General features: G+C 39.3%; 1 protein-coding gene and 1 long non-coding RNA gene across 6 annotated transcripts; one reads left to right on the top strand and one right to left on the bottom strand.

Moving 5' to 3' along the window:
• On the top strand, positions 16,543-36,695 carry LOC109228562. 3 transcript variants are annotated; one of them, XR_002068400.1, is made up of 6 exons: positions 16,543-16,747; positions 21,326-21,387; positions 21,536-22,228; positions 22,650-22,753; positions 22,898-23,001; positions 25,702-26,174. It is a non-coding gene; the product is annotated as an uncharacterized LOC109228562 (long non-coding RNA). The 3 variants fall into 3 exon arrangements; XR_002068399.1 differs by lacking the exon at positions 21,536-22,228 and adding an exon at positions 35,470-36,695 and having other exon boundaries at positions 16,549-16,747; positions 25,702-26,003; XR_002068398.1 differs by lacking the exon at positions 21,536-22,228 and having other exon boundaries at positions 16,549-16,747.
• LOC109228541 (pectinesterase-like) lies at positions 27,697-35,463 on the bottom strand. 3 transcript variants are annotated; one of them, XM_019393683.1, is made up of 4 exons: positions 33,925-35,463; positions 33,424-33,487; positions 28,592-28,976; positions 27,697-28,479 (listed from the first exon to the last, which is right to left on the bottom strand). In XM_019393683.1, exons 3-4 carry the CDS (start codon positions 28,917-28,919, stop codon positions 27,800-27,802), a joined length of 1,008 nt encoding a protein of 335 aa, XP_019249228.1. In that variant the 5' UTR covers positions 28,920-28,976; positions 33,424-33,487; positions 33,925-35,463; the 3' UTR covers positions 27,697-27,799. The 3 variants fall into 3 exon arrangements, with proteins under 3 accessions (XP_019249228.1, XP_019249220.1, XP_019249212.1); XM_019393675.1 differs by having other exon boundaries at positions 33,424-35,463; XM_019393667.1 differs by lacking the exons at positions 33,424-33,487; positions 33,925-35,463 and having other exon boundaries at positions 28,592-32,975.

Genomic DNA, 72,089 nt, shown 5'->3' with positions numbered 1-72,089 from the left:
GCTCCAAAGCAAATATGGTCCTTAAAATAGACCTTGAAAAGGCTTTTGACCGGTTAGAATGGTTATTTACATACAGAACTCTTCATCACTTCAAATTTCTCCCTAAGATCTCAAAACTCATCATGAGTTGCATTACCAAAAGTAGAATATCTGTCTTAGTGAATGGAAGTAGAAGTAATTTCTTTAGTCCTAGTAGAGGAATTAGGCAAGACGGTCCTTTATCCCCATATTTATTTATCCTCTGTATGGAAATGCTATCCATCCAAACCCATCACAATGTAGATATATGTATCCGGTCTCCTATTAGTATGGGAAAGAACCAATGCCTATTATCTCACCTTTTTTATGCGGACGGCCTTACTTTAATGTGTAGAATCGATAAAAAAAATCACCAACAACTATTCTAAACTGCCTCAATTTTTTTTTTTTTGCACTATATCGGGCCAAAAAATAAACTATACAAAAGCTAAAATAATTGTATCCAAAAATTGCCGCATTCAAACCTCCAAGGCCCTGGCAAAACTTTTTAACATCAATATTAGTAAAAGCTTTGGAAAATAATTTGGATTCCCAATTACAAATAACAAACCAAAGTCTTCAGATTACCAATTCACCATTGACAACATGACTAATAGATTAGCCTCTTGGAAACCAAACTTCCGCAACATGGCAGGAAAGGCTACTCTTGCCTCTTACACCTGAACAGTATGCCTAATCACATTATGCAATACAATTACCTCCCTATTAAAATCCTCAAGCATATTGATAAAATGCAAAGAAATTTCATCTGGGGCTCTACGAACATGATAATAGGCTATATAGATGATATTTACACCCTAAATGTACCATGCTTTATTGTTGTTTGAAAGGCTAAATGATAACAAAATGCTCTAATTGGTGTTCTTTTGCTTCGCAGGGATCAACCCAAGTCAGGAAGAACTATGGAGTATTTTGGAGTCAATAATGTGGGGAAAAAAGGCCAATCAAGAAGCACCCGAGCAAAAAGAAGCAAAAAAAAAAGGACTGGGCTTGAGCCACCGCGACCGCGATCGACCGTGGATGGACCGCGGTAAGCTAATAAAGCGAGGCAGAATGATAGGCTCTCACCGCGGTCGCGCCGCATTTTGCCGCGGCCGCGGTGAACTGTGCAGCTGCCCAAAACTTTTGGGACCAAAGTGTAAATCGAGAAAAACTTATTCCAAACCCTTATAAACTCAAGAAGCTCACCCAAAAAAAAGGGGAAGCTTGTTTTTAGACTATTGTGGAGGCAAGAACAAGTGAGAGAAGAGCAACCAACCATTAGAGTTTTTCTATCTTCTCTTATTATTTCAATTGCACATTATGAACAATTTAGTAGTTTTATCTTGTTTGGTATGAGTAGCTAATTCTTTAATTAGGGTTTTGATGGAACCTATTGAAGGATGAACTTCTTGTTATGTTAATATAGTTTGCCCAGTTTATTCTCTATTTGTTCAATTGCGTTCTTGTTGTAGTTAATTGATAGGATCCTCAATTAGTTGTGCCTATTTAGTGTGCATTACTTGGGAGAGAGTGCATATTTAGGTAATTGTTGAACAACACCACTCCCAAAGTATATGAGAGATCAATAACCGAGGGTTTAAAGGCGGGATTAGGGATAACGAAGCCTTGGGTGCAATCTAAAGTGAGCTGTAATAAACAAATCCAGCTAGCGTAAGCTCGGGAGAGTGCGTCTAGTAAATTGTCGTGATTACTCGGGAGAGATTTACGGTAATAAGAGTGCTCATGATTGATAGAGACGATTAGGCGAATCTATGTGAAACATAACCGGAAGGAATTCCATCAATAGGGGAAATCATAACCTTAGATCCTTCTCTTAATTGTTTACAACTTCATCATTGTTAGTCTTTATTTGCTTAATTACAGTCAGTCTTAGTTAGTAGAAACATCCTCAATTATATTCAAAACATTTGGAAAGTTGATTATGTAGAATTTTGTAAGTCTAACGAGAGTAATTGATATGTTAATTCCTTGTGGGTTCGACTCTAGGCTAAATACTCAAATTATATTTGCAACGTCAACATGTCCTTTTTATAAGGCATAGTTGAGCGTGACCAAATTTTGGCGTTGTTGCCGGGGAATTTACAGTGTTATCAATTACAATTGAATGAAATACAAAAATTCTTAGTGTAGTCAGTCTTCTTCATTTCAAATCCTTACATTGAAATTTTAACGTTTGTTGACTTGGTTGTTCAGGTGCATGCCTAGAAACTCATCGAGAACTAGTGAAGTATTTGAAGCATTATCAGATCCCGAGAAAGTTATCAAGGCCTTGAACCGGGCCAACCGGAAAAGCAAACAGCAACAAACAATTGAACAATTCGAACCGGACATGGGGGACAACGTGGTAGACCCAGCTACACCATTAGCGCTAGTGGCACCTCTTGTGCCAGAGGCTGCTCTCTATGACTGGGCTCAACCCACAGCTGAAAATTTGGCCACATCGATTTTAGTCCCACAAATACAGGCTGAATCGTTCCAAATCACGAACAACATGTTGCACTTGTTGTAGAATAAGGGACTATTTTCGGGGTCACAAATCGAAGATCCTCAACAGCACTTGAGGAATTTCCTGTCAATCTGCAAAACTCAAAGGCAGCCCAATGTAACTCAGGAAGCAATCAAGTTGTTGTTGTTTCCATTCTCAGTGACAGGAGCTGCCCAGACTTGGCTAAACTCACTCCCCATTAATTCCATAACAACTTGGGAGGAGTTAGTCATGCAATTTGTGAACAAGTTTCATCCACCCAACAAGACTGCTCAACAAATTGATGAAATTTTGAGTTTCAAACAGTGACCAATGGAGACACTGCAAGAAACATGGGAAAGATTCAAAGGGGTGCTGGTTATATGTCCACACCACGGTATTCCAGATCAGATGTTGGGGCAGCGATTCTACATGGATTTGGCAGATGGCGTGAAGGGCAATGTTGATGCTTCAGCTAGTGGAGCATTTTTTAGCAAAACATGGAGAGAAAGCAAGAGTCTGCTTGATAAGATGGCACAGAATTCGGGGTGGACAATCAGGAACGCACCTATCACTCCAGTGGTTCACTCAGTGCCCTTAGATCCATCCAACACTCTTGCTGAAAACATGGCCACGTTAATGACACAGATGAGTATACTCACCAAAAAGGTGGAAGAGTCAGGGCAGAAGCAGCACGTACACATTGTAGATACTACTAATGGGGGCTTATGCACATCTTGCATTAGTCAGCCAATTGGTAACCAGTGGAATGCAGAAAGTGATCATCATCACTACCCTGAGGACATGAATTATGTGTCTAATTATGGAGGCCAGAGATAGGGTGGTCAAAATTGGGGCCAACAAAATCAGCCGTACAGGCCAGTCCAGCCACAGTTCAACAATGGAAACATGGGAGGTATGAGACCTCCCAATAATATGGCGCCTTATCAAAGGCGACGGGGACATAATAATCAACATCAGCAGCAGGGGTATCATCCTCCACAGCAGCAACATGGTGAACGGCGGAAGATGGGTTTGCTAGACTCAAGGCAATGATGCAGCAGGTTATTGGGTCAAATGCAAAAATCAGTAAAAGAGTAGATGCACATGATTCAGCTATCAAGAATATTGAAGTGTAGATGGGATAAATTTCGATGTCTTTGAATAATCGTCCTCATGGGACATTACCTGCAGACACTTAAATAAATCCAAAAGATCACGGCCCGAAGCAGCTGATGGCAGTGAGTCTACGTAATGGCAGAGACTTAGACTTGGAGCAAGAGAGGGCTCGAGAAAGCAGACAGGCTGAGGCACTTATACCGGTGCCCATTGAGCTAGATGAGTCAACGAAACTGACAGAGGTGACAATACAGCCTGCCCAGGAAGAACATAACATACAGATTGAGGCTGAGAAAGAAGCTGAGACAGCCCGAGAATCGGTAGTTGAGGTGGCAGCTGACAAAGAGCAGTCCTAAATCATTGGGAAGAAGAGACCTCCCGCACCATTCCCACAGAGGCTGGCCAAGTACCAAAAAGAGGAACAATACAAGAAATTCTTGGAGATGCTGAAACAAATCCAGGTAAATATTCCATTGATTGATGCTTTGAAAGAGATGCCTGGTTATGCAAAAATGATGAAGGACTTGATGTCCCTAAAATTCGATTTCCAAGACTTGGCCACGGTGACTCTTACTGAGACCTGCAGTGCGGTGGTAACTAGACCAATTGTTGAGAAGCTATCTGACCTAGGGAGTTTCACAATTCCCTGCACTATTGGTAACTTTGCTTTCGCCAAAGCACTTTGTGATTTGGGGGCTCTAGCATAAATCTTATGCCCCTGGCGATCTATAAGAGGTTAGGGATTGGAAGAGCTAGACCCACTTCGATGTTGTTGCAGTTGGCAGACAGGACCGTGAAAAGACCCTCTGGTATCTTGGATGATGTGTTGATTCAGGTAGGGAAATTTGTGTTCCCTGCAGATTTTGTAATTCTAGATTGCAAGGTAGATGAAGAGATTCCCATAATTTTGGGAAGGCCGTTCTTGGCCACTGGGAGAGCTCTCATTGATTGTGAGATTGGGGAGCTCAAGATGAAGTTGAACGATGAAGAGATAACATTCAATGTGCAGAAATCTATGAGGCGACCAAGTGAATTCGCCAATTGTTAGCTTATTGATGTTGTGGATGTAATCGTAGAAGCTGATGATGAGATGCTGACTATTGAGGACCCTCTTGCTGCATGTCTGGTAAATTTAGATGAGGTGAATGGGGAAGAACTAGCAGAATGGGTGTTGGCTTTAGAGGGCAGAGGGTTCTGGGATAGAACTCTTGAATTTGAGCCCCTGCACTTAGAAAATAGAGAAACTCCTCCAGCCAAGCCTTCCATAGAAGAACCACCAAAGCTGGAACTGAAGCCACTGCCCGCCCATCTCAGGTATGAGTTCCTAGGACCTAACTCCACATTACCTGTTATTATCTCATCTAGTTTGTTAGATGTGCAGGCACAACAACTTTTGCAGGTACTCAAGGAGTGTAAGACTGACATTGGATGGACCATGGCAGACATTAAGGGGATCAGCCCGACCTATTGTATGCATAAAATTCTGCTGGAAGAGGGACACAAACCTTCCAGGGAACACCAAAGAAGGTCGAACCCCAACATGAAAGAAATGGTGAAGAAAGAAGTGATAAAGTGGTTGGATGCGGGAATCATTTTCCCAATCTCTGACAACAGCTGGGTTAGCCCGGTGCAGTGTGTGCCTAAGAAGGGTGGCATGACGGTGGTCAAAAATGATAACAATGAACTGATCTCTACGAGAACCGTCAAGGGCTGGAGAATTTGCATGGACTACAGAAAGTTAAATCTGGCCACCCGGAAAGACCACTTCCCACTTCCCTTCATTGATTAGATGCTAAACAGATTGGCAGGGAGGTCTCACTTCTGTTTTCTGGATGGGTACTCAGGGTACAATCAAATCTCCATTGCACTAGAGGACAGAGAAAAGACCTCCTTCACTTGCCCATATGGCATTTATGCTTTTCGGAGGATACCGTTTGGGCTATGCAATGCACCCGCCACATTCCAAAGGTGCATGATGGCCATATTCACTGACATGGTAGAGGACATAATGGAGGTATTCATGGATGATTTCTCAGTGGTGGGGAACTCATTCGATGAGTGCCTTATAAATCTGACCCGTGTGCTGAAACGGTGTATTGAGACTAACCTGGTTCTTAATTGGGAGAAGTGCCATTTCATGGTACAAGAGGGCATAGTCTTGGGACACCGGGTATCAAGTAAAGGAATCGAGGTGGATCACGCTAAAGTTGACGTGATAGCAAAGCTGCCACCTCCAACTTCAGTCAAGGCAATCACGAGCTTCCTCGGGCATGCCGGTTCTACCGGAGATTCATAAGAGACTTTTCAAAAATTGCCAACCCTCTCTGTAAGTTGTTAGAAAAAGATCACCCCTTCTTGTTTTCTGATGATTGCAGGGTAGCATTCGAGGAGTTGAAAAAGAAGCTGGTCACAGCACCCATCATTGTTGCCCCCGACTGGGAGCAACCATTCAAACTCATGTGTGACGCCAGTGACTACGCAGTGGGGGAAGTACCGGGACAGCGGAAAGACAAGCTAATGCATCCAATCTACTATGCCAGTAGAACGGTGAGTGGAGCCCAGCTGAACTACACTGTGACTGAGAAGGAGATGTTGGCTGTGGTGTTTGCTTTCGACAAGTTTAGATCATACTCGATTGGCTCTAAGGTAATTCTATACACTGATCATGTAGCTCTCAGGTACTTGATTGAGAAGAAGGAGTCTAAACCGCGCATGATTCGTTGGGTGATGTTACTGCAAGAGTTCAACCTCGAAATTCGTGACCGTAAGGACACAGAGAACCAAGTCGCTGACCATCTATCACGACTTGAGGGAGTTGAAAACTCAGTAAAGGTTGAGGACATTCTGGAAACCTTTCCAGACGAGCAACTGCTCTCTACAAGTCTTGAGGAAGTGCCATGGTATGCAGACTTTGAAAATTACCTGGCAAGCGGTATAGTTCCCTATGACTTTTCCTCTATACAAAAGAAAAAGTTTTATCGTGACTGTCGCATGTATTATTGGGATGAACCGTATCTGTTTCAAATATGTGTTGACAATATGATCTGGAGGTGTGTCCCCGAGATAGAACAATCTTCTGTTTTGCAGGCATGTCACGCATCGGCGTATGGAGGGCATTTTGGAGGAGTCAGGACAGCCGCGAAAGTGCTAGAGGCCGGTTTATTTTGGCCAAAAGTGTTTAAGGATGCACATCAATGGGTGAAGGGTTGTAATGAATGTCAGCGAACCGGGAACATTTCCCTTCGCCATGAGATGCCCATAAACCCAATTCAAGAGGTGGAAGTGTTCGATGTTTGGGGGATTGACTTCATGGGCCCCTTCATCAGCTCCTTTGGCAATAAATACATACTTGTTGCTGTAGATTACATGTCCAAATGGGTAGAAGCTGCAGCATTTCCCACTAATGATGCAAGAGTGGTGGTGGAGTTTTTGAAGAAGAGCATATTCACCCGTTTTGGGACCCCGAGAGCTATTATCAGTGACGGAGGCTTCCACTTCTGTAATCGAGCCTTCGAGAAGTTGCTTGCGAATTATGATGTGCACCACAAGGTGGCAACACCATATCACCCGCAGACCAGTGGACAGGTGGAAGTGTCTAATAGAGAGATAAAGGGTGTATTGACCAAGACTGTAAACGCCACAAGAACTGATTGGGCGAAAAAGCTAGATGATGCACTCTGGGCCTAAAGAACTGCTTTTAAAACACCAATTGGTATGTCACCATATAAGTTGGTGTTTGGGAAGGCCTGCCACTTACCAGTGGAACTTGAACATACAGCTTGGTGGGCACTGAAACAGCTGAACCTAGACATTGAGGTTACGGGCATAACGAGAATCACTGAATTGCATGAGCTTGACGAGTTCCGATATCTAGATTTTGAGAGCACAAGGTTGTACAAGGAAAGAATGAAGAGGTTGCACGACCAGAACATTGTTGAGCGACATTTCAACCCCGGGGACAAGGTATTGCTCTATAACTCAAGATTAAGGCTATTCCCGGGTAAGCTCAAGTCACGATGGTCTAGTCCATTTCAAGTGGTCGAAGTATTCCCTTCAGGGGCTGTAGAGATTGCCTCAGAGAAAGACTCTCACACGTTTAGAGTCAATGGGCAGAGATTGAAGCTATATGTAGGCATGAATAAACCAAAAGAAGTGACAGAGATCCACCTGACGGAACCTCAGAGGTCGAGTGAACCGTAAATGCGCTCATCTGCGTCGTGTCGCGATGTTAAATCAGGCGCTGCTTGGGAGGTAACCCATGAATGTGTTGTTTTTGTTTTCTTATGTAACCTTCTAAAAAAAATTATATATATATCCTCGCACCGCGACCGCGGCTCGACCGCGGTCAATGACGAGTAGTCTGCCTCGATTTTGCTCGACCCACCGTGACCGCGGTGAAACCGTGGTAGGACCGCGGTGGAACGAGAACATTCTGCCTCGAATTCTTTAAATCACCGCGACCGCGGTGGGACCGCGGTGATTCGCGACCTTCCGTCGCCCGGGTAAGTTTAATTTCAATTTTTTTTATTTTCTATTTTATTTTCTTTTCAAAATCCCCCCCTAATAATAGTAACACCCGTTCCATCCCTATTTTCCCCACCCCTCTCTCTCTCTCTAAGAACCCTAACTCCCAATTCCTTTCTTCTTCTTCTTCTTCTTCTTCACTTCTCTCACAACCCTACCCATCTCCCCCAACCTCCATTCCTCTCACTCTCTGCCTCTAGGTATGGCAACCTTCTTCCTCTCTTATCTTGTATTTTGGTGGTATTTTTTATGTTAGTTCATTGTTTTGATTGTGTAGTATTTTTAGTAGATTTTTTTTTTGTCTTTTGATTTTCCTGTTTGCTTTTTAATGGGGTATGTGCAAAATGTTGTAGAGTGGTGTGTGCACAATGTTGTAGAGAAGTGTATGCTTGTGAGTGTTAGACTAATTGTTGTGGGGTGAAATGGTGAAGTACAAATCGTTAATTTGGGGGATGAATTGATGTATCAATGAGGGCTAAATGTGTTAGGATAGTGCCTTGCTCACAAGGTGTTTGTGGAATTGTCCCAATGGTGTTCTAAGGGCTAATGTGGCCTTGGTAGTGGTGAAGTCTGAGTAACCACCCAAGGTTCGCACAACTCAACCCCTCACTGATAGGAGCCTCTGTCATTTTTGGCAGGTACAGTGCATCCATCTAGGAAGAGACGCGCCACAGGGTCCTCCGCTGGTGGACCGGGCAGCTCTTCTAGAGCTAGGGGTCAAGCTAGTGCGACCCAGTTTGACCGTGCTAGGTTTGTCTCCAAGCCAGCTGAGGACCGGTATAATGCCAAGGCGGCCAAGAAATTGTTATCGGAAGTGCATATTGATGGACCAGCCTTGCAGGCAGAATGCACAAATATATTCAATGAGTTGAGGAGGTGCCAGCTAGACATCTTCTTTGATGAGCCAGAGGAGGTGAACGTACAGATGGTTAGGGAATTCTATGCTAACTGCCCGGAGCATGTCAAGAGGGTAGTTACAGTGCGCAACACCCGTGTAGATGCATCACTTGAGGCCATCCGCCGAGTGTACCGGCTGCCAGTTTTCACGGGGGATATAGATCATTACTTTGTTTATCGCCAACCAAATGTCTGGTGGGCACGGATTCTTGAAACAATATGTATGCCAGACAGAGAGTATATATGGATTAAGCACCGGATCACACTGAACTCCCAGTCTCTCAATTGGGAGGCTAAGTGTTGGCTCACAATTATCAACAGCCGGTTGCTGCCCTCCAGCAACACTACTGATGTCAATGGGCCACGAACAACAGCTATCTACTGTTTTATGACCCACCAGGATTTTGATGTCGCCAAGCTCCTTCATGATGAGATGTTCATCCGCTCTCCAGAAGTACTAAAGGGGTTTTATTTCCCCTCTCTGGTTACAAAGCTTTGCCGCACTGCACGAGTCCCTGAAAATCCCAGAGTAGATGGGAAACCGCCTGTGAAAGCCCCATTCCGGGCTAGCAAGATAACAGTGGGGAGAGAGTCGGTAGTGGTAGTTGATGATGATGATGAAGCTGATGAGGTTGCCGAGGACACTGCTGTCCCACCACCACCGAGAGTTGATGAGGCGGGCCCATCATAGCCCTGCCACAGTACCCGCCTGACAGCCCTGGAGCAAGAAATGGCTGGTCTCGGCACTTCTGTCACTGACCTGGGCACCAGAGTTGACACTCTGACCACTCAACAGGCCAAGTCAGAGAAAAAGATTATGGGATGGCTTCGAGCGCTAGGACGAGCATGTCACCTCGATCCTGGCACCGTCTCCGATCAGGATTGAGCTTCAGGGAAGTCCCCTTACCTTACTCTACTTTATATTTGTTGACATGGGGACATGCCAAAATTTTAAGTGCGGGGTGGGGATGGCTGTTTTTGTAAAAAGATTGTATAACTTTGTATGATGTTGCTTTCTTTTTGATTGTTTGGTATTTTAGGGTCATGTTAGTTAACTTCGACTTGGCCCGAAGACGTACACCTTTCGACAGGTCTCTTGAGGGACATTACTCGGAAAAAAAAGGGGAATATAAGGACTCTTCCTGATGACGGATCCTTTAGACAATTTCTTGAGGGAAGTAAGTTTAGAGAAAAGACTAAAAAGATTTTTTTTTATTATAGGTAGTGTAGTAACTCCCCCTTGGTTTTTATTTGGGCCACGGTTCTTTTCCAAGGGTTTAGCTTGAACCGGGTGTAGGTAGTTTTTTATTTTATTTTTAGTTTTTAGTTAGTATTAATGGGCTACGAGCTGAAATAGAAAGAGAAACCCTTGGCGTTAATACACCTGAACAAGTAGCCACTAGAGTGTAACGCTTAGTCTCAGTGGTTGACTCTTGCTAGAGTGCCTTAAATTTGTATGTTTGTAACTGACTTGAACACTCAGAAGAGAGTGTCTTGATAAGCCAATCTGGAGTGAGTCATGTGCCATGTGTGTGTGAGTTGTACTGTATTCTATGCTTTACATTTGATGCCTAGAACTTGCCCTGTGTGCTTGCAAAGCGAAATAGTAGCTTCATTCAGTCTTAGAAGTGATATAGGCATTTCTTTGTTAAGCCAGATATATAAAGTAGACCCACCTAAATGTAATACATCGTAGTTAACCCCGTTGAGCCTATAAGCCTGTTTCTTAGGCAACCACATTGCGAACCTTACTCAATTGTTTGAATAGCCATCTGTTTGAACCCCTTTTACCTCCCATGAGCACTTGAATGGGCTTGAAATATGCAAAAGTTAAAGTGTGGGGTGGTGGTTTGGTTTTTGAGTGGAACCAATGAAATAGAGGAAAGGTGCATTTTTTGGAAAAGTAAAAGAAGAAGCACCACTTAAAAAAAATGAATAAATGTAGTAGTTTATAAGTGGTGGCTTGATACAAATGCAGCTAAAGGAATAGGATGTTATAAATAAAAATGTGGTGGAACGTCTGGTTGACATAAGTATAGTTTTGGAGGTTAATGTGAGTGTATTAAAAGTGCTTAGGGAGGTTAGTCACCATATCCAAATATATCCTACCCATCCCTTAGCCTACATTACAACCCAGTGAAGTCCTAATTGATACTGAATAGGCTCGATTAGTAGAGTAGTACACTACAGGCAAGCCTATGGTGTATCTTTGTGGCATGTGAATGTTCTTTTTGAGAGTGAGTGAATTTTGTCTATCTGAGTTCCTAATTGTTCTTAATAATATTGTTTGTGGAACTACTCTCTTGTGTGACGTGAGGGCATGTGATTCATGAAGGAAAGGTAAGTCTTGACCTCTGCATAGAGTAGTTTGAGTAAGTATGAATATTGCACGGCACGTGAGATTCGACTTTTTAGGCAAAGGTTGTTCACTACTAGGTGCAACTTTGGTGAATTGTTCTTGGTGTGATACGTTAAGGGAAAAGCTTGGGGAAGAAACTTTGATAGAGTGTGGTGGATTGCTCGAGGACTAGCAATGATTTAAGTGTGGGGTGTTGATAATAGGCTATATAGACGATATTTACACCCTAAATGTACCATGCTTTATTGTTGTTTGAAAGGCTAAATGATAACAAAATGCTCTAATTGGTGTTCTTTTGCTTCGCAGGGATAAATCCAAGTTAGGAAGAACTATGGAGTGTTTTGGAGTCAACAATGTGGGAAAAAAAGGCTAATCAAGAAGCACCCGAGCGGAAAGAAGCGAAAAAAAAGAGGACTGGGCTTGAGCCACCGCGACCGCGGCTGGACCGCGGTAAGCTAATGAAGCGAGGCAGAATGATAGGCTCTCACCGCGGTTTGCCGCGGCCGAGGTGAACTGTGCAGCTGCCCAGAACTTTTGGGACCAAAGTGTAAATCGATAAAAACTTATTCCAAACTCTTATAAACTCAAGAAGCTCACCCAACAAAAATGGGAAGCTAGTTTTTAGACTATTGTGGAGGCAAGAACAAGTGAGAGAAGAGCAACCAACCATTAGAGTTTTTCTATCTTCTCTTTATTATTTCAATTGCACATTATGAACAATTTAGTAGTTTTATCTTGTTTGGTTATGAGTAGCTAATTCCTTAATCTAGGGTTTTGATGGAACCTATTGAAGGATGAACTTCTTGTTATGTTAATATAGTTTGCCCAGTTTATTGTCTATTTGTTCAACTGCGTTCTTGTTGTAGTTAATTGATAGGATCCTCAATTAGCTGTGCATATTTAGTGTGCATAACTCGGGAGAGAGTGCATATTTAGGTAATTGATGAACAACACCACTCCCAAAGTATATGAGGGATCAATAACCGAGGGTTTAAAAGCAAGATTAGGGATAACGAAGCCTTGGGTGCAATCTAAAGTGAGCTGTAATAAACAAAGTCAGCTAGCGTAACTCGGGAGAGTGCGTCTAGTAAATTGTCGTGATTACTCGGGAGAGATTTACGGTAATAAGAGTGCTCATGATTGATAGAGACGATTAGGCGAATCGATGTGAAACACAACCGGAAGGAATTCCATCAATAGGGGAAATCATAACCTTAGATCCTTCTCTTAATTGTTTACAACTTAATCATAGTTAGTCTTTATTTGCTTAATTACAGTCAGTCTTAGTTAGTAAAAACATCCTCAATTGTATTCAAAACGTTTGGGAAGTTGATTACGTAGAATTTTGTAAGTCTAACGAGAGTAATTGATAGGTTAATTCCTTGTGGGTTCGACTCTAGGCTAGATACTCAGATTATATTTGCAACGTCCTCTTAGTCCGTTTTATAAGGCATAGTTGGGCGTGACCAGAACACCACTAAAAAATGCATCTTATAGCCTGGGACACTGTAACCAAATATAAGAGTAAGGGAGGGCTTGGTATTAACTTAGCAAATCATAAAAACTTGGTAAACTTGGCAAGCCTCGCTTGGAGACTTATTCATAACACAATCCTTGGTCAAAATTCCTTTCATCAATTTATGGTTCCACCAAAAACCTTAAAAATACCTCCTTTATATGGAAAAGCGCGGTGAAAGGCTGGGAGATTTGTATTAAAGGTATAAAATGGATTCCCCACTCAAATTCAAACTTAAACATTTGGCAATCAAACTGGATCCCTAAGTCACCAAACCTTAGACATCTTGTGGAGGGTCCTCTCACAAAGTCTTGCAATAATCTTACCATCAAAGATATTTGGGTAAATAATAAGTAGGAGCTAGGGAAAATAACAGTCAATCTTCCCAATCAAACTAGGAACTGTATCCTAGCATTACACCCTAGGATTTGCTTAAGCGACACTATGACTTGGGATCTAAGTGGGGATCTATTTTTTTTCTTTCTAAAAGCTGTTATAAATTAATCAAACTCAGCAATCAAATGTCAACAAACTTTAGTTGGATTTGGGAAATGAGGTTCCCAAACAAGATCAAATATTTTTTGTGGAAATACCTTCACAATAAACTCCCTACTAGATCCTACCTCCACCATATTGGCATAAATATAGAGCCTACATGTCCAGAATGCAAAAATTATATGAAACAATTGAGCATATATTTTTCAACTGCAAAGCATTCCTTAATTACTGGAACATAAGGGGTTTCAATGCCTCCCCAAATGATAACATGTCTCATTGACTGCAAAACATTAGAAATTTGAAAAATACCACTCCCTCCGCTTACCTCACGTGGAATGATGTATACCCATTTGTCCTAGGGAGCATCTGGCTTAACCGAAACAACAACAATCACTCAAATACGAGCTACAACTTTAACCCAAATCACGCCATAGCCCTAGCAACTGAGTATAAGCTACTCACTGAAAAGGAACAAATTACTGTTCCTTCCCATGCAATTAAAATTGCATGGCATAAGCCTTGCCCAAACTTCTATAAACTCAATATTGGCGGTGTATTCAAAGAAAAAGATAAATTAGGGGGTTTAGGAGTTATATTCAGAAGTCATAATGGTAACTGGATCATGGGCTTCCAACATCAATGCCCGGCAACCTCACCTATTCATACTGAGCTAGAAGCACTCAAGGAGGGTCTCGATATAGCCCTAACAAAGGGTTACACTCCATTGATCATTGAAACAGACGCAACAGAGGTAATCAAACTAGTAAATTCTGGATGTGATTATCATGATATGATTATATGTACTTGCAGGTGGTTAATGCTCTAGTTGAAGCAGCCGTCAATAATCTATAACTTCAGGGAAGGGAACAAAATAGCCCATAAGCTGGCCAAAGAAGCTCTCAATGATGGAAAGGAACACCAACTCCTAGACAAACCGCCCCCTCATGTTATAAATAATCTGACTACAAATAGGGCGGAATATGTTTGTTTTGTTAAAACTATTAGTATTAAAGTATGCTGTAAGCTAGCCAACTTGGGTAGTACAAAGTCTTTAAGACGTGTAGTATATATGTATATATATATGTGTGTGTATGTGTTATCCCCCTTTTGTAAAATGTGTCTGAGAGTTCGTGGAGAAATAGGGGTAAGGCACGTGCATAAGTTGGTATTATTTCATTTACTTTTTTTCTTTTGCCTTTTTGGTCTATTTCTTTGTCTTTTTGTTTTTCTTATTTAAAGATAAGAGTTAAAATAAAATGCAAAGATAAAATAGGGTAATAATTTTTGTTGTTAATAAATGTGTTTGCTTTTCAAACCAATTTCAAATAATTATCTTTTTTCTCTAAGATTTCTAATTTTTAACTAATTTATAATGTATTGAAATATGTGATAAAATGGAAAAAGAAGTTCTATTTCTTACTAAAAATTTGATTTTTTTTATATTAATAAAATGTATTCATCACTAAATCGTAGATTTTATTTTATGAATATTTAAATTCAAAAATAATAATCAATAATTAATTATTAATTAAATATGGCTATTTTTAAGATTCCACTTGACTTAATGTGGTGCTTTTTCTTTAGCTTATAATGGAATTTTTACCTCCTATAGCAAAGGTTAAGACCTTATTTATTTTAAATAAATATCATTTAAAAAAATTATATTCTATAGATACCTTTTAGTGTTTATAGCAAAATATCTAATTTTGGGTACCTCCTACTTCTAAGCCACTATATACGATTATCTTTCTCTCTCCTTTTTCAGATTTTTCTCTCACATAATTAATGTATTTGATGTAAACTTCTCACTCCACGTTCTATCTCTCTCTAATTTGATACACGACATTCTCTGAAAGATCAAAATTCTCACCTATATTCGTAAGTTTCTTCTCTGAAAGATCAAAATTCTCCACAATTCCTCCCACAGTTTCTTCTTCAACTTCCCAACAAATTCCTCTAACCCCCCATTTTTATTTTTGGCTGTAACTTTAATAGGATAGGAAAAGAAAAAAGACAATCTTAGAAGACTTCTACNAAAAAGACAATCTTAGAGACTCTACATAGCGAGACCCAGAAAAACCCACAAGTTCAAACAAATCAATCTGACCGTATACAAAAGGGGGGACTAGTCAAAGATAATGCAAAGCACAGAAGTTGAAGAACTAGTCCATCGCTGGTAGAGAGACGAATCCTCGAAAACGATACATAACGTCTTGCCATGATTTTTGCTCGGCTACTGTACATGATGCGTGGGAAGAGTGAGATTCAGGATTTTTGCTCGACGGTGGATTCGCAGGAAATTAGGGTTAACAAAGACGACGGAGTTTGGGGCTGAGCAACTTGAATTTCTATTAATATATTTCAATGTATTTTCAATGTATCACGCTGTATTTTCATGTATTTCATTGTATTTATTGTCTTTTTTTTCATTGTAATTCAATGCATCTCGCTGTATTTCATATATTTCATTGTATTCACTATTTTTTTAATTGTATTTCAATGTATCCCGCTGTATTCTATGTATTTTATTGTATTCACTGTCTCGCTATATGCCATGAATGTATTCATATATTTTTTTTAATTAATATAATTTATGTATTCAGATGTATTATATAATTTCTCTGAAGATTGCTATATTTTTGGGGTATTTTTCGGTTGAGAATTTTTTTTATAACTGGAAATACAAATTTTGTGTGTTATAATTGAGTTTGTTGAGTTATATTAGGAGTCTATGATGTTAATTGATTCACTTTCCGTTTAAAAACAGTGTAATTCCCTGTTTCATGCCGTGAATACAGTCGAATACAATAATCTGTGTAGCTTTAATCCCATGTTTCACGCCATGAATACAGTCGAATAAACTCGAATACAACAACTAATTAGCTGGACTTCCCTGATTCACGCCTATTTTTACTACTGTACAGTAACTTAAATATATCTAATACATCTTATAATAACAGAAAAATATATACAATCTGTATTATAGCAAATGGTATGTATAATAATACAGATGTGGCCAAAACCCACTCTAGCAGACCAAAATGGCAATGAACTCAGAAAGTGGACTTAGTGGGAGCACCGGGTCGGGTTTTGGGGTGGGGTGGCAGATCTGCCGCAAAAGAGGTTCTACTGGGGTTGGGGTGAATGGGAGTGGGGGAGGGGGGCTTCAGCCAGATCATCCTAAAAATAGATTCTACTGCTAAAAATGCGATGAAGGGTCAAGAGGAAGTTTTACTAATTTTACCTTTCAGGAGCCTTCAATATCCAATCAATACAATGCATCTACGGAAAAAATCCAACAGACCTCCAATCTCATTGCTACATTTTGGTAATTTCTCTTTTGGGTCGTTCTTTTTTCTTTATATACATATGTGATTTCTGAAATTTTCTATTATTGTACATAGAATTTTTTTAGGAACCTGAGTTTACCTGTAGCTGGTCTCTTTCTTGCTAGATTGATATTACTTTATGCTAAAGGAAGAAGTTAGATCTGTTTTTTTTTTAAGTTTAATGTCTTTCTTACCCAATTAGGAAATTACTTTGATAAATTCTGTGGAGATTATGACCCAAAAAATCTAGTACTGCATATTACTGGTTTCCAGACGAAACTAGGAGGATATGGAGATTTTAATTAGTAGGAATGTAAAAGCCTTAGGAGTTCAATGTTGGAATATCATCTTTATAAAGCGCTTGTTTTACTTTTATTTTATTCTTCTTTAATCATCAAGTGGAGGAAATTGATACCCTATGGCACGTACTACTATGTAAAATAGTAACGCTTGCATGGGATTTAAACAGTGCTTGTGTTTATTGGGTATAAATTTCTTTGTGTGCGTGTAACAAGCCCTAGGGCGCATGTATGCGCAACATATTTTGACATATTTGTTATTCTTGTAACATTTGTGGCAATTGCTAATCTAATTCTAGAGTTAGACAAGTTGAAACACATAGTAGTATGATACTGATGAAGCACATATTAGTTTGGCTGGTTCAAATTTCCTCTAGCCAAATTATATTTCTATCGTTCCTCTTATTAACGATGGAAAACTATGAAGGCATTGTGCTTGTGGGTATTTATTTAATGTCTACGAAGCGATGCCATTTTGGCCAACAATGCGCTCCCTTTCCCCTTTGTGATCACAATTGTATCTTTGCGGTAATTCCAATTTCATTTGGAATTCTGAAAAATGTAATGGTCAATTTTTCGATATTTAGAAATTGTATTGGATCTAATTGATTTCTTGTTTGTATTAATCAGGATTTTTCTAACCTAGTTAAGGTTTTATCTTTTCTTTCCATCTTAGAGATGTCTAATCAATGCCGAAGATTTTACACACCAAATTACTAGATGCAATATTACTGCATCACGCATCAGTTGTGGGCCTTTTTCTTTTGGTTCCACAAGCAACACAGATCATCTTCAATTCACCCCCTCTAACTGAAACTTGAAAAGAATTTAGGGCAAACTAGGATCAAGCTTGATATAAAACTCTTGATTTTTTGCTTAAGAGCGTAGGCTAAATAAGTGAATTGCGTTTGCTCCCCATCAATCTGTACCTAGGTCATTTCCTAAAGTTCCAGAACATTATGTTTTTTGGGTTTGAAAGAGGATAATAGCAGGAGGAAAAAGTAAAAAAGTGGTACGACATGGATTTGTTATGGGTACGTGTCCATTATGGGTGTCTGGAAGTATTCGATATGGTGCATTGTGTTTTTGTTTACTATTTAGTCTACCGGACGTGGGAAAACTGGCTTCTAGTGAGGGTTGGCGCCCTAGTCTAAACCTATTAGTTTGCCTTAGTTTTAATGTATTTTAAGAATCTACAAGATGTACCCATACTCCTATATCCATTTGGCATGGCTACGGCAAGGTAAATGAATGAATTATGTCACATAGATAAAAGGAGATGTATGAATTATCTTTATTGCATAGTTAAAATATGGGCAGTGGAGAGATGGTAAAGGAAAGTTGAGGGGATACGCCACTCTGCAAAAGTCTTCTCGAACCCTCTCCAAAGACTTTTTCAATCCCTCTTAAGTTTGACAAGTAGGAGGAAGTAAATTTTTTTCACTTCCATACCAGCTCTACCGAAGAACACGAACAATAAAGTGTAAAGGCTATACTTCTCGGAGGAAATGAGTTAAAACGTCTTCCTCTCGCAAACATCCCCCGCCTTTTGTTGAAGTAACTCTAGCACACTAGATAGGTTGTTAGCTAATAAAAGGATTTCAGCTTCAAAATGCTTGTCCAGATGGGGCCATGCTCCTGCTTTTTTATGGTCCTACAGCTACTTTGCACTGAGAAGTTTTTGAGTCTTGATGGTATAGCTTTTACTACTTATTGGAATACATGAAGAGATGTATTGAGAGCAGAGCTTGTTTGCTTGAGTTTGCTAATCATATGGTGGATTTCACAATATGAAGTCGAGCCTAGAGAAGCTTATGCTTCCTTCTTTTGGAAATCCAAAGATATGACCTTTTTTATTTTCTTAAATGAATGTCATTGTACATATAGGAATAGGAGGCTACCAGTTTCTTTTTCCAATCAGTTGGACTCTACTTGAGAAAAGGGCTGAGTAACTCTTTAAACCTATAAATTTTTTACTGCGATGACTTAGAAAGTGGCTTGTTCCTCATCTTCTACAACCATCTTGTTGGCTATTATAACAATACAAGTGCCCGGTTAGTTAATTTAACCATCTTATCTCAAAGAATAACATGTGTAATAAACAAAATTCAATGACGATGCTTCTGAGCTCCTGGGTTTCTGTTTCTCTTTTCTTTTTATTATGTTCGAGATTGCTTGGCTTTATCTGATGAAGCTTATGTTTTTAGGGCTTCTCTGTACTTCAATGGGGTTTTAAGTAGCGGGAACATGCAATGTTATATGAACTCGTGAAATTTGCTGGGATGTCGCATTACTTGGACAAGAAACTGTATTTATGTGTACATAACGTCTTATATATGTTATATTTGCTTACAAGTAACAATATATCAGTTGCATTTTCTGTGGGTACTTATCGACCCGAAAGGATATGAAAAAAAGAGAAGAAGAGCAAATCAATTTCATGAAGTCCAACTTCAGTAATAAATAATTCATGCTATTTTGATGTCAAGATTGAGATATCATTTTAATGAAGGAGTATTAAGTACACAACAAAAAGAACAAAAAAAACACCGCTGCACTTCTAGTTGGAAACTAGTATTTTCTCTTGACTTTGGGATTTATGGAGTAAAGGTTGTGTGATAGAGACATTATTTCCATAACTCTTTGGAGCATTATTGTGTTGGTAGAAACGTTAGAATACATTAATGAAAGTAGAAATTTAGGAAATACTAAATTTTGAACAAGGAGGAGAGCCTTGGAGCAACGGTAAAGTTGTCTTCATGTGACCTATGGGTTCGAATCGTGGAAGCAACCACTATTGCTTGCATTAGGGTAGGCTGTCTACATCACACACCCCTAGGGGTGCGGCCCTTCCCCGGACCCTGCGTAAATGCGTGATGCTTTGTCCACCGGGTTGCGAACCGTTAAATTTTGAACAAAGCAATGTTTCATTGTCTAACAAACTGACACGATTTTCCCTAAATGGGTTACACGATCTCCAGTTTTGATATTCTTTTAGAAAATAGAGGGCTTAATAGGTCATGCTTAAGATCGCCTCTTATATGTAGCATAAAAGTTCGGCTGTATGTGCTTCTTAGATGATATGATGAACGAGCAGTCTATTAGCTAAAGACTGAGTGAGCCAGTGATGTATGCGGTTGCAAAGTTGGCCAGCACATATGTTGTAAGTAGCAAGTCATCAAGTTGTTAACTTGATAAATTGCCACATGATGGTCGGGAAATTTATTGTAGCAATCAAGTTGTACTTGATACTTGTAACAGCACAGGCAACAAGGTTCCAATTTCTTAACTTGACAAGTAGTTGTTGCACGGTAAAAAAGGTCGGTTTGGAACTTTCTTAACTTGGCAAGCCATGAATAGTATAAGTATCTTATGTGCTTCCCATGTTTTTGGAATAACTGTTAGAAGTATAATTTGATTGTTTTGTGGCCTTTTAATGGCTTTTGCCCAATTTTGTGGATTATGTAAGAAATTACTGCCATTTAGGTGAAGCTTCTAGAGAATGTATCCTGTATTCATATAAATATTATTGCGGTGTTTTGCTTGAGTAGCTTGGAAACAGGATTCAAGGCAAAACAACTGCGCTCTTGGTTACCTTTCGCTTACCCACACGTTGGGTTGCGATCACACACACTGCAGAATGTGTTAGAGCCATGGGAAATTGAGAAATAAGAATTTATTGCATTGAAAACTAGTTCTACATTGATTGAGTAAAATGGTGCAATGTAAAGGTTGATGTGGCATAGGGGACCACAAATATGAAAGGCTATTGTTTGCTTGTTGACGTTGACTACTCAACCTTTCTCATATGTCTTAAAAAAGAAAAATAACTTAAGAGTAGCAAACAAAAAAGTTTTTTTTTGTTTTTTTGTTGATAAGGTAAGATTTTATTAAAAAGCTACCAAGATGGTACAAGTTACATCAGTCCAACATCTATTACACCAAAAATACAAGTTCAAAAGACAGCTATTTATAATTTTAAAACATGTCTTCTCCTTTCAAAACAAACACTACTATTTCTTTCCCACCATATTGTCCACGAAAAAAAAGGAATTGTCCTCCATACTGTTTGTTTCCTTTTTGCCATTTTCTGATGATGCCATTGTTCCAACAAGCTCTTTATACTGTTAGGCATTACCCACTTAACGCTGTACATGTTTAATAAGAGCTCCCAACACTGTTTTGTCACCCTGCAATGAATAAAGAAATGACTGACTGTCTCTATTTCTTCTCTCACATATAAGATCTGTTGCTTAGAGAAAAACCTCTTTTTTGCAGATTCTCCCGAGTAAGACATGCTCCCTTTGCTGCAATCTATCCAAAACAAGCAACTTTAACAGGTGCCTTTGTCCTCCGTATAGCTTTCCATGGCCATTCTGTCTCATATAATCCTTGTTGTTTCAGTAATAAATTGTAGCATCCTCTGACTGTGAACTTTCCATCTTTACATGCTGCCCAAATCATTGAATCTCTCCTATTTTCTTCCAGTCTGACAGTGCTAAGGAGTTGCATCAACTGAGTAAACTCCTCTATCTCCCAATCATTGAGACCTCTTCTGAAAATCAACTGCCAACCATTACTTGAATATAAGTCTGCTATCTTCCCCTTTCTATTTGTTGAACAGCTATATAGAACTGGGAACTTTTCTCTCTGACAATCATTCCTTAGCCATACATCAGACCAGAAATGAATTTTCTTACCATCCCTCAGTTTCAGCTTTACAAATTATCTATGTTCATCCCACAGACTGCTAATAGTACTCCAAATTCCGCCTCTAGAAGAGGATTGGACTAAACAAGGAGCCCAGCTGTCTCTTTGTCCATATTTTGCATCTATAAGCTGCTTCCATAGCCTAGCACTGCCATCATTGTACCTCCAAAAAGTTGTTACCTTAACACAATGGCAAAAACGAGCTACTTACAGACAAAAATGGACCTTAGACCTTCATCATAAACTCCAAGTAACTTAAACAGCATCATGGCAAGTCAGAGTCTCAAACGGGGCAAGTTGGTCCCTAGCAGCACTTGGAGGGACCATGGCCTTGCTGCAGGGCTCATGTCATGCGTGCTCCTACAAGGTGGCTTGTGGGCCAATACTTGGCGTGCGTGCAAGGAGCAGGTGACTCCGTTTGCTGGCTGGCAGTATGGGCACCGCCTGTGTGGATGTCAATGTTCGCAAGTGGTGGGTGATATAGACACATACATGTTTGTCAGTTGGCACGACCAAGGCCAGGGGGCTGCTCATGGCACTTGGCGTTGAGAGGATTGCAGTGCCATGAGGCACTATCAACAGGTCATAGGCATGAGACTGAAATGCTGCCCATGACCTTCGTTCTCTCTATTTTTTTTCCTTCTCTGGTAGTGAACAAGACCAGTTTTTGGTTCTCTTTTCTTTTTCCTTCTATTTTACTTCCTCAATTTCAGCCAAACTGTTTTCTCTTTTCTGAATATATCTACCAAACCCATCATGTTTCAACTTTCTAATTGATTCAGTGACCAAATAAACACACAGTCAACTGATGAAACATCTTCCCTGTATCAACTACTCTAAACTTTTCTCTGTTTTTGCATCAATTCATGTTGATGATTGCATTTGTTTACAGCTTACCTGTGGTACCTACAATGATTTTGCCACACTGCTAGCCGACGTTTGACGAGACATATGAAATGGTCTCTGCTACAGAATTGCAACAATGTAAGCTGACAGGTGGGTTGTCCTTTCTCCCTGAAGCTTTTAGATCTGAACTTGGATGACTGTATATTCTTTATTCAAGCACTGTTGTTGACGAGATAACTAGTAAACTTCTCTATTTTTGCATGAATTCGTGTTGATGATTGCATTGGTTTACAGCTTACCTGTGGTACCTACAGTGTTTTGGCCATACTGCTCGCCGACATTTGACGAGACATATGAAATGGTCTCTGCTACAGGAAGGCAACAACCTAAGCTAACAGGTGGGTTGTCCTTTCTCCCTGAAGTTTTTTATGTGAACGTGGATGATTGCTGTGTTTGAACTTTGAACATATGAGCTACGTGCTGTCTATAAGGTGTACAAATTTACTGTTTTCTAGGTTAGGGTTATTCTATCTGCCAGAGCATGAGTGATAACCTTGTTATATTAAGATATCATATTCTGAAAACTTGTTTATTTGGAGCATTCCAGTTTTTATTCCTATAAATAAATTTCAAATTTTTACCTTTGTTCCCAAAAGCAGCAGCAGCAGCAACAACAACAACAATAATAATAGTAAAAGGGAACCAAGAAGGTGCTATATAGTATGTAAAAACGTAGATTTCCTTTATATTGCTGGGAATCGAGATATTCTAACGAGGTATCTAGATCATCTACATGTAGAATATTGCACCAAAAAGTCAAGCTACAAAGTTTTGTGTTTAAGTTAACGAGGTATCTAGATCATCTACATGTATAATATTGCACCAAAAAGTCGAGCTACAAAGTTGTGTCTGAGTTTATGGATTGGATAGGTTCAGTTTTGCCCTCAGAACATCATGGAATGCTGTCAAGCCAAGGAACCTAAAAATACAAGCATGAGTCGTCATCAGTAGCTTCCTGTGTACTTAGTTCAATACCCTGACAACCCAATACCACAGTAGCTCCTTCACTGATTTGGCATAGCCCAGTATAAAAAATCCGAAACATACTACAAAGCTGTCTAGCCACTTGACAATTTAAGCATTAAGGGGTCGTTTGGTAGCCTGTATAAGGATAATAATCCTTGTGTGAAACTATGTATTAAGTTATACAGCGTTTGGTTGTGGTTTTCAAATTCAGCATATTTAATCCATGTATTATTTTATACATCAATCTCAGTATAATATCTGATGCAAGATGGAATAACTAATACAGGTTTTAGCTGTACCTAGATTAAATATTTACAAAGACTAAACTACCCCTGATTTAACACATTGCCTGCCCCATTGCTGTCTTCTACCTATTATCTGAAACCTTCAAACCAGAGGCGTCTAGGAAGAATGGTTAAACTTATTGTTGCTAATTGGAAGTGAAAGAAAAACAGGAAAAATTCGTCGTGTAATCTCCTAATTTAAATGCAGTTAGATTTTACATCATCTCGTATCGGGTGTTAGAACAGAAGAAAATGGTATTCGTCTTGAGATTTACTTCGATGTAAATTGAACCAGGTTTAAACTCTTCTAGGATGATTATTTGGCGACAAAAATTTTATGAACCTAACACCTCAATTTGTGGACACTTCTCGTGCACGTTTTAAGTCTTGAGTTGTCCTAAGCTAGCACCTTACTTGTTTTTGTACCATCTTGGTACCAGTTCTAATAAAATCTTGGTTTATCAAACAACAAAAAAAAACATCCTTTGACTTCCTTAGTTCATTGTACATATACTTGTGAATTCTTGGGTTTGTTCAGCATAATGTATATCGGGTGGTTGGATATTCAAGCTATTTATATTGCAACTATTTTTTAAAAAAAACTTTCCACATTTATTTCTGATTCATTCTTTTGAACATGTGGAGGTGTGGTACTTTTTGAGTTATTTAGACATAAAGTAAGAAGATTAAGCCAAGGATTGAAGTAAGGCAGTTTGGTTAGAAGTCATACAAATATTTGACACCTCATTTATAGGATAGGTTTTTGGACAGATTTATACTTAGCCCCGAGTGTGCCTCAAAAACCAGTACAATGATTTGTGTACAGCAGATTGATGTTGCTGGTATCATGAAAACTAGGACTCTCGTCAGCATAGACCATGTGTAAACACATAATTCTTAGTCTTCTTCCCGCAAAATATCCTGCATAGCCAATTTAATGCCAATCATTAGACAAATGCACGCTGACGTGCAAATAGGAAGAGATCATTAGCCAATATTAAAAAAGGCAAACTAAACCTTGTCATGGAATTTTAAATCACCATCCTGCTTGATTGCCACTGTTGGTTTCTCCAAGTGGTTCTACTCGCAACAGGTTAAACGAAGTTGAGTGTCTCAGAAACTGTTTAGACTGAGAATTTGTACAAAAGATTTCTCCTTTTATTCATTTATTTTTTTGTCTGTTATCATTTGCCACCTATTGGATCCTGACCTAATTAAACAGCAAAATCACCTCCTTTTTCTTTTCAAAATGCAACATGTTTTCTAACCTTTGACCTTACAGTCCTTTTATTTGTTAGCTGTCTCAGAATTATACTTCTAATTTCTAATAAGTAAAACGATTCTACTCAAGGAGTTGATCTTGGATTCAGTTTACTGTTTTCCACTCTTGAACAGTTCTATCCTATTAGAATAGAGATTCTGTAATGCAGTGTAGTCGCCCTTTTTTTTTAATAAGATGGTGGTAAAGATACTCACGTTTCGAGAAGGGGTTTTTCACTTTAAGGAATGGAGTGAATCAGGGCATGTAGGTGGTCAGTTCAATTTGATTTTAGGAAGCAGTGTTATCAAAGGCGAAAAGCGCAGAAAAGCTCTAAGGTTCGCTGGGGCTTTAAGCGCAACTAAAGCGTGGGCGTTAATGAAAAAAGGTGCAACTGGAGAAAAAGTTAAAATATGTATATGTAGTCCAATACTAATAATTTTAAGGATGAATAACAAATATATGGACAAAAAAATTGAAAAAAAATAACGGTAAAGCGAAATATCAATTGTTTAATGTTGCCTTTTCAGGATTACACTCATTGGCAAGGAAAAGTGTGCCTTAGAGCCTTGATGCGACACTAAAGCACCCACAAAGCAAGGCGAAGCGCTCAACATGTTTTGAGCCTCGCTTCAGGGCTTAAGAGCGCCTTTGACAACACTGTTAGAAAGCTTGCAATTCTTCGAGTAAGGTGCAGAGGGAGGCCAGGATGAAGAGCTCTAGTTAGCAAGCAGTATACAAAAGGAACAAAAACAAGAAAGAAGAAAGAAAGAGTTTCTCAAATTAGAATTCAATAGTCACACATCCTGACTATCTTTAATAACATGGCCAGGTGTTCTTCCTCTCTGTTATGTGTATCTAACTGTCTTTCTTTTTGCTTCTTTATCTTCCTCTTTCTCAGACTCTGTTTTTGGAGTCTGCTTAATTTATTCTCTATCACGGATATATTGTGTCAGTGCTTTTCTGTTGCTTTTCTCATGTGGATTGTGTTCTTTGTTCTGCTCCTCCTTTCAATCTCTAACTTTGGGTATGTGACTGGATTGCTGCCGCTTCATGCATCTGAGTCTCTCTTCTTAGTCTGTCAGTATGCCCTATCTCTGATTCTCTGCAGTTCTGTATTGTTCTCAGCTGCATGTTCTGTCTCTGTTTTTTCTGATATGATCTCCGTTTGTCTATAAACTTTGATAGTTAAATCATTTGAGATAATTGATTGAGAAGCAACATAAATGTTGTCATTAATTGTTTGAATTTATCGTTGAAAGTACTCTTAAATTGCTGCACTACTTTGATGAAACATGTGTTTTGCTCTTCATTTCCCTATTAAAGCATTGGAGATTTTGTCGATCTTGTGTGTTATTCACTGAAGGCCCTGAACTAATTTAGCTTGTACACTTAGGGTGTGTTTGGTATGGATGTTTGGTTGGCTATTTTAAATGTTTTGGAAAACATGAGAAATGAACTCAGTTTCCTCCAATTGAAGGAAATGTTTTCCCTATCAAAAGAAGGGAAAACATTTTTCTAAATTCTTTTTCAACCTTCTCCTCCATATTTCCCATCCCCACCAACCCACCCCCACCCACCCCATCCATCCCACCCCAACGTCGCCCACCACCCACCCTAAATAGAAATATTATTAAGAGTACTTTCTTTTCATGTTGGAAATAGAGTACTTTTTTTTATTTTAACAAATGAGGATATTCTTTTAATGATATAGATAAAGTATTTTCTTTCATTTCAACAAACTAGTATTTTTTTTCCTGATGTAGAAAAAATATTTTCTTTTATTTTAACAAAACGAGTACTTTCTTTTCATGATGTAGAAAAAGTATTTTCTTTCATTTCAACAAAATGGATACTTTCTTTTCATGATGTAGAATTTTTTTTTCCTTTCATTTCAACAAACTTAGTATTTTCTTTCAAGGTCTCAAGTTCGAAACCCACTGGGTGCAAACAATTTCTGAGGGCCATCGGACTGGGTAAAACCTGAATTAACCGTGGTGCACTTGCGGGAAACTCCTTGCCGAGGGCCTGTGCACCCCCGAGATTAGTCGGGGCTCTTAGAGACTCGGACACCCGGTGCAAATCAAAAAAAAAAAGTATTTTCTTTCATTCAACAAAATGAGTAATTTCTTTTCATGTTGTAGAAAGGATATTTTGTTTTCCAACAAAAAAAAAGTATTTTCTTTATAGTTATCGAGCTCAAATTTCAACGTTGTTCTTGTGTAAAATAAAGTAAAGTAGCACATTAGTTCCTTTGGGTTTATGTGAGTTTTGAAAAGAATAATTAAATTCTTGAAGAAAATAGATCCCCGAAGGGGGAATTGAGGGGGGGGGGGGGTTACGAAGTATAAGAAACATGAGGATTTTGGGGAAGGTGAGTTGATGAGAGTAGCATAAAAAATTATTTTCCTAAAAATATTTATACTCTCTAACCAAACTAGAAAATATTTTTTGAAATTTTTTTTCACTCACCAACCAAACAAGGGAAAATAAGCGATAAAACCACTCATTTTTCATGGAAAACATTTTCCTAACACCCTTAATGTATTATAAGTTTCATTTTAAGGCCACAGTAGTATCTCTTTTTACATAGAAATTTCCACTACTGCATTGAGAGTAGATGTACATTTATAGTAAACCTAAAAAGTAGGGAATAGATGAGGGAATCCATTTTTGTCCCTGGATAAATTGTCTGACTGTATAGGTCGATGCTATTGTGGAGTTGTCAGTCACCTTTGCCCACTTAACCCTCCCTGATGTAGTAGATCCTGGTCCTCTGTTTCTAAATTCTAGATAGAATGGTCTGATGAGTGGCTGATCATCAAATTGGACCCAGCCTTTAGGATCAATAAGATCACCAAGGAAGGTTTGCATGACGACTGTACGAGAGAAATTGCCCCATGGCCTTCCCATGTAAGTTTTGACTATTCTCTCCTCTTGCTGCAAATCTGGTGCAGCTTGTATTGTGCAATTTTGCAGGACTATACCCGTTGGTCTTGTCTCTAGTGTCCTACCTTGTGCCGTTATTGTGTTATACTGCTTGTCAAGCGGCTTGCGTACAGTGATGTTGCAGTTTTGAAAGACAGCCAATGCATCTCCAAATATGAAATCAATGGTTCCAACAATCTCGCAATCCCGATAAAACTGATGGCCAAAGTGTGTGTTTAATGTGTCTTGATAGCCCTCAAACCGGCATTGATAGAAGCTACATTGATCCCCATTAACCTTTAGTGCAACTGCCTGTTCCTTCTCTGGCACCGCTGAATTTCTGATGGTCAGACCTTGTGCCATGAAACCTTTGGCATTCACTGCTTGAACATTAAAAGAAATACAGATATTAGATCTATGAAATTTACAGTTTATTCTACGACCAGATAATAATCGTAATATAAGTAGTTCAGTCTAGAGTAGACAACTTACATACTGTTGCAGTATCCCAGGTTTTAAATCCATCACCGTGACTCTTGTTTCCGGATATGATGGTCTTCTCTATCCCATCACCAATTAGGGCTATATTTTCTTTTCGTTTCTCAATGACTACATACTCATCATATTCTCCTTCATTCGCCTTTATGTAATATCTCTCTGTACTGTAGTTTGGGGCGGCCAAGATGGCAGCCATGATAGTGTTGAAGTCTCCATTGCCATCTTTTGCTACAGTCACATTAGCCTGTATTGCATGCCCTTTCTCCCCCCAAGAAAGTAACAAGAAAAAGGCAGTAGCTACCATCACTGTGATTAAAGCCATGCTAAACTCTTTATGCTGAGAGTGCCTGACTTTGAAAAGTGGTTTTTGGGAGAAAACCTGTGGAATAATATTTATAAAAAACATTAAAAAATAAAAAAAATCCTAAGGCATGGCATAGAGTGATGATGTTAAAAGGAGATGGGGTAGATCTAAAATTACATGGAAGGGAGTTGTCTCAAAACACCATAGGAATCCATGCAGACCTAGCGAAAACTATGGAGCAATGGAAGAAGAGATCTATGTAGGCGATACTTGTTAGTTTGTACTATGTTTTAGTCCGTGATTTTCAAGAAAACACTGTAAGTTTGCGGGGGGTTCTAGCGCCCCCTGAAGTAGTTCCAATATGTGTTAGTACCTCTTACGCAGCAAACACCACTATAAACTTGGCAAGTCATGACCACACACCGACCCATGTAAAAATACTAAAAAAAGGTATTACTCAAAAAAAGGAAAAAAACAAGAAGAAAAAAAAATGTATTTGTTTATAGCACACCCCCGTCCCTTTCCCGATAAACCCATTTCACAGTCAACCCATCCCTCTTCCATTCCATCTTTTCCATCATCCTACTCCTTTTTATTGTTTTGACCTTATAAAAGAAAGAAATAAAGATGAAAAGAAAGAAAAAAACCCTGTTCGTAACCCCGTTTCTCACCACCATTAACCCCTCTGATTCTTCCTCCCCATTCTCACCATTTTTTCGAGAGAGATCTACTTCCTTTGCCATCCAAAAAGTGGCCTCTGTTTTTTTCTTATTTCCCATATTTGTGGATTTTGAGGGAGCATACATAATCGATCTGGTTTGGAGCTAGAAATGGGTCTTCGGGTATTGATGGCATCTCTTTGTAAATGGATTTGGGATTTTGGTTATTGAGAGGGAACAATAATCAAGAAGAAAATGGTTGAATTTGAACTTCGAAGAAAAGCTTATGGGAGAGTGAACTCAAAGATATATATGTTATGTTTTGAAGATTGCCGGAAAAGTTTCCTCCGGCCTAGGTTTCTGGCATTGAGAATGGTGGTGAGAAGGAGAGAAAACGAAAAGAAAAGGAAAAGAATAAGAAAACGTAAAAAGAAAATTAAAAATGTAGGAAAACACCTTTATAAAAAGGAAAGCTATATGGCAAAAATACAGTGTTTTGAGCTGTTTTGTTTTGTTCTCACGCGCTCTTCTCACATGCAAAATGGAGAAAAGGCCCAAAATAGTCCTCTAAATGTGAACTTCCACTCAAAATAATCCCTATACTTTGAGGCCGAGCACTAACAGTCCCCCATCTTTCTACAATTCACATGTAGTTCTAGATTACTTTTTCCATCTAAAACTGACTGGTATACTTTCTGTCTATGGAAGGAATGTGAACCAACCCAACTCTGTTATCAAATATGGCATTACTAATGGATTCAATTATGCTGATGGGAGGTCGTAGGTAATCGGTAGAATAGGCGAGATGCACACAAGCTAGCTAGGATACCACTCTTATTAAGAAAAAGGCAGAGAGAGAGAGAGAGAGCGCGCGCTATGCGGCGCCACCTGCGATGGGAGGAGTGAGTGCAACAGTGAGGTTGAGAGAAATGGAGGTCTATGTCATGGCCCATTTTAGGGCTGTGACCAGCGCCTAGGAGCTAGCGCCCCAAACAAGCCCTGGTATCTTACAGAAAATTGGACATAATCTCTCATATTTTTAGGACTATCCAAAAATTTTCCAGCCTCACAAATCATCAGCACAACCAATACCCAACAAAAACAATCCATAGCCACCATTTGTTTGCAACACAACATGATTGTTCATCTCCAAGATACGGTAAGAAAGTCTAACACGAAATCATAGGTTCATAAAAGCCAAGATACGCATGAACTAACTAAACAAATGAACAACACAAACTGCATATAAAATTGACTAACGGAGTGACTCTAAAATTTTAAAAAATAGGAAGATAACAAATAAAACTCTATGCTCATGTTACCATTCTCAAAAATAAAAATAAAATAAAAAATATAATAAAAAACTCTTTGCTCACGCGAACCAATGTGGGGCTCATTAGAACTGTCAACTCGTGCGTTCTAGCTTGCTAAATCCTCATTTATGTCAACTGTTGTCTATGAAAAAAAACATTAGCTAGGAGTGAGTCGCAAGCTTAGTGAGTAATAATGCTTAACCACAACCATTTTTAATGGTGACAAGCCTAAAAACATGTCTGTTTACAATTTTAAAAGTATTGTCAATGCCCTTTCTCGGATACAGTAACGGTATAAGTCATGTCATAAATAATCATGTAAACAGATTCAAATAATAATTTAGTATTAAACGAGCATTATCTTACCCCTATCACAAGTATAAATTCTACGGAGAAGGGCCAAAACTGCACCTAATCTATTGGATAAGGTCTAAAAATGCCCTCTGTTCACCTATTGGGCTGCAAATACTCTCACTGTTATCTTTTTGGTATAAATATATCCCTGTACAATTAAAAAGTTCCAAATATGCCCCCTTGCACTTGCAGCGGAAGCCATGGTGGGATATATTTGGACCTTTGTAATTGCTTAGGGTATATTTGGATTTCAATTGTTTAAGGGTATGCTTCAAATTATTATATTTGTTGCTGAATATGTATACTTTACTCACTTTGCATAAGACAACTATTGAGAAATATAAAGAAGTATAGGCTAACAAGATAATATTAGTATATCATATCTCTGTAGAAGTGAATTGTCTCTGACGAGATTAAAGTAATACAATCTGGGATAAAATCATCGACCAAAATGGTTTTAATTAACTATAAGTCTAAAAGAGCTAAAGCACAGTCCAAAGTTATCACATGTTGGTAAGTTTTGTTGCCTTCTAACTAAATTTATCGCTTCCCCTTGTTTATTATTTCTCTCTCTGGTATGAGTATTTCTAGTACTAGTCATTTGCTTACACAACGACTGAATTGTCAGAAATAGTTTTTTCCAATCTTCAAATAAAATTAATCTTTGTTTTATTAGCTTCATGTGTTTTATTTTCTTGAATAATATTTTAATTTAGTTCTCTTTGTTTTCTCGTCAAAGGAGATATCTAGACTATGCATACACATGCATCTTTATCGGAAAGATAAAACGTACTGAGCTACACATGTAATAATTTCAAGCATATCCCTAAACAATTGAGATGGTCCAAATATATACCTCTAAGCAACTAAAAGGTCTAAATATACTCCACATGGCTTCCACTGTTAGTGCGAAGGGCATATTTGGACCTTTTTTTACTTATCTTGGGTTCTATCTGAACTAGAAGATAAAAGTGAGGATATTTTGAGAGTCTAATAGGTGAATGGAGGGCATTTTAGACCTTGTCCAATAGATTAGGGGCAGTTTTGGCCCTTTTCCATAAATTCTGTAAATTGTCATGTCAAATACATATGCTTGGGAGCTTTCCATGAATGACTAATTGGTGTGGCTTCGTACCTTGAGAGATAGCCCGAAGAATTAGGAAGATAAAAGAAAGAATAGCGAAAAAGGTGGATACCCCACAATAAGATCCAAGAAAAGCAGAATTGGAAGACCTTTAGTAAGTTGTTTTTAGGTCCAAGCGGGTGAATTGGAAATCTTCTGAATGCCTATAGGCTGCAGAGTCTCCTAAGATTTCACGAGGGAAAGGTAGCCAACCTGGGATACATTGTGTCAAGGCATAGGGTGGACTGTATAGGTAGATTTGATTGTGAAAGATCTATTACTGGATAATTTATAAGTAGAGCCAAAGAGTGTGAACAATACAAGTTCACAAAAATATCAATTAGATGATTAAATATTAAAATTAAGTATAAAGTAAAGGCTTTGGTGATAACCGTGGACTCCTTCGCCAAGAAGTCAAATATAACAGTTGTCCATACTCAATGAAAGTCGATAATGGTATGCTAGTTCTATCTTCCCACTTGCGAAGGTTTGTAATAGTAATCCAGAAATACTAGGTGCACTAGGTCTAACATACCGGCCGATAGCTATGGGATCTGGCAAAGTCTTTCCCCAAACTTGTCTTTATATATAGTAAAATATTTTTGTATCCACTTGCGAAGGTTTGTAATAGTAATCCAGAAATACTAGGTGCACTAGGTCTAACATACCGGCCGATAGCTATGGGATCTGGCAAAGTCTTTCCCCAAACTTGTCTTTATATATAGTAAAATATTTTTGTATTAAACATTATCAAGATAGTATAGGGCATTTTGGTTCTTATCAAGCACACTATATATCAAACTCTAGCAAAAGCAATTTTCTAGGTATTAAGTAACTGTAAAAATCATTACGGTAACGATAATCACTTTTTAAGCAACGGTAAAACATGTCTACTAATAGTGAGAATATTTAAAATAACTGTAAACATCTCAAGTAAACGTTTCGATATCATATCATGCAAAGGTCTTGTCCGCATGCAAGATTCCAATCATTCGGTAACACACTCTTTTTTAAAATCATGTGTAAATCATTCAAGTTATAAAAACACAAGTTACAGTAAGGTCACTACTCACCGTACAGATGCGTGTAACTCAACTGTATCCTCCACGAGCAATCCCAATGTTCCCTTCAATCAATCTGAAATCACATCATATCAATCTCGTGTCAATTCCCTTATTTGGACTAATTCGTAACTAATATAGTCTACCCATTCCTTGGGATATAACCATCAACTCCCTATTCCTTGGTTTACTAGTATCTAAATGAAAAGGAAGATGAATCTCGTTTCTTTGTCTGTTCTTATATTTTTAAATTGTTATGAAATCTCCAAAAACAAGGGAATTTGACTTGTTTGGACAACAAAAGTAGTACTTGCTGTGAAGTGCTTTACAAACACTCAACCCCTTCACATGTTGCTATATAAAATTAACAGAAGCTTCCAATAGCAATCTATGAATGTGCCATACTGAAAACGCTCCAACTCCCTTCTCTTGTTTCTATTCACAGTTGGCCAATATCACTATTTAACTCAAACCATTAAAACTATATATTATCATATAGGTGAAAAAAAATACCTTGAATTTCTGAATTAATTGTGACTGGGAGTGGCTTTCTTGTGGCACCAGGTTGCTAAAACTGCAAAAGTTCTTGTTGATTTCTTGTTTTTTTTTGGGTTGTTTTGAAGCTTTTACAATCAAAGCTTCCACCCAACTCTCTCTTCTTTCTTTTTTTTAGTTTTGAAGTCTGATGGTTTTTTAGCTAATCACTAGTATGCCCTCCATTAGTTAGGGGTATTACATTTGAAGGTTGAAGGACTTGGGCAGGTTTCATTAGAACTTGGGCAAAGATGAAGTCTGTTTTGAGCGATTCATTTGGGTGAAAATATGGGGTGATTTGGGATACTCTGTTGGGACGGGTTAAGTTGGGCTATGACTAAATTGCCCATCACTAATACATCTCATACCCAACCCGTTAAATTCTGGACGGGTTGGGCGGGTCGTATGTTTTCCACCCTTAGATTTAGGCACTAGAGAGGGTATCATGTAACTTTGTTTTCTCGAGTCTTTGTGCTCAAAGGATTTGGATTTGAGTTTGAAAGTTTTCTACCTTGATGCTTTTTCCAATAAATCCATGGTAATTCGTAAAATAGTCGCAGTTGCATCATCACACATCATTTTTTGTCAATTTGCAGCCATCGATGACAATTTATTACTCAATTAAATCATTTTTTAAACTCTTATATTGAAGCGGAATACAGATGCTTCCTTAAATAGGAAATCTGAGTGAAATTTGGGGTGGAGATGATACTCAGAAATGACAAGAGTGGCTCCGTGTATGCTCATATCTATTTTGGGAATTAGTTGACTTGCTTTTGGTTGCTATTGTTGTGGTGAACAAAGTATGAAATAACCAGGGAAAATAACGTCTCAGCAGATTTGATCGCTGTTAGAAGTCCTTTAATATTGTATTATGCATGGTTTTAGAGAAGGGATAATGTGACTGATGAATAATTAGGTAAGAAGGCTGCATCAAGTACCTCCAGGCTGATTGTTTTTAATAAGTTGCACTGATTAAGTGAACTTAGAAAAGATTTCTACGAAACATGGTTCAACTTCCTTGTTTTAGATCTTCTCATTCTTCTTGTTAATGTGCAGAGGGAGTCTGCTCTTCTTACTTTACATTTATTATTCGTTTTGTTTTTATAGTTTGCTTTCTTGTAATTGGGGATTATGATGTGTTATAAATAGTATCTCCGTTTAATTTCTTGCTTGTTGAATGTTAAAAGATGACTGTGTGCTCTTTTAATTAGAATAGAAGGCCGAGCTTCATGTTCCCCTTCCTATGTGATTTAAAAAATAGCACACCTAAAAGTTTAAGGTTGAAACGAGGTGGCTCTTTAATATATCAAATAATAAAGAAAGCTATTAAGGGGTCGTTTGGTTTAGAGATAAGCGCCGTGATTAGTAATGCAGGGAATATAATGAAGGATTAGTAATGTAGAGATTAATAATGCAAGAATTGTATACTGTTACAAATTAGTATACAATGTATTATTTCATATTATTTGGTTACTTCGGTTGGTGTTCTCAACTCAAATGAATTTTTGTGCCTTATTTCAGATAGATATTGGAAATGCCAATACAACCCCAATCTCATTGGTATGTTTTTTTTTGGGCAGTTAGTTTTTCCATACTATTTCCATATATCCTCTGTCTGGTTTCTGTAATTCTCTGTCAACGTACATAGATTTTTACGGGAACTGGCACGTTTTTGGACTTGGTCTCTTTTCTTTCTCTTTTTGGTAAGAGTGATGCTGCTATCTTGTGCCAAAGGGTTATGGGAGAAGTAAGGGACTGGGTTTTTTAGTTTCATGTCTTTCTTACCCAATAAGGAAATTATTGGGAAATTACTTGGATAAACTTGTGGAGATTTTGATCTGGTAAAACCGTATACTATTGGTTGTCACAGACGAAATACAACATTTCATATTGTAGGGACGATAATAGCCTTAGCAGTTCAATTGGGATGTTATTGTACTGTATACTAGTGTGTACTGTGTACTGCTATAAAGTGCTTTTGTTTATTTGTTCAAATGGAAAAATTGGTACTCTTCGGCACATATTAGTAGGTAGAATACTAGGGCTTGCTGGGAATTTGATCTTGGTTTGACGCTCTGACGTGCTTGTGTTTATTGGTGCACAATTTTATGTTCAATTGGTAATATACAATGAAGTGTGAACTTTTTTCTCTTTACATTTTTGATAAATTAAAAGCCAATTACAGGTGACTTTAGTTGCAAGTTATGGATTGCTAACCTATAGAATATGGTAATTGACGTGTCATGTGAAATTACACTGATTGTGTGAAACTTGTGCACAATGCTGGTGTATATAAGTTAAAACTCCAAATTTTTATGTACGGGCAGCAAGCCCTTGGGTGCACATTTGTTGTGTAATGACTAATGAGCCCTCGAGAAGAAGCAGTGCGCGTAGGAAGCGAAGCGCTGCACTGTTTGTTGTACCATATTAGAGATTAAATTTGAATATGTTTATCTAAATGAAAACATCAATAAAAAAAACCGTTTTTACCGCCAAAAAAAGAAAGAAAGAAAAGAAATAAGGAATCGAATTTGAGTTAGATTCAATCTTTGAGGCATTGAAGGAATTGTAAGGCTTTTGAAGCCTTTATTCCTCGGAATTGAGCGGCTAGCAAGAATTAAGTTCAATTTATTTAACATCGTTTCCGATGTAATCAGCATTCTAGAAACAAAGTTTCCTGGTCGCTTCCCTTGTGTGGAAAGTTTTGTAGCACTGTGTTGCAACAAAGTGTATCCATGCGAATTGCTTATAGGTTTGAGTATTTTAGTCATTCTCTTTCCGTTGAAATAGACTGTATTGTTAAGCTAATAATCCAACTAATTGGTCAGCGGACATTGCTTTGCAAATTTTATTATAATAATGTTTTTTTTCTAAAAGCTTACACATAAAGTATACTGGCACTGTCTAAAAATAATACAAAGTAAATATTAGTTTGAAACGTAACGTAAGGCCTTAGAACCAGTAGTCTCAAACTCAAATTGTATTACAAGTTAGTGAAAATAGGGAAACACTGCTTGTGTGAAATCATCCGTAATTCACAACTCAGGCTAATAATTAAATGTGCTAAACGCCTAGTCTTGCACACTATTTACTAGGACAGTGACATATACCTGAACACATGCCATATTAGTGAACCAATAATCAATTATCCAAACGAACATATGATATCATTGGTATGGATATACCGTCCATTTTGTATGTAGTTTTGGTGGTTGAAAAGATGCCAGAAGAGGGGCTGAATTTAAAAAAGAATAAATTTTACTTTATCCTCTTTTAAGTGTAGGAAAACAATTGAATAGGAACGTTAACCGCCTCCACCTTATGTGAGAAAAAACTCTTACGTTGTGAAAATGGTCCATGAGCTGAAACAATGGGAAGAAATAGATTAAAACGCCCAACAAATTGTAAAAGTCATGCAAAATAAGTAAACATGTTGCCTCCATATTTAGACGCTGAGGTACTTGACTAGCGTTTCAATGATATTTGACAAGATTTACTATGTGAGATATTTTTTTTAAAATAGCATCCGGCAAGATTTTTGGGAAGTTCGTTCCTGGCGATTGCCATGATTTCTTATTTTATATTGGACAAGATTTTCTTAATAACAAGTTATAATGATCTTTAGGATTTTTGGTCAAATTCTAATAATTACCATGACATGTTGTATATTAACATAGTGATCACCAGAAGAAGAAGAATCTGACGATGTACTAAAAATGCTGATATTTTCTTAATCAAATCAAAATTATAATGGGGATTCTGCTGTGTCCATCCAGCAAGAGACTTAATTTTTCTTTTGGTGTTTCGGTTATTGAGTGCTTCAAAACAAAGAAACAAAGCCCAGATTCCATAAGCAACTTTGCGGCCTAGTAGCACCAATCAAGAAGCTTGCTAGGTGCAAAGTTTAGGTTCATATTCCCCTCAATATTAAGGTTTTGGCAAATCTATCTAGCTATATTATAATAGAAATTTATTTACCATTTTTATTTAGATTCGTAATTAATTACATTTTATATTCATATTTACTATTTATGTACGAAACCATAAAAAAAAAAAAAGATATCTTAACTTAAGCATCCCAATCTCTTTCCTTCACCAACCCCCTCCTAACAAATTCGAATTTCATCTATTTTCAAACGATTTTACATTCCATTCTCTCTCCTTAATACTTATCAGCCAAAATTGCTACTTCTCTCACACTATAGACGAAAATGGCAAAAAATTGTTTCTAATATTACAGTAGCAACGGATTCTCCATTGACATTCACTAAAAAGTTTTAAAACTTTGAATTCAATATTTGAAATTTATGAATTTTGTGATTTATTTGGATTGGGTGTTCTTGCAAATGATGGAGAATATACCTTGTAGTTTATATCTCAATTTTAAGGAAAATTGGTTAAGTGTAGAGTTGGTTTTAGGTAAAATTTCAGATTGAAGCTCAAATAAAATGAAGTTGTAGGTTTTTTATGATAATTGTATGATAAATTTATCACAATTGTTTTAGAATTTTGTCACAATTTTATCAAAATTGTACGTTACTTGTATCTGATACATCAATACCTAAAACAATGCTTGATACAATACTAATACAATATTATATCATATTTTAAGGTTACAGTTGTGATTGAAACTTGAAGAGGATGAATATCACAACTGTATCATAATTTTTAAAAAATGTATTGCAGTTTGTATCACGTATATTGATAATTGTATCAGTATTGTTGTAATGACTTGATAGGTTGTTTTGAGTATTAGACCTTATTTTCGTGTTCCGAGACCTCTCATAGCTTTATTAGATGTTATATGACTTGCATGTTACGTGAAATTTTAAAGAAAATATGATTTTTGGCTTTAAACACAACTTGAGTTGACCACGGTCAACATTCTTGGTAAACGACCTTGGATCGGTGTTTTGACAATTCTGGTACGTTAGTATGATATTTTTGGACTTGTACGCATGTTTGGTTGGGGTGCGGGATGACTCGAGTGAGTTTCGATGCATTTTGTGAAAAATTATAAAAATGAGTTTCCAAGTTGAAATCTTGAGTTTTGATGATCAATTATTGTTATTTGATGTTATTTTGATGATTTGAGGTAGCAAGCAAGTTTATATGATGTTATTACATTTATGTGCATATTTCAAATTGGTCTCGGACCATTTTTGGACATAGATGAGTGCTGGTTTTTCTTTTGGTGTATAGTACTACGCGATCGCGAAGGGAAAAATTTAGGCTAGGGCTGGCTACTCTTTGCGAACAAGAGAGATAGGTCACGAACGCGGAGCACTGGGGGGATTACCCTTTGCGATCCCGAAGCATTGGGGGGATTACCCTTCGTGAACGCGATGGACCACTCACGAACGTGTTGCTTTGGGGAGAGGATAGGGAAGCAGGATGGTCTTCATCGCGAATGCGAACCTGGGGATGGAACGCGAAGGCATACTGGGGAATAAGCTTTCGCGAACGCAATGCGGACCTCGTGAACGCGAAGGCCAATTGGCCAGTGCTCTTCGCGAACGCGTCAGGTGCTTCGCGAACGCGAAGAACACCTGACGCCCAGCTATTTAAAAGCTGAAAGTCAGGAATTGGTCATTCTTCACCATTTTTGAAAGCTAGAGCTCAGACTAGAGAGGATTTTGAGGAGATTTTCATCACAACTTCATTGGTTAGTGATTTTTAACTAGTTTTGATGTATTTCCATAATCACCTATTAATTTTTAACCTTAATCTATGAATTTCATAGTAGAAATTAGGGGTTTTAGGGTAGAAATTAGGGATTTTGCAAAATTGAGATTTAGACCTCTAATTAAGGTCGAATTACGAAATAAATCACATAACCAGGCTCGAGGGTGAATGGGTAATCGAGTTTTGGTTCGAATCTCGGGTTTTGACCAAGCGGGTCCGGGGTTGACTTTTGTTGACTTTTTCTAATTTCATTAAAGATTGAATCTTTTTCACTCGTGGGTAGTTTCTAAAGCTTATTTTGAATTATTTGAACTATATTTGGCTAGATTTTATTAGTTTGGAGGCTAATTCTAAAGGAAAAAGCATGGTTGATCACTGATTTTGTTGCAGGAAGAGGTAAGTGTCGTGGTTAACCTTGGACTTGAATGGATTATTTGCTATTTGATTCATGTATGGGGACGGCGTATATACAAGGTGACGAGTGTATATACGTAGTCCCGGGTTAAGCATGTGGGTTGGAATATTTATTTATTATTTTCAAGTATTTCACGCATTCGTTTAATCCATGTTATTACTTGTTAAATGCTTTACTTGTAAAATTCATGCCTTTATTTGTAACATACCTTAATTTCTAATTGTTTCCATGTATCAGTGTCTTTCTTTATTGACTTCTTTACTTGCTTTTTGACCTTGTGTGTTATTAGATAGCTACTTCTATCGCTTTATGTCTTTAAGTATGTAATTCTTTTATTGCGTTTTATTTGAGTTGCGCCGTAATTGATTGTATATGTTCAGTTATATTATTATTGAGCGAGATCAGGTTGTACGCCACAATGGTTATTGGTATTATTGTATGGGATCAAATTGCACGCCGCAAAGGATATTGGTATTACTGTTTGGAATTGAGTGTGTGTGTGTGTGTGTATATATATATATATATATATATATATATATATATATATATATATATATATTTGTGGGTCGGATTGCACACAGTAACAGAAAAGATTTGCTATTTATATATAATTATGGATCGGGTTACGCACCGCAACGGAGAAGTCATATTTTACTGTGTTTAACTGTTGTTACTATATCAGCGTTGAATTGAGAAGTTGAGCATAATTGTTATTCTGGGGCCCTCTATTATGTGTTTTTAGTTATTTCATGTTAAATTCTTGCTTTCCCCTATTTCTGCTATTATTTCATTTATATTCGTACAAGTTTATACTGAGTGACTTGTTATAGCCTCGTCACTACTTCGTCGAGGTTAGGCTCGACACTTACATAGTGCATATGGTCGATAATACATGCTACACTTCTGCACTTATTGTGCAGATTCTGGTGTTCGTCCTAGCAGTAGTTAGTGGAGGCTCGCTCGAATTAGCTTTTCACGGAGCCTTGAGGTATAGTTGCACGGCGATCGCAGCCCCTGAAGGCCCCTTCCTTATCTTGTTTTACTATTTATTTCTTTCAAACAGTTGTATTTTTATTTGGAGATTTGGTTGTAGCACTTTTAGTATGCTCACGTACTTGTGACACCAGACTTCGGGATTAGATTAGTCAGCGTTGGAGTTATTATATCTATTTTGAATTTCTACAGCTTTATTTCTTATTAAACTACTTTCAAATTGGATTTAAAATGATTAATTGTGTACTAATGTTGGCTTGCTTAGCAAGTGGATGTTAGGCGCCATCACGGTCCCCTAGTGGGGATTTCGGATCGTGACGAGTTGGTATCAGAGCACTAGGTTGCCTAGGTCTCACGAGTCATGAGAAAGCTTAGTAGAGTCTAGAGGACCGGTACGGAAACGTCTGTACTTATCTTCTAGAGACTATAGGGCTTTAGGAAAATTTCACTTCTTTCCTTCTCTATCGTGCGATTTTATTCTATCATGGAGTTTGAATTATTCTATTCTTGTTCTCTCACAGATGGTGAGGACACACCATAGTGGACCACGAGCTGGAGCCCCAGGTTGCAGCCACTACCAGGGGTAGGGGCCGGGGCTGAGGCAAAGGCAGAGCTCTACCTAGAGCGCGCAGCAGCACCTATTGCAGAGCCTCAGATCGAGCAAGAGGAGGAGATCTCTGTTCAGACTGCCAGTTGGACCAGCTCAGGTCATGGAGGGATTCATAGCCACTCCCGTACTTCAGGATGCTCTAGTCCGCTTGGTTGGACTTATGGCGAGTGTAGCGGAGATCAGAGTATTTTCTATGCCACTAGTTGTCTCTCAGGCTGGGGGAGGATCCCAAACTCCCGCCACTCAAACACCAGAGAAGATAGCTCATGGATATCAGACTTCAGCGGTCCCAACAGTTGGATTAGTTCAGCCTGTCATTGCTACTCACCCCATTGAGAGGCCCACTATGTCGTCCGTGGGGCTGAAGAGGTTGGACAAGTTCACTAAGGTATTTCCTGTTTGCTTTGGTGGCACATGATAAGTGGGGATTTTGACTACGTATTAGTACCTTTTGCCTATTGTTTTAGTCCGAAAGTATTGATTTATGTTCCCAAATCTAATGAAATTGTGCATATTGCTGGAATGTTGGAAGTTTGGTCTCCCATGATAAATTCCGACTAAAAAAGGAGTTTTCCGAATCACAAGGCAATAAAGGGCACAGAAGCAAAGAAGTGCGGTCCGTAGAAGTATTTTTGCGGCCGCAGAAGAAAGTGCGGACCACAGAATTCCATATGCGGCCGCATACTAAGTAAAAGCAGCCAACAGAACTTTGGCCAATGTGCGGACCGCACATGAATTGTGCGGCCGCAGAACAGGGTCTGCACTGACAAATAATTCCAAGTTCAGAGAGTGTGCAAAAGCCCAAGTCATGAAGCCTTGATGAAGTGCGGACCGCAAAAGAATTGTGCGACCGTAGAAGTTGTTTTGCAGCCGTAATTGTAGATTCCCAGCTCCTGTTCAATTGAAGAAATCTGAGGACCGCACATGGAATTGTGCGGCCGCAGAACCTCCCGAGTGGCGTTTTTGTCAACAAATTTTGGCCCACTATAAATAGACGAGTTTCTCCTTTTTTGGTCAAGTTTCGAAGTTTGAGCTACTGTAACCGTTACATTTTTCCATTTAGGAAGTTTTTGATTATTTTAGTGTTTAATCATTGAATTTCATCAATTTAATCTTTGATTATGGGTTTAATTAACATTTTTCTCTATTTTCTACAATTCCGACTATGAGTAGCTCGATTTTTACTAAGGTTGTGACTTAACCCTATAGTGTAAACCTTATGAGTACTTAATTTAATGCTTGTTTATGATTGGGTGTTGATTATTTAGCTTAATTCATGCTTCAAATTTAGAATTAATGGTTGCAAATATTGATTCATGCCTTTTTGGCTTAGTCTCTACTTGTGAAAGAGGGACTTAGTCTAGGATAACTTGGCTAACAAGGAATTAGGTTAATAGAGAATTAATTAGCCTAATTAAAGGGTTCAAATTAGAGATAGTAAGAACCCGACTTGAGTTCATATCAACCATTTTATTTGATACCCATTTGGACTTGAGAAAGCCAAATTGGGCAAAATCACTCTTTGACCGAGAGGTATTGTGTCACGACCCAAACTGGAGGGCCATGATTGGCACCCGGGCCATACCTGCCGAGCACCAACGTTCATTTTATCAACCTTTCTTATTATCTATAAGGGCCGACGAGATCAATATAAATGGTAGACATGAATCCTAAACAGCCAACAATGACAGATAATGACATGGGCATATATAACATGGGCAACAAGGCTATCATGAATCTATATATAATGTACGAGCCGACAACTGCCATGAGAGGCTATACAACAAAAATCAGTTGACAAGGCGATCCAACCTATACATGAGTCGACACATGTCTATGAGCCTCTAAAGGAACATAAATGCTGCAACATTGCCGGAACACGGCCCCGACATAACCATAATATCTATAACAAAAATGTATACCAAGACCATGACAAGTTCGGAGAAGGGATTTCGCCAATAACCCAGAACTGGGCACCCTACTATGGTGGGGGAGCTTTGTCTACCTGTCTATCGGGACCTGCAACACGACATGCAACGTCCAGAAAATAAAAGGGACGTTAGTACGAATAAAGTACTGAGTATGTAAGGCAGGAAAGCATAAGTAAGAACAGTAATGTCAACATGGATAGAGAATATACAACCAGTAACATCTGAGTGCCTCTGAGGGCGACTGGTATGAAAAGCATGACACACACACACACATTTCTAAAAACATACGCCTCCGTGGTCATCATCATCATCATATCGTACCCGGCCGTAATAGGCTCGGTAAGAACATACCTGGCCATCATAAGGCTTAGTAGAATCGTACCCGACCACGTAGAGCTCGGTAAAACCCAACTGATCAGTGGTTGGGCAATAGGTGCCGTACTTGGCCGACTATAGCGCGGATCGGTAGACTAAAATAGGTACATATATATAGTGCATGCTGGACTCATCAGAATCACATTCCGAACCTTTCGGAGTGATGTAGTGTTGGTAACCTCCGTACGTTATTAGGACTAACTCTTCGTCATGGATCTTATAAGAATCAGGAAGTACCAACAACATTGATAACATAAGAATAAGAGAAGCAACATCAACATTCATCGTTCCATAAGAAGGGAAACAATGTAAGTTATGCTAGCTTCTAAGAGTGGAGTATCTTTGGAAGCTCGTTCATTACATTATGTACAATTGGAGTCGTGCAAAAGAAGGAAAGGGATAGCCTCACATACCTTTTATTACTTCCCAACCTCAAGCTATGCAAATGTCACGACTCCTTAGTCTACAATAAGAGAAATGACACTATCGTTATCGTTTAAGCGTAGTAACTATTATGTATCGACCACAACCTATTTTACGATGAAAAGGACAGCATCTCTCCTATTTATATGACTCCCCACAAGTTAAAACAATCACCAAATAGCCCAATAAACATCAATAATAATCATATTGAGCCTCCAAAAATAGTCCACCAACCAACACCATTACTAACAAGCCTTTCGATAGATAACTCACAAGTTCTAGCTTCAACGACTTAGCCGCAACTTGATAATCTCAAATACATGTAGAGCAAGAGGTTCCTTACCTTTAAACAGATAGAAAAACTCCAATTTGACCTTAATTCCCCACGAAATATCCTTCCAATGCTGCCACAAGAACAAGGAAGCAAAACTAGCAATAAATTTGGGTTTTTCGGCACTGGAATCACTTTGGAAGACTTGAAATCACCTAGGGTTGGTATTGAAAACTTAATAAAGTATTTTACAGAACTTAAAACACTCAAAACAACCTCCCACATGAGCTGGAACCACCCAAAAATCAGCAACAACAAGAAGAACAAGAAACTTACTAGCGCGACGGGATTCCTGACACTTGATTTGTGTTGTTTTCCCTTTGTTTGCATCTTGGATCATGAGAAAAACTTGAGAGAGTGTTTCTAGGTGTCTAGGCTCTGAAGATACTGAAAAAGAATGAGTTAAAACGGGGTTGAGGCGTCTTATACATAGAGAGCTACTTGGCGCAGTCTCGCTAAAACGCGAATATCTCTCTACTCCGATGTCATATAGACAATCAGTTTAATGCGTTGGAAACTAGACTCATAGATATTTAATTTGGTGGGTAGATCACCCCTTAATTCCAGGTAAATTGGGAGAAAATATTAGTAACATTTGACCTAAAGTTTAAGTAAAATTATGAATGTAAGTTGCGACAACTTTTGTCGACTTTTGTTTCATAACTCGTTTGACTACAAGACTTATGATACGGACATTATATGATTCAAATACCTTAAAAAACGACCTCCTGAGTATATTAAGCACCTCTAGTTTTACTCGAAAATACGGGTTACAACATCCTTGATTCATTTAACTTCTAATACTTGTTAACCACTCATATACACACTTGTATCATTTAAGACCAATATGATTAACTTCTTATCATCTCAAAGATAATCTCTTCTCGGATTTACGTCAACTAACTTACGGCGTGAACTAACGTATGCAAATAAGGGTTATAACACTCTCCTCCCTTAGGAACATTCATCCTCGAATGTAAGGGTATATGGAGAGTTTATCTCATCGTGGATTCCGACGGAAATTTCCGGTCGAGTTTTCCCTATAAAATGGACGCTAGCCAAACTTGCAAGCAGTTAAACCCAACCTATGGCCTCACAAGGCTATACAAAGCATTATGGATATGCACATAATCTGCATATCACCATTTTATATTAAGGAAGAGTATTCTCAAGCTATTGCTTACCTCATAGAGTTGTTTCACCTTCTAATGCGTCCTGCGTTCCCCCGGCATCCTCGTTATTTTCAATATGGAATAGGTAAGGGTATTTAGACATTATCTCCTCTTCTGCTTCCCATGTCATTTCTTCCATATTCTTGTTCCTCCACAATACTTTGACGGAAGCTACATCCTTTGTTCTCAGCTTGCGGACTTGTCGATCTAATATAGCCACTAGCACTTCTTCATATGATAGATCCTTTGTAACATGTACATATATGATAGGGACGACCCGAGAAGGGTCTCTAATACATTTCCTCAACATAGATACATGGAATACCGAGTGGAAAAATTCCAATTCGGATGGCAATTCTAATTCATAGGCAACCTGTCTAATTCCTCGAAGAATTTTGTACGGCTCGATATACCGCGGACTCAACTTACCCTTCTTCCCAAAATACATAACACCCTTCATCAGCGAGATCCTCAGGAAAACCCAATCACCAACCTCAAACTATAGATCACGATGTCGGACATCAAAATAAGACTTTTGCCTGCTTTGCGCCGTCCTCAGTCGTTCTTGTATCACTTTCACCTTCTCTTGGTGAATCAAATATGGCCCATATAATTCTATTTTACCGACTTCAAACCATCCAACTGGTGATCTATATCTCCTTCCGTACAGTGCCTCGTACGAAGCCATTTTAATACTGGAATGGTATCTAGCAAATTCTATGAGTGGAAGATGGTCAACCTAATTCACCTTGAAATCTAGAACACATGCTCGTAGCATATCTTCAAGTGTGTGAATGGTACTTGCAGCTTGTCCGTCAGTCTGCGGATGGAATGCAGTGCTGAGATTCACTTGTGTTCCTAAACCTTTCTGAAAAGACCTCCAAAAGTTAGCCGTAAATTGAGCTCCTCGGTCTGATTTAATAGATATCGGCACACCATGAAGCCTAACAATCTCCTTGATATACAACCTCGCATAATCTTCAGCCATGTAAGTTGTCTTAACTGGCAGAAAATGGGCAGATTTTGTAAGTCGATCAAGTATCACTAAGAGGGAGTCAAACTTATGATAAGAGCGAGGCAATCCATAATGAAGTCCATATTGATCACCTCCCATTTCCAGGTCGGAATATCTATATTCTAAATCAATCCACCATGTTTTTGATGCTTTATCTTTACTTGTTGACAATTAGGACACTGGGCTACAAATTCTGCAATAGACTTCTTCATGTTATCCTACCAATACATCTCCTTAACGTCATGATACATCTTTATCGAGTCGGGGTGGATGGAATATCGGGACTGATGAATCTCAATCATAATCCTCTCTCACAACCCTACCACATTAGGCACACATAATCGGCCCAGGTATCTCAGTGCCCAATCATCTCCGATCTCGAAAGCTGTAATCTTACACTGCTGAATGCCCTCTATCAATCGCACTAAGGTAGGATCTTCATATTGCCTTGCTTTTACCTCGGCTACCAAAGATGATTCTCCTGTATTCTGTACAGTAACACCTTTGTCATCAGAGTCTAACAATATGATTCTCATATAGGCCAGCTGGTGAAGCTCTTTAGTCAACCCTTGTCTGCCTGCCTCAATGTGTACTAAGCTTCCCATTGACTTACGGCTGAGAGCGCCTGCCACAACATTGGCTTTACCGGGATAGTACAATATCTCGACATCATAGTCTTTCAGTAATTCAAGCCACCTACGCTGCCTCAAATTCAACTCATTCTGTTTGAAGATGTATTGTAAACTCTTGTGATTTGTGTAGATGTCAACATAGACGCTATATAAGTAGTGCCACCATATCTTCAAAGCATATATTACTGCAGCCAATTCCAAATCATGAGTCGGGTAACTCTTTTCATGTTTCTTCAATTGTCTCGATGCATAAGCAATTACCTTCCCACGTTGCATCAATATGCACCCCAAACCTATACCTGAGGCATCACAATATACCACATAACCTTCTGTTCCTTCTGGGAGAGTGAGCACTTGCGCAAATGTCAATCGATTCTTTATTTCCTGAAAACTATGTTCACAAGCGTCAGACCACTGGAAGTTAGTAGCTTTCTATGTTAACTTAGTCAATGGTACTGATATAGAGGAAAACCCCTCTATAAACCGCCTATAATATCCTGGTAGCCCTAGGAAGCTGCGGACTTCTGACGGTGTTGTAGGTCTTGGCCAATTCTTTACTGCATCGATCTTTTGAGTGTTGACACTAATACCCTCATCAGATATCACATGGCCAAGGAATGCTACTAAGTTCAGCCAGAATTCACATTTGGAGAGCTTAGCATATAACTTACGATCCTGAAGGGTCTGTAATACTATCCGCAAGTGGACTGCATGTTCCGCCTCCGAACGAGAATATCATCAATGAATACGATAATGAACACGTCAAGATAGGGTCTGAATACACTATTCATGAGATCCATAAAAGCTGCTGGGGCATTTGTTAGCCCGAATGACATCACCAAGAACTCAAAGTGCCCATATCTTATTCGGAAGGCCGTCTTCGGAATATCCTTCTCCTTAACCCTCACCTGATGATACCCTGAACGTAAGTCAATCTTGGAGAAATACTTGGCACCCTGGAGTTGGTCAAACAGGCCGTCAATCCTTGGAAGTGGACACTTGTTCTTTATAGTAACCTTATTCAACTGTCGATAATCAAGGTTGGCGTACCCCAAGGTGAAGTGCTAGGCCTAATGAAGACCTTATCCAACAAGTCCTTAAACTGCGCCTTCAACTCTCGCAACTCTGCCGGGGCCATCCTATATGGAGGATAAAGATCGGTTGAGTGTCAGTCAACACATCAATGCTAAACTCAATCTCCCTTTCAGGAGGAAGGCCTGGGAGTTCATTTGGGAAAATGTTTGGATATTCATTGACCTTAGGGATTGATTGTAGAGTAGGCAGCTTTGCCTCCGCATCCCTAATAAGAACGTGATGATAAATGTATCCTTTTGAGATCATCTTCCTTCCCTAAAGATAGGAAATAAACCTACCTGTCGGCGTAGAAATGTTCCCCTTCCATTCAATGATGGGTTCACCAGGAATTTGAAACGTAACCATCTTCGTACGGCAATCAACATTTGCATAGCATGAGGCCAACCAGTCCATTCCCATTATCACATCGAAATCAACCATTTCTAACTCAAATAGATTCTCCGAGGTTTGGCGACTACAAATCATCACTGTGCAACCTCTATATACCCTTCTAGTAATCATAGAATCTCCTATCGGAGTGGATATGGCAAGTGGTTTACTTATTAGTTCAGGTTCAACGCCAAACTTATGAGCCACAAAGGGTGTAACATATGATAATGTAGATCCCGTATCAATCAGTGCATATAAATCATAAGAAAACACAGACAATATACCTGTAACCACATCCGGAGATGATTCAAGATCTTGTCGAACTACTAGAGAATAGGTTCGATTTTGAGTACCACTCGAACTCGGCACTGCACCTCTACCTCTACCACGACATGTTTTCGACTACTGAAAACCCCGTACTGGAGGTCGAACTGATGAGGAAGAACCAGACACAGATCCAGTCGGCTGAGCCATACCACCACCTCCTCTGTTAGGATAATACCGCATCATATGGCTAGGATGTCCGCAATAATAGCACGCATCGGAACCTCGACGGCACAGTCCAAAGTGGGCCTTGCCGCACTAATCACAATGGGGTGTTGGGGGTCTCGTCTGACTAGTATCCCTATGATATCGCGAGCTTGATGAACTCTGTCCTGGACCAGAATAGATAGATCGATCATACTGAGGCCTCTGAAACTGTGGAGTAGCACTAGCTATAGGTGGCGCCGAACTCCTCAAAGACTTAGGCGTGATACTAATTATAAAGTCACTAGAATACCGTGCGAATCTTGCCCTCTTATGCTGGCCCCTATCCTGCTCCCTATCTGCCCTTTACTGGCGCTTACGATCCTCTAGTGTCTGGGCATATGCCTGAATCCATGCCCTCCACCAAGGAGGCTGTTGTGCACTCATTTATCAGATATGGTCCCAACCCATTCACGAACATGTGCACACTATCGCTCATCTCGACCACCATATGGAAGCATACCTTGCTAAAGAATCAAACTGCATACCATACTATCGCACACTCATATTACTTTGTCGAAGGTTCAAAAAATCATCAGCTCTAGCTCATCATATCTCAACTGGCAAGTAGTGACGAAGAAAGTCCTCAGAAATTCCTTCCACAAAGCTAGAGGAGCATTCAGACCCTTATATCTCTCCTAACTATCATAACAGAAAACCACTAAATCCCGTAATCGATAAGAAACCAACTCTACTGCCTCAGTATCACTAGCGTGCACAACCTACGATGAACCTGATCAATAAAAGTCTGCGGGTCCTTCTTGGGGTTTGATCCGTAAACACTAGAGGGTCTAGATTAATAAAATCATGAAATCTCGCACTAATTGGTTTATTAGCAGTACCTTATTCTACCTCTGAGCCTGAGCAACAACCAATCTAGTCAATAACTGCACCGTACTGCGCATATCATAATCTGTAGTTCCAAACGGAGGAACTGGAGGTGTTGGGTCCCTCCAAATATCCTCTGGAGGAGATGGAGTAGATGAGGTATGAGACGACATCTCACTCTGAGCCTCACTTTGGCCTGCTCTAGCTGGAGGCACCTGACTGGTATCTCTCCCTAACAGCTGTATCAAGCCGTCTACTAATCGCTTGCTTCCCAATCGAAGGCATCGCTGAAATAAAACAAGGTGAATATTAGAGATTCACACTTACGACTCAACTCTACGCACGATCTAGATTCAAGAAGAAGGTAACAACCCTAGATGTCATGTAGCCTCCTGATTATAAATGTGGCGCGCTACACATCCAGAAGAAGGTAACAACCCCTAGGACAGACTTGCTCTGATACCAAGTTTGTCACGACCCAAACTGGAGGGCTATGACTGGCACCCAGGCCATACCTATCGAGCACCAACGTACATTTTATCTAACCTTTCTTATTATCTATAAGGGCTGACGAGATCAATATAAATGGTAAACATGAATCCAAAACAACCAACAATGGCATGAACATATATAACATGTGCCATAAGGCTATCATGAAGCTATATAGAACGAGCCGGCAAGCTACTATGACAGACTATACAACAAAAATCAGTCGACAAGGCAATCCAAACTATACATGAGTCGACAACTGTCTATGAGCCTCTAAAGGAACATAAGTGCTGCAATATTACCGGAATAGGGCCCCAACATACCCATAGTGGCTGTAACAAAAATGCATACCAAGACCACGACAAGCTCGGACAAGGGATCTCGCCAATAACACTTGAACTGGGCAGCCTACTGTGGTGGGGGAGCTTCGTCTACCTGTCTATCAGGACCTGCAGCACAAGATGCAGCGTCCACAAAATAAAAGGGACGCCAGTACGAATAAAGTACTGAGTATGTAAGGTAGGAAATCATAAGTAAGAACAGTAATGTAAACATGGATAGAGAATATACAACCTGTAACATCTGAGCGCCTATGAGGGCGACTAACATGGAATTCCTGATACATACATATATATATATACACACACACACATCATATCGTACTCGGCCGTAATCGGAACGGTAAGAACGTACCCGGCCACCATAAGGCTCAGTAGAATCGTACCCGGCCACGTGGAGCTCGGTAAATCCAACTGATCAATGGTTGCACAATAGGTGCCTTACCTGGTCGAGTATAGCACATCTCGGTAGAGTAAAATAGGTACATATATATAGTGCATGCTGGACTCATTGGAATCGCATTCCAAACCTCTAAAAGTGATGTAAGGTTGGTTACGTCCGTACACGTTATTAGGACTAATTCTTCATCATGGATATTATAAGAATCAGGAAGTACCAACAACATTGATAACATAAGAATAAGCGAAGTAACATCAACATAAATTGTTCCATAAGAAGGGAAACAATGTAAGTTATGGTAGTTTCTAAGAGTGGAGTATCTTTGGAAGCTCGTTCATTACATTATGTACAATTGGAGTCATGCAAAAGAAGGAAGGGATAGCCTCACATACCTTGTATATACTGCCCAACCTCAAGCTATGCAAATGTCACGACTCCTTAGTCTACAATAAGAGAAATGACACTATCATTATCGTTTAAGCGTCGTAACTATTATGTATCGACCGCAACCTATTTTACAATGAAACAGACAACACCTCACCTATTATATGACTTACCACAAGTTAAAACAATCAACAAACAGCCCAAAAAATATCAATAATAATCATATTGAGCCTCCCAAAATAGTCCACCAACCAACACCATTACTAACAAGCCTTTCAATAGATGACTCACAAGTTCTACCTTCAACGACTTAGCCGCAACTTGGATAATCTTAAATACATATAGAGTAAGATCTTCCTTAATTTTAAACAGATAGAAAAACTCCAATTTGACCTTAATTTCCCACTAAATATCCTTCCAATGCTGCCGCAAGAACAAGGAAGCGAAACTAGCAATCAATTTGAGTTTTTCGGCACTAGATTTACTTTGGAAGAGTTGAAATAACCTAGGGTTGGTATTAAAAACTTGAGAGAGTGTTTTACAGAACTAAAACACTTAAAACAACCTCCCACACGAGTTGGAACCACACAAAAATCAGCAACAACAAGAAGAACAAGAAACTTACTAGCGCGACAGGATTCCCGACACTTGATTTGTGTTGTTAAACAATTTTTGGGTCAGGGATCATGAGAACCTTGAGAGAGTGTTTTTATGTGTCTAGGGTCTGAAGATACTGAAAAAGAATGAGTTAAAACGGGGTTGAGGCGTCTTATATCAATATATCTCAACCGCCTATGTGGGTCCCATAGAGAGTTGCTTGGCGCAGTTTCGCGAAAACGTGAATATCTCTCTACTCCGTTATCGTATCGACAAATGGTTTAATGAGTTGGAAACTAGACTCTTAGATATTAAATTTTGTGAGTAGATCATCCTAATTCCAAGTAAATTGGGAGAAAAACTTAGTAACATTTGACCTAAAGTTAAAGTAAAATTATGAACGTAAATTGCGACACTTCTGTCGACTTTTGTTGCATAACTCGTTTGACTTCAAGACTTATGATACGGATATTATATGATTCAAATAACTTAAAACACAACCTCCTGAGCATATTAAGCACCTCTAGTTTTACCCGAAAATACGGGTTACAACATCCTTGATTCGTTTAACTTCTAATACTTGTTAACCACTCGTATACACCCTTGTATCATTTAAGACCAATAAGATTAACTTCTTATCATCTCAAAGATAATATCTTCTTGGATTTACGTCAACTAACTTACGGCGTGAACTAACGTACGCGAATATGAGTTGTAACATATTGAGTGGATAACGCAGAGTTGAGAGCTATAATACACCCCAATCAATAAAACAAGTATTAACGTACTTAACCCATTAGGAGAACACCTAGGTCATGGTTACATCTCTAGGCTTTTTAACTATTTGGAAGAACACCAAAAACAATCATTCACTTCTAGTTTCTTTTCTTAACTTATAATCATTAGAGTAAAAGTAGAAGTGGAAATCAAAACTTTTTGTGGAAGTGCAAATTTAACTAATCCATTCGCTTTCTTCAAGTTTATACTCCTAACACCCTTATAACTCCCTGTGGAAATCGACCCCGACTCTTGTTGGGTACTATTCTTCCAACGACCGTTTCCACTCACTATTGAGTGCGGATTGGACGTGGACCAATTTTTGTCACCGTTGCTGGGGAGTTAAAACGGTGTTAGCTATATATTTGGGTTTGTTTTAGAATATCTTCTTTTCCTTCCGTGTTACTAACTTGTGTGAGAAATTTTTGGTACAACCATGGTGTCAAACAATGATCTTGGAAATATGCCTTTCGGGGATGTGGACGGCGAGGATTAGCAAGTTGAGGAGGTACCTCTTGAACCTCAAGCCAATAGAAGAGGCGGGGTGACTCATGACAATGTACCCGCTCCACCCCCACCTCTACCACGAGCGGCTTCACACCGGATATTACCCAATGAAGGATATGCTAGTGCAATAGTCCCTCCCCGTATTAGGGCGGGCAACTTCCAAACCACCAAAGTGGTGTTCACTTTGCTTGAACAACGAGGTTTCTTCACCGATGCTCCAACTCAAAATGCGTATAAACATTCGAAGGGGTTTGTGGATACTTGTTAGGGGAGAAAACAAATGAATGTCTCCGAGGATGAATTGAGGCTATGGCTTTTTCCCTTTTCTCTATGGGGGAAAGTTTTAGATTTGTTGGAACGATTGCCGAACCATTCAATTCACACTTTGAATGAGTTAGCGGAAAGGTTCATTGCTAAGTTCTTCTCTCCCGGGCACATGGCTACACTTCGAGATGAGATCTTAGAATTCAAGGAAGAGCCGAATGAACCACTACACGAGATATGGGAACGCTATAGAACTATAGTCAAGGAATGTCCCAACAACGATATGATGGGGAACATGATTCAACAAACCTTCTATCGTGGGATTAACACAACCAACCAATGTGTAGTGAATCAACTAGCTGGTGGGAACTTCATGACTACGCCTTATGCGGAGGCGTGTGAGATTTTGAATAAGATGGCGGAAACATCATCGGCTTGGCAATCCCGAGCCAATGTTCCACAAGGTGATAAGAATATGATCCACCTTCACAAAGAATTTCAAGATCACGGGCAAGTCATTGCCGAATTGACAACTACCATGACTCAACTAGCAAAGGCCCAACTAAATCAAGTGAAAAATCCTAAGCAAGTCAATGCTATAGAAGGAGTGAACATGATGGTGAACAAGAGGAGGACCAAGGGTCCACAAGTGCAAAATCGAGTGGAGAACTATGTGCAAGAAGATGGTAGTTTTGAGCAAGATGATTCCTATAATGAACAAGATGAGGAGGTGCAATATGTGAATAATTTTCAAAGGCAAAGAAACAACTTTCAAGGCCCAAACCAACAACAATGGCGACCTCAAAACAATCATGGCAATTGGAATTCTAACAATCAAGGAAATTGGGGTGGAAACAACAATCAAGGGAATTGGCATAACAACAACAATCAAGGAAATTGGAGTGGAAACAACAATCAAGGGAATTGGCATAACAACAACAATCAAGGAAATTGGAGTGGAAATAACCAAGGAAATTTTGGGGGCAATCAAAGAGGATGGAAGAACAATCAAGGTAATCGGGGGTCGGGTTTTCAAAGGCCACTGATGTACCAACAATCGAGCAACCCGCCTCCTTATCCTTCCCATGGTCCAAGTTCTTCAAATAATGAAATGGGAGTATTGAAAATATGTTCAAGAAAATGATGGAAAAGAATGCCGATTCGGATGCCCAACTTGCCTCACACAACACATCAATACGCAACCTAGAAGTTCAAATGGCCAAATATCTCAAGCACTAAATTCGCATCCTAAGGGGGCACTACCAAGTGACATGGTAGTAAACCCAAAGGGTGAAAAAAACACGGGGCACGCCATGGCGGTTATCACAAGAAGTGAAAGAGGTGGGAATTCACCCATCAAGTCAAATGCAAATTGTCGATGATGATCAAGTGATGCAAGAAAAGGAGCTCCAGAACAATGTAGCGCAACCTAATGATGAAGTTCGGATTGATATTGATGGTATTGTGGAAGAGACTCAAGAGGAGGTGAACCCGTCTGGGGAACACATTATTGACATACCGGAGCAGGTAGTGCAAAAGGCTAAGGTACCATTGCCTAAGCCTCCACCTCCATTCCCTCAAAGACTTTCCAAGAAAAATGGTGAGAATCAATTTAAGAAGTTTATTCAAATGATGAAGAGTCTCTCAATCAATGTGCCACTAGTTGAAGCTTTGGAACAAATTCCCGGTTATGCAAAGTTTATGAAGGATCTTGTGACAAAGAAGAGATCAATGAATTTTGAAAAACCATCAAAGTCACTCATCAAGTGAATGCAATTGTCCATTAAATGGCTCCTAAGTTGAAGGATCCCGGTGCTTTCATGATTCCTTGTACAATTGGAAGTGCCGAGTTTGCCAAATCTCTTTGTGATCTTGGGGCAAGTATCAATTTGATGCCCTATCCGATTTTCAAGACTTTGGGAATTGGGCAACCAAGACCCTTTTCTATGTGATTGCAAATGGTTGATCGTACTATGAAGAGGCCCATAGGAGTGATTGAAGATGTTTTGGTTCGTGTTGATAAATTCATTCTTCCGGCGGATTTTGTCATTCTAGGTTATGAGGTTGACTATGAAGTGGCGATTATTCTTGGGAGACCTTTCCTTGCTACGGGGAAGGCTCTTTGTGATGTTGAAACCGGAGAACTTACCTTCCGGGTTGGTGATGAAAAAGTGTATTTCATATGTGTAAGTCCATGCGGCAACCAAATAGCAATGAGGTGTGCTCTTTTGTGGACTTGGTGACTGATGTTATTGTTGATGAAAAAAGTGCTACAATCAATGTTAGTGATATGTTGGAGGCCGTCTTTCTCAACTTTGTTGATGATGAAATGGATGGCTTCATGTAATGCGTGAATTCTTTGCAAGGAATGGGGTCGTACAACTATGCACCCCGAAAATTATCCTTGGATCTTGAAAATGGGACAACTCCTCCGACAAAGCCTTCTATTGAAGAGCCTCCTACCTTGGAGTTGATGGCATTTCCTCCACATCTTCGGTATGAATTTCTTGGCCCTTGTTCTACTTTACCGGTTATTCTTTCCTCTTGATTGACTAACGTGCATGTAGATTCCATATTGGCGGTGCTATAAAAGAGGAAGAAGGCTATTGGGTGGGTATTGACGGATTTTCGGGGGATAAGCCTCGCATTTTGCATGCATAAGATCAAGTTGGATGATGGCGCCAAACCATCTATTGAACATCAAAGGAGACTCAATGAGGCTATGCAAGAAGTTGTCAAGAAGGAGATTATCAAGTGGTTGGATGCCGGGGTTGTCTACCCCATCTCTTATAGTTCGTGGACTTTTTCGGTTAAATGTGTCCCAAAGAAGGGGGCATGACGGTGGTCACCAATGACAAGAATGAGTTGATTCCTACAAGAACAGTGACCGGTTGGAATGTGTGTATGGACTATCGCAAGCTCAACAAAGTCACAAGGATGGATCACTTTCCACTTCCTTTCTTAGATAAAATGCTCGATAGATTGGCCAACGGTGCTTTCTATTGCTTTCTTGATGGGTACTCGGGCTACAACCAAATTCTCATTGCTCCGGAAGATCAAGAGAAAACAACCTTTACATGTCCCTATGGTACTTTTGCTTTCAAACGGATGCCATTTGGTTTGTGTAATGCACCAGCGACTTTTCAAAGGCGTATGATGGCTATTTTCACGGACATGGTGAAGGACTACCTTGAAGTTTTCATAGATGACTTCTCGGTGGTTGGAGATTCTTTTGATTATTGTCTTGCAAATTTGGACAAAGTGTTGGCTATATGTGAAGAAACAAATTTGGTGCTCAATTGGGAGAAATGTCATTTCATGGTCGAGGAAAGCATTGTCCTTGGCCACAAAATCTCAAGGAATATAATTGAAGTTGACAAGGCAAAGATTGAGGTGATTTCTAAACTTCCACCTCCAACTTCGGTGAAGGGTGTGCAGAGTTTCTTAGACCACACGGGTTTTTACCGGCGTTTCATAAAAAATTTCTCCACAGTGGTGACCCATTGTGCAAGCTTCTTGAGAAGGATGCTAAGTTTAACTTCAATGATAATTGCATGAGAGCTTTTGAATCGTTGAAGCTCAAGTTGACAACTACTACCATCATCACCGCTCCAAATTGGAGTGTTCCTTTTGAACTCATGTGTGATGCAAATAACGTAGCCGTTGAGGCTGTTTTAGGGCAACACATCAACAAAATCTTTCATCCGGTCTACTATGCTAGTAAGACCATGAATAGTGCCTAAGTCAACTATACCGTTATGGAGAAAAAGCTCCTTGCTATTGTGTTTGAAATTGAGAAGTTCCACCCATACTTGATGGGTGCAAAAGTCATTGTCCACACGGATCATGCGGTGCTTTGTTATCTTATGAGAAAAAAGGATTTGAAATCTCCGTTGATGAGATGGGTGCTCTTATTGCAAGAGTTTGATATTGACATCCAAGATAGAAAAGGTAGTTAAAACCAAGTGGCAGACCACTTGTCTCGTTTGGAGGAGGAGGGGAGGCTGCCTGATGGCCTAGAAATCAATGACTCCTTCCCTGATGAGCAACTCTTGGCAATTTCAATGAAAGAGGTGTGGTTCGCGGATCTAGCAAATTTTCTTGTGTGTGGAATCATTCCGGATAAGTTCTCTTCAAGCTATAGGAAGAAGCTCAAACGGGATTGTCAAGATTATTATTGGGATGAACCATACCTTTTCCGGATTTGTACGGATGGGGTGATTAGAAGATGTGTACCGGAAGAAGAGCAAGGTCAAAATTCTTGGGGCTTGTCATTCTTCTCCATATGGTGGTCATCATGATGGAGCGAGAACGGCAACCAAAGTACTTAGTTGTGGTTTCTATTGTCCCACTCTTTACAAGGATGCAAGTGAGTTAGTGAAAAGATGTGATGAATTCAACGCGCCGGTGGAATCTCAAAAAATAATGAAATGCCTCTCGCAACCATTTTGGAGATTGATATTTTTGATGTGTGGGCTATTGACTTCATGGGCCCATTTGTGAGTTCTTATGGAAACACCTATATCTTGGTCGTGGTGGATTATGTATCCAAATTGGTTGAGGCCGTTGCTTTACCCAACAATGAAGCGAGAAGTGTGGTGGAGTTCTTGAAGAAGAATATTTTCACAAAGTTTAGTACTCCGCATGCAATTATAAGCGATGGGGGGTCACATTTTTGCAACAAGGCTTTCGACACTTTACTTAGCAAGTACGGTGTTACTCATAAAGTCACGACTCCCTATCACCCACAAGCTAGTGGGCAAGTGGAAGTCTCCAACCAGGAGATAAAAAGTATTGTGTCCAAATCGGTGAATGCTAATCGGACGGATTGTTCCAAGAAGCTTGATGATGCATTATGGGCTTATCGGATGGCTTACAAAATTCCTATCGGAATGTCACGATACCGGTTGGTGTTCGGAAAAGCTTGTCATCTTCCGGTGGAACTAGAGCACAAGGCCATGTGGGCTCTAAAGAAGTTGAATCTTAATTGGAATGTAACCGCTAATTTGAGGGTTACACCCTTGAATGAATTGGATGAGTTCCGGTACCATGCCTATGAAAGTTCGTCCTTGTATAAAGAAAAGATGGATATCTTCATGACAAATACATTTAGAACAAAGAGTTCAAGGTGGGCGATCTTGTATTGTTGTTTAACTCAAGGTTGAGGATGTTTCTTGGGAAGCTAAACTCCAAATGGAGTGGTCCTTTTGAAAATTGTGGGTGTGACAAATTTTGGTGCATTAGACTTGAAGAACAAAAATAATAAAGTATTCCGAGTTAATGGTCACCGGGTGAAGTACTACTTGGGAAAAGTTGGAGATAGCCACATCGTGGTGGTCATTCATTTCATTTGAGGGTATTCTGCGTCGTGCCGTGACGTTAAATCAGGCACTTCTTGGGAGGCAACCCATGTTTCTTTTCCTTTTTCTTTGGTATTTAGGTGTTATTTTTGTTCTAACTTGATTTGAAGTGTGCTACTAGGATGAGTGTGACTTACAGGAATTGTGGACAAAAATATGACTAAATATTCAAAAATGGTGCGGGCTGCACAATTCTGTGTGACATAGCAGAAGAGCATCGCGGCCGCATTTTTCTCTTAAGGACCGCACAATTGAGATGTCAAAAAGAACAGCTCTCTCAAGTTTAAGTTTATCAGTGCGGAGGTTGATCTACGACCGCACATGAAATCTGCTGCCGCACATGAAAATATGCGGTATGCGGCCGCACTCGCCTCGTCTCCCTTCTCAAATTTGTTGGTATAAATAGAACTTTAGCTCCCATTATACACTTTTCCCACTTTGAAAAAAAATACTATTACCCTGATAATTTTCCTTGGAGATTTCATCTGTCCACACACAAAGCCACCTCGATTAGTCACTCATTGCACTCACTCTATCTGGTATGCTTCAATTTCTTAATAATCTTTTTAGTTAGTTTAATTTGTAGATTTTTAGTTCCTTTTAGGCCATATGTTATTAGAGTTCCATTGTATGTATATGTGGGGTAGATCTGAATTGGGTTAACTTGATACATGCTCTACAGGGACTGGGTTAGTATAATTTTATGTTTTTACAATGCTTCCATGTCTAATTGTGCAAGAAATTGAACAAACCTAAGTAGAAAAATGTGGTATGTACTGTTGACACCCAATTATTCCCTATATATTTTTAATATGCAAAATACTTTCAAAGTGGCATATATAAGTATGTCCAAGCATTTTATTATTTTTCCCATAATTTTTAAGGGTTTTAAACTGATTTATTTTCCTTTTTCATCCATAAAATCCCAATAATTATGTCCAAAATTATTATTTTTGATGATTCATTTATTGGATTCTTATATTCATGCCAAAATATGGCTAAGGTAGTTTTTACATATTTTTTACAACTTCATTTAGTATTTTTAAAGTTAATTGCGCATAATTGCAATATTAGCCATTTCTAGGTTTAAATTTGTCTCATGTTTATAAAATGGGATCCTATATTTATAAATTTTTAATTGTATATTATAAATCATGTTAGTGCTTTCAATTTGTTTTCCGAAATTTATTTACTATCTTTTATAAATTAAAAGGGAAAAGTGGCTATTTAAATTTTAGCCCAAATTGGGTTTCAATTATAACCCAAATCAGACCCCAATTACCCCTACCTACCCTCTTTAATCCAGGCCTTTGATCATTCAGATCAACGGCCAGCATTCACCCTTTTCATTTTTAACCCTGAACGACCCCTAAACGTAAATCATTTCCCACCACCCGCCGCCTCTGAATCCCTTTCCCTCTCAATTCTCTTTGCAACCCCTCATGAACCCTAGCCGCCGCCATCTAATTCCGCCCTAATACCTACCTAACCCATGGCCTCTCATGGCCATTTGAGATGTGTATCGGCCTCCTATGGCTCCTGGGTGTTTGTTTCCGTGATTTCATGGCCAGATCGCAAAGAGATATGGTTCAGTCTTTGCTCGACCTCTGTCTCTGGTCTTTTTTCGGCCATCCATGGATGTTCAAGTCGGATACTTGACTTTTCCAGCTAGATCGGTATTTTTTAAAGCCTATCTCACTTTCTCTGGGTTCTTTGAAACCCTAGCTCTAAGTGTTGTTCGATTTCTTCTTCAGATTTGTGTTTGTTACAAACTTTTTAAGTGTTTCTTGAAGGTTATTTGATTTTTATTTCAAAATGACTCTTCATTTTTCAACGATTTCTCTTAACTTCTTTTAAAGATCTCTTCTCTGACTTTTGGTGTTGCTTTATGATTTCACTATGTTCAAACAACTTGTTTATGCTTTCTTTCTATTTGATTCAGCATGTTGAAAACCCTTGGTCTTTTGGTCTTATCCGAGTTCTGGAACTATCCTTGTTTGTTTGAGGGTATACTTGTTCGATTAAGTTCTTTTCCTTGTTTGACTTATCTGATTCTGAGTTCCTATCATCCCTTAAGCTTGACTATTGTTAAAGCCCTAATTTCTTAAAAGGTTTTCCTCACTTATTGTTACTGTGAGACCTTTACTGGTTTCTGACTCTCTTTACCTGTTATTATGCTCTCTTCACTTTTGATTCTGTGTAACTGCTTGACCTTGTTAACTACTGTGCTTTGAGTAGATCTCTTTTACTACTGAATCCTAGCTTGTTCCCGCTACTACCGTATGTTTATGTTGTTTCTTTTGCCAATGTGTTCGGCCTTGCATGTCTGATACTGCTGTGCATTCTATTTATATGTTGAAGTGCAGAATTATGTTTCTTTCTTGATTGATCCTGATTCCCTCAATATTGTGACTGATTGCAAAAAGTTTTCTCATGAACCCTAATTTTATTCGTCTGTTTAAATTGATTGATTCGCTTCCTTTAATTACTGAGATATTTTGCCTTGAGCCTTTTCACAAAATTAAGCATATATTCTGTACTTAGACTTAATTATTTACTTCATGCTTTTACTGCCCCTTTATATGGCAAGAATCAATCTGTCTCAAACTGATTTCTTTCCTTCATTAACCTTGTTAGTATCCGTTTGAGCAGTACTTCCTTGATTAATGGGAAGTACTTGTGTTAATTGATTCTAATTGTGATTGTTTCCATGTTTGTGCTAAGCCTTTACTTATTACCTTAATTTCTACTCGTTTTCAAAACTATAAATACCTGCCCTCTCTTCTTTTAAACACAAAAGAGAAAAAGAGGACAAATTTAAGTTCAGAACACACACTTACACTCAAAACTCTCTCTTTCTTTACTGCTACTTGTGCTATTACTTTGTCTAGCCGGCTGAAAGCCAAGGCTAGACTGTGGAATCTTGCTTACTTTTCCTTACTGCACTTTGCTTCTCTACTGGTATCTCCTAGTTAATTTTTAAGTCTCAACAACAACATGTTTCCTTAAGTTGCTGCAGCTTCTCATTCATGTTCACTTCTGCTCATGTTTTTGCAGTTCAGTCATGTTACTAGCATGCTGAAATATGTTTCCTTCCCCTTTTAAATTAATGCCCCTCTATGCGTGCACTCTGTCAGTCATTTGTTATGCACTTGCTACCTTATGAACCCCAAACCCCCATATCCCCTATATGTGTTTGTGTTCCTTTGGATGGTTTGTGTCCATGCCAGCATCAGCTATTGCTGTGCATGACCAGATCAGACCCCTGCTGGGGTTATACAATGTGTCCCATAATCCCTTGCCCCTTTGAATGATTTCTGATTCTGTTTCACCACTACAACTGTTTTCAAATCACCCTTTACTACTTACTATTTCCAACTCAGTTTAATAAATCTCTGTTCTGCACTTCTACTATACTCTTAGAACCTAGGTTCTGCCCCTCTTGTGTGAGCCTTGCCTTGGGACCCCGGAGTTCCCTCTGATCTTGGACACATAAGGGCTGGACCTTCCACACTGCACTCCTTCTATTTGGTTATGTAAACCTGGGTGTGAGCACTGCCCGGGATCCCCTGAGATCCTTAGGGAACTTTGATACACTCCGGTATGAGAAAGGCTTTGAAACATTGGAATTGAAGTGATTAATTATATAACTCAGATAAGAAGTCAAGATCAGGCTTCTTTTGGTTGTAATTTCTTATTTCTGCACTTCTTTTGTAATTCAATCATTTTGACTGTAATAATTTGTAAACAATATCGGGGAGATTAGTGAAAAGGGTGGGTAGTTGTTTATATCATGGGTAAATTGGGTAGATAACATGCCTATAGGATCGGTGCTTGTTAAAATAAATGCTGCATGCTCCATAACTAGAAACCATGCCTATAGGATCAACAATAAATTCTGCATGCTTCATTTTCATAATTAGAAACCATGCCTATAGGATCAGCAATAAATTCTGCATGCTTCACTTTCACAATTAGAGATCATGTCTATAGGATATAAATGACTTTAATAATATATAACATGCCTATAGGGTTAAAAATCAGCTTTACAATTAGATATCATGCCTATAGGATATAAAGCAATTGAAGCTTGATTTTCGTTACAGCATGTATCGAAACTCGTTTCCCTTAGAAATCATGCCTATAAGTCCAAAGTCAACTTTTGACACTTAGATACCATGCCTATAGGATCTAAATGGCTATAATTGAAATCATGCCTATAGAATTTAAAACCAGTTTAGTTGGAGAAGCCATTTAGTTCATTATTATGAATGGGATTAGTTAATTAATCTGCCGTTTCTTTAATATGTTTCTCAAACAACTGCCTCGATTTAATTCCGTTAGAAAGCATGTTTATAGGATCCAAATCGCCTGTTTAAAATTAATCACTGCTTTACAGCATCACTATAGATATCATGCTCATAGGATATCATTATTACGCCTAAGCAAACCTCAGGTAATTGTTTTAATAAAACTGGAACTGCTTTCGTTAATTATCAATTGTTACAACCAATAGGCAGGCCTGATTCGGACTTCTTATCTGAGCTATATAATGAATCTGGTTCTGACTCAAATTCCCTGCTTTAGGACCTTTTTTAAATTCAGACTTTATCTGTGTTTGAGTCGTGCTATTTATGTGCACTATTTTCGGAGGTTTATATGAGCCTTCTAATTGCCTACATGTTTCCCCTTTAAATGCAGTCCTACGTGTTTTTTGTATGTCGCCTTAGCCTTTTTACCTTTAAACCTAAGAGTTAGCCTAAAATCCTCCCTCTTATAGGAATAGTAGTCATAAAATTCCTCCGGGACTGATAGGAATGGGACGGGTAATAGCACGCAATAGAGGTCGAGACCAATCCGCGCTTTAATACCTTTACGGAGTGGGAATGGTAGATATGGATATGATGACCGGTGCGCTAATGCCACGTGTAGCCCCTCTTTGAGGAGTGATTACCGGGTATTGCATTGATGTGATCCATATTACAAATAGACCTAGGACCCCTTTACATTCATCAGTATGCCTAGATTATAACTCTTTTCAAAACCTTGCTTTATTTAATAATTTTCAAACACTTGTGTATTTAAAATCCCTTCTTATTTGAGCCTTATTTGTTAATTGCACAAATTCACAAAGAACTATCTGGCCGGGAACCACACTAGTGGATCCTGAGGGGTGCCTAACACCTTCCCCTTGGGATAATTTCAAGCCCTTACCCTATCTCTGGTTATCAAATGTAGTTGTAGTTGAACCCCATAGGTGCCCTAACGCACCTTAAAATCGTTAGGTGGCGACTCTTCAAAAATTGCAAAACCCCTTTCCCAAAAGGAAAGAGTTGTCCAAACCAAATGTAATAAACCCGATTTCGCGAGAAAAAGGGGGCGCGACATGTACGTTACTTTTGAATTGTGCGGCCGCACTTGAATTTGTGCGGTCCGCAGACGATGAATTTGGGAAACTCAGTGAGGAAGGAATTAGCGGCCATAAGTTAAAATATGCGGACCACAGAATTCCCTTTGTGGCCGCAGAACAACACTCTTCTGACATCAGAGAGTACTTATCTTGAGACTCCAATGTGTAGCCGCAATCTAATTGTGTGGATCGCAGAAATCCTCTTGCGGCCGCAGATTGGTCAATTCTCTGTCATCAGAGAGTTAGTATCTTTGGGGTTCAGAGGTGCGGCCGCAAGTCAAATTGTGAGGACCGTATTTCACTTCTACGGCCGCACAACAAAAATGTAGGGTCCGCTAATCCCTATATGCGGTCGCAACTGAAATAGTGCGGACCGTAGATCCTTTTCCCTGCAGGCATGTACAACCCACCGTGTCTTATGGTTTCTCTTTTACTCGCATGTCTCCTATATGTGTTTTGAACATCAAATTGCAACTAACAATCTCCTCTGTTTGATACAGACAATGGTTCGATCTAGAGGACGAAGCGACACATCAAAAGGGAGAGGTGAATCTTCTCGAGGTAGAGGCAAAACTGCCTTGCCCCTTGGCCAGCCCAAGACGATAAGAAAGAAAGCACCAGCAGCAGAGGGAGAGGTGCGAACCTCTCTAAGTCTAGCTCATATGTCCCGTCTAGGGAAGTGTCAGAGGGCAACTTAGCCACTATTTAGGAGCAGCCGGCCACACAGTCGAGGCTGCAAGGGAGATACCAGCTCAGGGACGAGCCGTCTTTATCTCACAGCACTTCTGAGGGATCGAAGAGTGCTAGTTAGGCCTCTGAGCCATCGGCTACACAAGTTCCTGAGGCACAGGTTTCTGCACCAGTTCATGGTATCCCCAATAATGGCGGAGGGGGAGATGTTATAGCTGCCGGCCTTGAAAGATCAAAGAAGAAAGAGGTTTAGGAGGACCGTTTTGTCAGCCTAGCCGCCTTCACCAACTTCCGTATGTGGTGGCCAGTGAGGTCGCTTACTCTTGAGTGATAGTTTCTGTTGAAGGATTTGGAGAGGTACAACCCATTCATATTGAGACAGCTCATGGCACGAAAGGGGTGGATGTGATTTACCCAAAGTGTAGAGGATGCCAAAGAATACCTCATCCGTGAATTGTATGTCAATGTGGCTTATATCAAGAAAGGGACGAAGGAGACCAAAGTGTGAAACCTCAAGGTGAGGTTTGATCAGCATACGCTAAATGCGTATTTGGGCTTGAGGATGTTGAGCCGAAAGAATATCTGGAGAAATGCGCACTGAAGGATGAAGTCCGACCTTGGTTGGCTGAGATTATAGCACCTCTAGGTCCACCACCACCATGGATCGCTGTTGCGGTTCCCATCCATTGGAATATTTTGAGCTTTGAGGCGAAGGGGTGGAAAACCTTTGTCTGTAGCAGACTGGGTCCAAGTCAGAACGAGACTCACCTTCCTATCCCTCGGACAGTGCTTGTGGCTCCATCATGGCCGGTTACCCAAGCAATGTGGATGCCATGATGTCGGCCAATATTTCAGTGATTGCACGATAGGACAGCTCGGCCTACCCCTATCCCAACACTATTACAAAATATATCACTGATGCAAAGGTAGAGTCGAGGAACTTTGACACCAAGGTGAAGGCGAAGAAGCCCTTCGATTGGTATTCTCTGATGGATGCGAGCAACCCAAAGAAGAAAGTTCAGCCTTCTACAACCACAAGCTAGTTTAATGAGCCAGTGCCACTGTTATGCCTCTACCATTATCTACAGCTCCTACTACAGCTCCTACCACAGCTCCTACCATAGCCTCGAGGCCAGTGCCCATGCTCGCTACCCCACTATCTGTATTGCAAGTCTCCTAGACATTGGCGAGTCTCAACAGCTGGATGTAGACAGCTACTGTAAAGCTGTCTAACTTGTCCAGTGCTGTTGCAATGCAGTCCACCTCACAGGCATCAGAGGTTCCTTCTAACATTGAGGAGACATTGAAGAAGATTCTAGAGAACCAGAAGACTATTATGGACACCTTAGTACAACATAAGGCAGTTATTGAAGAGCTGGGAAAGGAAGTGAATAAGGTGAGGTAGTCCCAGGTCAGTAAGAAATCAGTGAACAAGCTCCGAAGGGAGGTGGCTAGACTTTCTACAGCTGGAGACCTGCCCATTGACATGCTGCTTGACCCGTACCAGTCCACCCCGGATCCTTCAATACCATCTGCACCGCTAGCACTAGCAAACCAGTCTGACGAGCCAGACCTTGCTGCCGACACTGCTGAGGCAGTGCGTGAGATGTTCGCCAACCCAGCCATACCTAGATTTGAAGATGATGAGATCCAGTTGGTTGATCCTAAGGGAGATGACATTGCTGGGGACACTGAGATGTCCAAGGATCCATAGGGAGTTTTCTTCACCCTCTCATCTTTTACTCTTATTTTGCTAAGCATTGGGGACAATGTTTATTTTTATTTGGGGGGGGGGGGGGATGGTGGAGTTTATTTGATACATGGTACACTTCGATACATTTGGTCTGTAATAATTTGATGATACTTTTTCTTTTCTTATTTGTATTTATCTATCTTCTCTCTCTCTTATTATGCATATTCATTCTATCTTTAGTAGTTTTTGCTCATTAGCTTCTTTATCTTTGTTTTTGCTTATTAGCTTCTTTATCTTTTCCATATTAGTTTTCGTTTTATTAAGTAGCTTCTTTTTATGCTTTAGTAGATAATAAGTCTTTGATTTTCTTAATGCCACGGTTCTTTCCAGAGGTAGTTGTTGTGTGAACTGGGTGACTCGTCCCAACGATGGATAGCGTGACAACCTTCTTAAGGGAATGAGTCTATTTTTTGTATTTACGAAATAATAGTAGTAGTAATGAATAAAAAGACCTAATTAAGTCATGCTCGAAGAGTCAACCATGTTTCAATTGGTACCAATACACTTATCTACGTGCTTATGGTTAGAGATAAGATTTTTGAAAGAAATAACTTTAGTTATGACTTTGTGACTCTCGAGTTGACTTTGGCAATCATCGAGTTATTGAATTGGACCATAGTGATATTTAAACTTGAATGTGGTCGTTGTGGGCCCTCGACTCTATACTCTTTTACAATCTAGTTGCGTGAGGGGTGAGATGAATTTTTTCTAGTCCAAGTATCTGTGCGAAGGGTCTAGAACTTGTCGCGAATGTGTTTCAAGCGAAATCCTAAGTTTTGAGCTTTCTATTTCCAATGAATGTCGTTATCCCTAGTCAACCCCCTTGAGTCTCTAGCCTTTCTCATTTGATAACCATGTATAAGCCTTTACCCGTTTTGTCGTGACCTTCTCTGGGCACCCGAACTTTCCATAACACTCTTGTAAATTAAATGGCTTAAAATATAAGTCTGGGGGAGAGATGAGGAATTTGAAAAAGGTATCAAGGCACAAAAAGAGAAAAGAAATGATCTCTAAAGAGAAGGCAAGAAAAGAAAAGGACAAAAAGAAAAATGCAAAACGTGAATAAGTGGAAGGTTGATGGATTTAAAAAGAGGTAATGATCCCAAATATTGAGAAATCAAAAAGGGACAAAAATAATGAAATGAACAAGAAAGAGTGATGTTAAGTCTCTCTATTCCCCAATGAAAAAAGGGCCTCTAAGAATTGGCACTTGTGAGCCGAGAAATTAAAGGTGGAGTGCTTAAGGAAAGGTGTAACTACTTACCCGCGTGGTATCCTACTCTAACCCAAAAGCCTTCATTACATCCCGAAAGAAGTCCTACTTAATTTCAAACCGAGTGAGCTTACATTAGTGGCAATCTATATGAGGGGCAAGCCTATGGTACTTGAAGCCGTACTTGTGACATTCTCTTGTGAGAGATGAGTGAGCCTTTCATGAATCTTCGGATTGAATGCTAATTTCTTAAGTGAGCTTGGCAAATGTGAAGTTGAGGAGGAAGAGTTTGGAGTCAACCATGACCTACATGATAAAACAAGAGTTCTTGATGAGTAAAGTCAATTCTTGAATCTCAAATGTCACATTAGAGCCATATGTGTATGAATATTTGTCTTATCACCTTGTTGATAATGCATGAGTAGTGTGGGTAATTGTTGGTCCTAATTGATGTGTGAATGACTCACCTTTGACTCGCTGAAGTGATCCCTAAATTTAGAAGGTGGGAACTAAATTGTTTGCTTGAGGACAAGCAAAGACTCGAGTTTGGGGGAGTTAATTAGTGGGGATTTTGACTAATTGTTAGCACTTTTTTGCTTTTGTTTTAGTCCAAAAGTATTGATTTATGTTCCTGAATCTAATGAAATTGTGCAAATTGCAGGAATGTTGGAAGTTTGGTCTCCCATGATGAAATATGACTCAAAAAAAGTGTTCCAAATCACAAGGCAATAAAGGGCGCAGAAGCAAAGAAATGCAGTCCGTAGAAGGATTTCTGTGGCTGCAGAAGAAAGTGCGGACCATAGAATTCCATTTGCGGCCGCAGACCAAGTAAAAGCACCCAGCAGAACTTTGGCCAATGTGCGAACCACAAATGAATTGTGCGGCCGCAGAATAGGTTCTGCACTGACAAATGATTCCAAGTTCAGAGAGTGTGCAAAAGTAATTGATGATTACACTATTCGAACAATTTCGAATTTAACACAAATAAAAAATGAATAAACCCTTAATTTCGAAAAAAAATTCCGAATTACAAAGGCTTAGTTCGGATCTAAAACCAAGTCCTGAAGCCTTGCTGAAGTGCGGACCGCACAAGAATTGTGCGGCCGTAGAAGTTGCTTCGCAGCCGCAATTCAGAAATGTGCGACTCCAGATTCTCAGCTCCTGTCAATTGAAGAAAGCTACAGACCGCATACGGAATTGTGTGGCCGCAGAACCTCATGAGGGGCATTTTTGTTAGCAAATTTTGGCCCACTATAAATAGACAAGTTTCACATTTTTAGGTCAAGTTTCGAAGTTTGAGATGCTGTAGCCGTTACATTTTTCCATTTTAGGAAGTGTTTGATTATTTTAGTGTTTAAACATTATATTTCATCAATTTAATCTTTGATTATTGGTTTAATTAGCATTTCTTCTTTGTTTTCTTCAATTCCACTATGAGTAGCTAGATTTTTACTAGGGTTGTGACCTAACCCCAGTGTGTAAACCTTATGGGTACTTAATTTAATGCTTGTTTATGATTGGGTGTTTATTATTTAGCTTAGTTTATGCTTCAATTTTAGAATTAATGGTTACAAACGTTGATTCATGCCTTTTTGACTTATTCTCTACTTGAGAAAGAGGGACCTCGTCTAGGATAACTTGGCTAACAAGGAATTGGGTAAATTGAGAGTTTGATTAGGCTAATTAAAGGGTTCAAACTAGAGATAGTAATAACCCGTCTTGAGCTCATATCAACCATTTTGTTTGATACCCATTTGGACTTGAGAAAGGCAAATTGAGCAAAATCACTCTTTGACCGAGAGGTATTGGGTGGGTAACGTAGAGTTGAGAGCTATAATACACCCCAATCAACAAAACATGTATTAACGTACTTAACCAATAAGGCGAACACCTAGGTCATGGTCAAATCCCTAGGCTTTTTAACTATTTGAAAAAACACCAAAAACAATCATTCACTTCTAATTTCTTTTCTTAACGTATAATCGTTAGAGTAAAGTAGAAGTAGAAATCAAAACTTTTTGTGGAAGTGCAAATTTAGCTAATCCATTCACTTTCTTCAAGTGTATACTCCTAACACCCCTTATAACTCCCTGTGGAAATCGACCCCGACTCTTGTTGGGTACTATTCTTCCAACGATCGTTTTCGCTAACTATTGAGTGCGGATTGGACGTGGATCAACACACCTTCTAAGGACCTACATGATTTCATATATGGTTTCCATGAGGTGTTGTGCAATATGAGTATTGTGGAGTCCAATGGAGTTGACTTCGCGGTATTTCAGATGCATGGCTCCGCTAAGAGGTGGTGGCAGGAGTATGTTCGAGGCAGACCAACATGTTCACCTTCACTCACTTGGGATCAGTTCTCACAACTATTTTTGGAGAAGTTCATTCCTTTTACTCCGAGAGAAGAGTATCACAACTAGTTTGAGAACCTCCAGCAAAGTAGCATGATTGTTACCTAGTACAAGACCAGATTCATAGATTTATCTCGCTGTGCAATTGTCTTGATTCCTACTGAGAAGGAGAGCGTGAAGAGATTTATTGATGGCCTTACTTTTGATATCAGGCTACAGATGGCCAGAGAGACTAAGGATGATATTTCTTTCAACTAGGTTGCAGAGATTGATAGATGGATCGAGAGGGTTCATGGCTGGGGTAGAGAGGCGTCATCTGAGAAGAGGCCTCGTCATTTTGGTGGTTTCAGTGGTACCTCATCTGGGGGCTGGGGTTCTTTCAGCAGAGGCGATCCTATTAGGCTAGTCCAGTGTCACGACCCCAGTTCACCAATCGTGAACATGTTGTGACGGCACCTGGTCCCCATGACCAGGTAAGCCTAACATCTGCGGAAATATAATACTTGCGGAAAAATAGAGAAAATCAAATCAGGTATCTAAAGAAAACTGTACTGAATGCCGCTTGGCAAGTACAACTCAATATCACAAGCCTAAAACAATTCCCAAAACCCGGAAACTCACGGGCAACACAGGCTACAGAAGTGTATAGTAAGGTTCCATACTCCAGAATTTCTAACAACCGAAAGAAGGAAAACTAAGTACTAAAGATAGAGTAAGAGGGAGACTCGTCGGTCTGCGGACGCAGCAGATCTACCTCGAAGTCTCCGTAGTCCTCCTGCCTCACTGATAGTGCGCCTGAGTGGAGGTACCTGAATGATCTGCACATAAAAAACATGCGCAGGAAGGGCATGAGTACACCACAGCGGTACTCAGTAAGTGCCAAGCCTAACCTCGGTTGGGTAGTGACGAGGAAGGTCGGGGCCCTATTGAGACAAAATATAATAATAATAATAATTTAACAGTATAAAAATCTGACAGATATAATAAGTAGAACAGTGAGATAAGACAAGTCAACGAGGCTATAACAACTACACGAGTACAGAATAAACACAGAGTAAACACAGCTCAATACCAATGGTAACAATGAGGGTCTCCCAGGATACCGTCCTGTAGCTCCTTTTTCTCAACTGTCCAGTGGATCTCCCGGGATACCGTCCCGTAGTCCATCATATGTGTACATCCGAAGGATCTCCCGGGATA

The sequence above is a fragment of the Nicotiana attenuata genome, chromosome 1 (assembly GCF_001879085.1).
Source record: "Nicotiana attenuata strain UT chromosome 1, NIATTr2, whole genome shotgun sequence".
NCBI classification, from domain to species: domain Eukaryota; kingdom Viridiplantae; phylum Streptophyta; class Magnoliopsida; order Solanales; family Solanaceae; genus Nicotiana; species Nicotiana attenuata.
Note: the sequence above shows the minus strand (reverse complement) of the source record. Positions and strands in the feature narration are given on the sequence as shown.

What these genes read in the sequence shown, in the direction of transcription:
- LOC109228541 (XM_019393667.1), bottom strand. Translation starts at nt 29,003, where the DNA reads ATGTTTTTTATAAATATTATTCCACAGGTTTTCTCCCAAAAACCACTT. An exon ending in CTGGGATACTGCAACAGTAT is followed by an intron (nt 28,480 to 28,591) that starts GTAAGTTGTCTA and finishes ATGTTCAAGCAG; the next exon opens with TGAATGCCAAAGGTTTCATG.